The 65,894-nt window shown below is 40.6% G+C and overlaps 4 protein-coding genes and 1 pseudogene across 4 annotated transcripts; 3 read left to right on the forward strand and 2 right to left on the reverse strand.

The window, feature by feature from the left end:
* Window positions 1-6,849: 6,849 nt before the first annotated feature.
* On the reverse strand, window positions 6,850-7,404 carry LOC120294255. Its single transcript, XM_039314247.1, has one exon. It carries the CDS (start codon window positions 7,402-7,404, stop codon window positions 6,850-6,852), a length of 555 nt encoding a protein of 184 aa, XP_039170181.1.
* A 7,991-nt stretch (window positions 7,405-15,395) lies between these two features.
* Window positions 15,396-18,946, forward strand: LOC104448083 (protein DETOXIFICATION 21). The gene is made up of 8 exons (XM_010061868.3): window positions 15,396-16,082; window positions 16,715-17,256; window positions 17,346-17,432; window positions 17,563-17,619; window positions 17,712-17,950; window positions 18,241-18,359; window positions 18,499-18,585; window positions 18,659-18,946. The coding sequence occupies exons 1-8, from the start codon at window positions 15,810-15,812 to the stop codon at window positions 18,734-18,736; spliced, it is 1,482 nt and encodes a 493-aa protein (XP_010060170.2). The 5' UTR covers window positions 15,396-15,809; the 3' UTR covers window positions 18,737-18,946.
* Window positions 18,947-23,090: 4,144 nt separating this feature from the next.
* Window positions 23,091-29,416, forward strand: LOC104451240 (annotated as a pseudogene).
* Window positions 29,417-31,448: 2,032 nt separating this feature from the next.
* LOC104448082 (endoplasmic reticulum-Golgi intermediate compartment protein 3) lies at window positions 31,449-38,985 on the forward strand. The gene is made up of 13 exons (XM_010061867.3): window positions 31,449-31,862; window positions 32,364-32,437; window positions 32,799-32,882; window positions 33,047-33,127; window positions 33,889-33,969; window positions 34,123-34,215; window positions 35,277-35,456; window positions 35,599-35,666; window positions 35,778-35,829; window positions 37,428-37,481; window positions 37,574-37,666; window positions 37,812-37,878; window positions 38,479-38,985. Exons 1-13 carry the CDS (start codon window positions 31,721-31,723, stop codon window positions 38,568-38,570), a joined length of 1,161 nt encoding a protein of 386 aa, XP_010060169.1. The 5' UTR covers window positions 31,449-31,720; the 3' UTR covers window positions 38,571-38,985.
* An 8,836-nt stretch (window positions 38,986-47,821) lies between these two features.
* Window positions 47,822-49,933, reverse strand: LOC120285865 (ethylene-responsive transcription factor RAP2-4-like). Its single transcript, XM_039316105.1, has one exon. It carries the CDS (start codon window positions 49,208-49,210, stop codon window positions 48,125-48,127), a length of 1,086 nt encoding a protein of 361 aa, XP_039172039.1. The 5' UTR covers window positions 49,211-49,933; the 3' UTR covers window positions 47,822-48,124.
* Between the last annotated feature and the right edge of the window lie 15,961 nt (window positions 49,934-65,894).

Consider the following 65,894-nt stretch of genomic DNA (forward strand, 5'->3'; position numbering starts at 1 on the left):
AAGCCAATAAATCATGTCTCTACTAATCATGTCTTTGCTGCCCCTCTTCGGACCAACCGGAACCCGAGCATTGGAGGTAAGAAATATTGCCTAGTAATCGTGGACAATTACTCCCAATTTACTTGGGTATATTTCTTACAAGTAAGTCCAAACCTTCTCGTATTTTGAAAAATTTGCTAAAAAGGTTCAAAATGAAAAAGGATATGTTATTTCAAGTATAAGAACAGGACCATGGAGGTGAATTCGAAAATCAAGATTTTACAAAATTTTGTGATGAATCGGCTTCAAGCATGTGTTCTCCTCTCCGTACACTCCTCAGCAAAATGGAGTTGTGAAAAGAAAGAATAGATCTCTTCAAGAAATGGCTAGAACTCTTTTAATTGAAAGTAAGATTTCTTCACAATTTTGGGCTGAAGCTGTTTCAACAACGTGCTATATCATAAATAGAGTCTTTTTAAGACCTATCTTAGAGAAAACCCCTTATGAGTTATTCAAAGGTAAGAAGCCTATTGTTTCGTACTTTCATGTGTTTGGTTGCAAATGCTTTATATTGAAAAATGCAAAAGATCGAGTTGGTAAGTTTGAAGAAAGATCAGATGAAGGCATCTTCCTTGGATATTCTACATCAAGCAAAGCCTACGAGTCTATAACAAGAAGAGTCAATCGGTGGAGGAATCAATGAATGTCAAATTTCAAGATTCAATGCAAAATGAATCCATCGGACTCAACATGAAGAGTCGGAACTCACTCCGAACTCTCAAAGCTTACAACTCAAGAAGTATCTCGACTGGAAGATCGCATCAAATTGTTCGTGAAGATTCAAGTAAAGAAAGAGATCATCAATCGGATAAATCAACCAAGAATCGGAAGCATAAGTCCGGTCATCCCAAAGATCTCATAATTGGCGAAATTAATGAATGAATTCGCACTGAGATCCAAAAGGCGTGAAGAGTCTAGTCTTTGTGGCACTTGTTTTGAAATAGAACCCAAAAGCATAGAAGAAACTTTATCGGATGAAAGCTGGATTGAAGCTATGCAAGAAGAGCTCAAGCAATTCAGTATCAATGATGTCTGGGAATTGACTCCTAAACCAAAAGGTAAATCTGTTATTGGAGCTAAATGGGTTTTCAGGAACAAGATGAACAAGAAAGGAAAAGTCGTAAGAAACAAAGCAAGATTTGTGGCCAAGGGATATTCGCAAGAAGAGGGGATAGACTATGATGAGACCTACGCTCCAGTAGCAAGGTTAGAAGCTATTCGATTATTGCTTGCTTTTGCTTGTTATAAAAATTTCAGGTTATTCCAAATGGACGTCAAAAGTGCCTTCCTGAATGGATTTATCCATGAGGAAGTTTATGTGGAACAACCACCAGGGTTTGAAGACCCAAAGAAACTAGACTCGTCTTCGGGCGAAAAGGCGTTGTATGGTTTAAAGCAAGCACCTCGAGCTTGTACGGTAAGTAAGTTTTTAATACATAATGGTTTTGTCAAAGGTAAAGTAGATACTACTCTATTTATCAAAAAGGAAAACAAAAGCTTTTTACTTGTTCAAATATATGTGGATGATATTATTTTGGATCCTCTAATGAAAGTCTCGTGCAAGAAATTCTCTAAGTCTATGCGGGATGAGTTTGAAATGAGTATGATGGGAGAGTTAACTTTCTTTCTTGGACTTCAAGTAAAACAATTGAAGGAAGGAACTTTCATTCATCAAGAAAAGTATGCTAATGACCTTGTCAAAAGGTTTGGACTGGAAAAGTGCAAAAAGACCGACATACCAATGTCAAGTTCTTTGAAGATAGACAAAGATGAAAAAGGGAAGAAAGTTGATCAAAAGGCTGTACAGGGAGTATCATCGGTTCACTTCTTTATCTTACTACCTCTAGACTTGACATTTTGTTGAGTGTGTGCATCTGTGCTAGTTTCAATCGAGACCACTAGAGAATCTCATCTCGGTGCTTTGAAACGGATTATTAAATACGTTGCTTCATCTTCAAGCATCAGTCTTTTGGTATCCTAAGAAGGGAGACTTTAATCTTCTTGGATATTGAGACGCGATCTAGCCGGTTGTAGAGTTGAAAGAAAGAGCACCTCGGGAACTTGCCAATTGCTTGGGAACAGGGGGGGTGTCTTGGTTTTCAAGGAAACAAAACACTTGTGGCTCTCTCTACAACGAAGCGGAGTATGTAGCTCTTGGAAGTTGTTGTTCGCAAATTACGTGGATAAAACAACAGCTACAAGACTTTGGAATTGAAGACTCATGCACTTTGAGATTAGATGTGACAGCAAGTGCAATCAATCTTACTAAAAATCCAATCCTTCACTCAAGGGCAAAGCATATAAAGATTCGACATCATTTCATTAGAGATCATGTTCAAAATGGAGAAATCTCGATTCAATTTGTTGAGTCAAAGAGCCAACTAGCGGATATATTCATAAAGCCCTTGGAGAAGAATCAATTCGATATCATCCGTTCCAGACCCAACATTTTGAAGCTTGAGGAAATCAAAGTCTAGAGACTCTCAGACTCTCAGACTCAATCATTCATGGCCATAGACTGTAAGTTGTTTTAATATTCAATCTCGAAAAGGTACGATCATTTGTTCAGTTATATTTGATTTATCTTTCATTTCCGAGAAAAACGAATTCTTGTCATTTCAAAAAGATAACCTCTATTTAAAAAGGCAGTTATCGATTTTAAAAAGAGGACGACTGTTCACTTTCCTTTGTGTCGATTGGTTTTCCCTTTTTTAACTGGGTTATATACAGTCAGTTGTTTTCTTCGCTTAACTCCAAAACCCTAAAAAAGCATTATCCTCCCAATCCTGTCTCGATTTCGTGTTCATCTTCGAGAAAGTTGTCATCTTTTCTTGGGAAAGCGAGTCAAGGAATCTTTCAACGACAAGAAACGATGTCTTCTTCTAGAAGGTCTTCAAGAATCGTAAGCGAGGGACCACGAGAGAATGAGGGAGGGTCCTACCCATTTCGATCTCACCGAGGAGGAAGAGTTACCGAGATAGCAACGAGCCCGATTCACTCTCGGCCACATCAATCTCCATTATCTACTCCACAGAGTGTGGATCAACTTCCACAGGAAGAAATAATCGAGGAAGCAGACCCTGTAAGAGTCCAAAAACCCTCTTTTATTTACAAGCTCTATCGTGCCTTGAAAAGCATAGGTACACCACTGAACTATGTGGATGCCTTCCTTAAAGACAAAGGGTATAAAAATGAGTATATCTTTTTGCGACGGATGGAGGATTTGGGAATTGCTTCCAAAGGAAAGGCTGAGGAAGCACTTGCGGACATTCCAAGTGACCCTCGTGTAGGGGGATTTAATCCGGCGACGGAATGACGATGATAAAGCTGTTTAGAGAATTCCAACTCAGGATGGGTGTTGCTGCGAAAGTAAAGGGAAAAAGAACGGAGTTGTTCAAATCAAAGGAACAGGAGGATCTGTTCTTCAAATTGTTGAAACGGGGGGTTATAAACCCCAGGAGCGTTGATTTTGATTTTTGGATGCCATCAATGTGAACTTAAAGGAGAAGTTCAATCTGCTTCAACTAGAGCAATTTTGCTCGACACCACGAATGGCTATGCACAATGACACATATTTCTATTCGAATCTCAGCTTTTTAGATGCAAATAGAATATCCTTCGGTGTTCGAGACCAAGACTATGAGGTAGATGTGGACATGTTGGCGGACATAATTGGAGTTGAAAGAGGGCGATATCAACCGATCAAGGTTTCAATCGCTCGTACCACACTTGGAACTTGTCAAAGACGAGTAGTACGAAGGAAGAGTTACCTACACAAGAATGCATGCCATCAACATCTTACTACACAAAAATCGTGATCAACTGTCTCAGGCCAAAATCAACATCCAAGAGACGTGTCTAGTTCGAGGCGAAATTGATGTACGCGATCAATTCGGGAAGAAGTTCTCTCTTCCTCACACCATTCTCTTCCACATGTACGAGCAATGGTGAAGGATAAGGGCCGATTGCCTTACTCATGTCTTGTAACTAAGATCTTGGACACTTGAACATTGAACCTCCACGAGACTCTTTATGTTCAACCATGCGACAAAATGGTGGTGGGTTTGAAAATGCTGACAAAAATGCGTCCGAAAGAGCTTGATAAGGCAATGGAGAAGTTTAAAGTGAAAACTCCGGTTAAATCTCATCCAATCTCTTACGCGTCGAAAAGGAAAGGAAGGAGCCCATGGGTGCTCCATCCAAAAAGAAAAGAGCTCTAATCTTAGAGGATGAAGATGAAGAGGATGAACTCACTATCTCTGCCTTGGCATTGAAAAGACTTAGTCGTTCTGTATTTGAATCAATGGAACGACATGAGAAAAGAAAAGAAGCAAAGCAACAAGAACAGAGAGAAGCAGAGGAGAAAGAAGAGAAAGAAAAAGAAGAAGAGGAGAAAGAAGTTGAAGAAGAAGAAGAAGCAGTCAAAGAAAATTCTGCAGATGAAGCTGGAGAGAAAGACAATCAAGATTCTCCGAGCATGACCATCACTCTTCCCCAATGGAGGCCTTAGAAACGAGGGGAGATGACGAGCAAAGAAAGACTACACCATTTCCTGATCACCACGGTGAAGGTGTGAGTCGCTCGCAAGCAAATCCCGAAGATATTCGGGCTTCTCAAATGCCCGAGGAAGGACATGACACCTCAACGCCAAATTTGCGCAATTACACAGAAGTTCCATCGTCCGCCTTTACTCCATCGATAGAGCAAATGCCAGCACGCAGGCCCGACAATACCGCAGATTTTTGTCGTATCCTTGATCTTATTAAAATGCGGGGTCAAATATATGCTTTGGAATGTGAATTTCAAGTCATGAAGAATCTGGACAAGCGTCTTCGCTAACCCGTCGGATCAAATGCAAGACCTCGCTCGTCAAATTCAAGCAAATGCCAAAGAAGTAGAGGTGACTCGTCTAAGGGAAGACTTGAAGAGGTTGGAAGGCGTCATACAGTCGATGGGAGATTTCCGATTGTGCGCATTCCCAAGAAGACTTGACTCTTTCTCACCTTTTAATGATGACAAAAAGGGGAGAATTGCCAGCTTTGAACTGAACTTTGATTTTATCTGTCTTTAATTTCAGTTTGTTTGGATATTTATTTTTGAGTATGACTTGGGTGTGGTGGACTTGGTGAATTTGACTGACTTGAGTGTGTGGATTTGAAATTGACTACTGCATTTATATCAAGTGTTATTGTATAGCTTTACTCATGAAAGACTAACCTATTTTCTGTGGATGTATAATCTAGTTGAGTTATTAATCTTTATGAGATATCCATATTGCTTGAGTAATGTTTTGCGAGGTCAAAGTTGTTCAAATCTACAAGAAAGTTTTGTCACCATCAAAAAGGGGAGATTGTTGGAGAAATCTCTCTAGAGTGTTTTGAAGCTAACAAAACGTTTCTATCAGTCTAGTCTAGAAGCTATGCAGACCCTTGTACTTTAAGTCTGAAGACTTTCAGATCACTAAACTCAGCACACAAGACTCAAGACTCAAGATTATTCTCATTGACAGTTTCTAATCTAGCGACGAAGACAATCCAGAGCTAAAGTGTTTGGTTAAGGATTTGGTCTTATCGACTGGAGAATATCTCTTGGCTGGATTTGATACAACGGATTATTTATTCGAAATCAAGATCGTTTGAAGATCCGATGATTGACGAAATATTCTTGGAATGTTCTATTCTTGGAAACCAAGATCCTGATTGTATGGGCGAACATGATTGATGGGCTATCGACATGTTTCTTTAATAGCTCAAATGACCTTCTTAATTGATTCTATCCAATGGGAAGATTGGAAGAATTCATTTGGTAAGTGCCAACGGGTATGATGGCATAAAGGAGTATAAAAAGAAAACGTTCCGATTATTCTAGTAAGTGCTCGATAGAAAAAATTCCAGAGTCAAGCTCTTGATTATTAGTCGATTCATATTGAGCGAAACTGTATACACAAAGAGAGTTTATACCTAGTGATACCTTGAGAGAGTGTGGTAGATCTTCTACACCAAGAAATCAAGGAAGAACGATCTTTGTAATATCTCTTTGTTCATAGTGGAATCAGGCCGGTGGGGGCACTGTCGGTGTAGAAGAGTGAACATAAGCTTGAAATAAGCCGAACCACTATAAACCTCGTGTTCAATTTTCTCTTCCCTATTCTCAGTCTTACTTTGATCGTTGTTTGTTGACGAGGAAAAGTTGTCTCATTTCTATCAATTGTCTAGTATTGTGCGATAATCATTAGAAATTACTCGTTATACCTATTCACCCCCCTCTAAGTACTTATACTAGCTATATCATAACCAACTTTCAGTAATTACAAAAAACGGGCGTCCCCTCCTGTACGAAAGCTCTCTTGTTCCGCTCTTTCCAAATCAACTGAAAGACAGCAAGAGTTATTGATCTTGAGTGAGAAGCTTTGTTCTGTCACTACACAGTTTCATCAGCTACGAGCCATAAGCTTCCGGGATGCTATTAATAGGGTGAAACCTAGAAGAAAACTCAATCGATCTCCGCGTTCAATTCCCGTAGATAACTCAAATGGTAACGTAGAATTCAAAGAGTTTAACGAAGTTCCAAGTGAGCTTCTAAGAGTCAAGCAAAGGAAAAAAAGAAAAAGAAGAAAACCCAAAAACCCAACCCGTCCCGACCCTGAATTTTCGATGAGGGTCTAATGTGTTTTGGGTCGGTTCAGGTCGAGTCATAGAATATGACCCTTATGATTCGGGTCGGGTTGAGTAACATCAAAACTCGGCCCGACCCGACCCGACCCATTGACACCCCTAGCTTTTTTTTTTTTTTTTGAACAGGGAAGACATATTATAGATAAGGGAACGAAATACATGCGGCTGCTACAGTATCCGAAATAAGCAGGGAAAGGAAGGGAGGTGGAGGGGAGACGGCCCATGAAGGGGAAAGGGTACCGTTGCTGTGGGCCTTTGCTGCCCAATCAGCCACAGAGTTGGTTTCCCTCTTACAAAACCTAATATTCAAGTTGAGAAATTGACGACACAGATCGACGGCTTCGTAGACAAGGGGGCAAATCTCCCATGGGGGTTCTTGCTGGTTGTTGAGGGAGTCCACTAAAAGTAAACAATCCAAGTCGATCTCCAGAGATGTGCTCATCTTTCCTTGCTGAAGCAGGTGACGAAGAGTAAAGATTAGCGCCTGAGCTTCCGTCTGCAACGCCGACGCCGCCTGCACAGATCGGGTAAGCCCCTCTTGCAGACATCCAGATTTATCCCGGCAGATAAAGGCGATCGAGCCCTCTGTATGGCCTGATGTGTAAGCCCCATCAATATTTATGCGCAGGGTGCCCGGGGCGGGAGGTTGCCAAAAGTGGCCAAGATCAACGCTCTGTTTCGACTTAGTCATTAAAGAATGATCGCAGATCGTAGCAGAACGAACCTGGGCAAAGGCAGCATGGACACCAAAGTGCGGATCTGGTTGATGCTTGGAGAAGATTGCGCCGTTTCGGGCCTTCCATACCTACCAACAGACTGCTATAATCAACTCCAGGTCAGGTTTAAACTTCTTGTGCAGTATTCTGTCTACTATCCATTCATCGATACGACAAACAGTAGTAGTGTCAATATGGATGTTAATTGTGGGATGTGACCATATTGCTGTTGTCCGGGGCGAGCAAAAAAAGAGGTGTTCAATCGACTCGGCCGATTCAAACGCATAGAGGACAGATGGGATCCGGAGTAATTCGGCGCCTAAAAAGATTTTCTTTCGTGGGCAATGCATTATGGCAGACAGACCAGAAGAAAACCTTGAGCTTTGGTGGCAATTTAACGCTCCAAATACACTTCCAAAGTTGAGGAGGCTGTTGATAAGATGATGAAGCTTGCCGGGTGAGTTTACAAATTGATGCTTTCCTGACTGAGTGGTAAGCGCTTCTAATTGTGTACTGTCCATTTGTTGTTTCTGTCCATACTAGTTTGTCTTTAGTAAGGTTGCGTCGCACTGGAATTCGAAGTATCTCTGCCATTGTTTGTTCATCGTAAAAGTTATTTAAAGTAGCAAGATTCCAATGATTCGAATTCTGTACTAGTAGGTCAGCTACCAATCTCGGTTCTTCACGATTTGCGGGTCCGCCAACAATACCCCTAGGAAGCCAGCGATCTTCCCTGATGTTTATATTTTTTCCGTCGCCTACCGACCACTGGAGATTAGGTAGTATAACATCTCTGCCTAACAGTAGGCTCTGCCATCCCCATGAGGGTCAGACACCTTTATGGGCATACCGAAAATCCTGTGTAGGGAAATAGATAGCCTTGAACAGTTTACTCCATAGAGAGGACGGCTGTTGAATAAGGCACCATGCTTGTTTACCAAGCATGGCCTTGTTGAAAGCCACAAGATCTCGAAAACCCAGTCCTCCTAACGCCTTAGTATATTTTAACACATCCCATTGCTTCCATTGAATACCAGCTTTCCGACAATCATTCTGCCACCAAAACCTTGCAATCTTTTTCTCAATAGATTTGCAAATAGATATAGGAATTTTAAAAATAGACATTGCATACTGAGGGATGGCTTGCACCACAGTTTTAATAAGGACTTCCTTGCCACCCTTTGATATAAGATTCTCTTTCCAGCCTTCCATTTTTGAGTTCACCCTACCCAAGATCCAAGAGAACATCTCACCTTTTGAACTCCCCCAATCAGATGGAATGCCTAAGTATTTGCCCATTCTATCTAGCACAGGGATTCGTAGCTCACTTGCCAAGTTTTCTTTAAGACATCTCGGATAGTTCTTCCCCAGGAAAATACCTGACTTATTTCGATTAATGGACTGACCCGTGGCTAGGCAGTATTGAGACAAAATACTTGCAAGATTCTGACATTCTGTAGTTGTGGCAGTTAAAAAGAATATAGCATCGTCGACGAAGAATAGATGAGATAGGGTAGGGCTGTACCTGTTAACTTTAAAACCTTTTAGGTGCCCAATGTCGATGGCTTGGTGAATGAGAGAGGATAGGAGATTCGTTACAAGGATGAATAAATAAGGTGATAAAGGGTCCCCTTGGCGTAGACCTCGAGTAGGATTAAAATAGTCCATTTGCTGACCATTGAATTTTATACTGATGGAAGCTGATGATATGCATTGATAAATCCATTGAACCCATCGGGGATGGAAGCCGAGCTTGAGAAGGTAAGCCGTCAAGAAGTCCCATTCCACCCTATCGTATGCTTTTTGCATGTCCATTTTTAATATTGCCGGGAAGTTTCTTCGTCTTTTGCTGATTTTGATTTGGTGGATGATCTCCTGGGTTACCAAAATATTGTCCTGTATTTGACGTCCACTAACAAACGCCGATTGTTCAGTCGAAATCAGCTGAGGCAATATAGGTTTCAGTCTGTTAACAAGAACTCTGGATATGATTTTATAGCCGAAATTGCAGAGGCTAATAGGGCGGTAATGGTCTAAGCTCTGGGGGAGAGGTATCTTCGGTACCAGAACGAACATAGTCTTGTTAAGGTCCAAAGGCATCAAGCCTGAAGTAAAAAACTGATGGACTGAGAAAAAGACCTCTTCCTGAAGAGTGTCCCAATTTGATTGATAAAACAGTCCGTTTAGTCCGTCTGGACCCGGGGCCTTGTTCGCGCCTAGCTGAAATGTAGCAGCTCGGATTTCATCCTTAGTTACCATGGCTGTGAGTGCTGTATTTATTTCAGGGGTTACTAGACAGGGACACTGGTCAAGAATAGGAGCAAAGTCACGCGACCCCACTGATTTATATAGATTGGAGAAAAAAGTCTGAGTTTTCACTTTTAGGATAGCCTCATCTCTTACCCAGCCCTATTCATCATCAAGGAGCATGGTGATGCGATTGCGTTGTCTTCTTTGGATGGTTGTGGCGTGGAAGAACTTGGTGTTTTTGTCGCCCCAGTTCAACCAACTAATCCGTGATCTCATAGCCCAAAACTGCTCTTCTTGTTGCCACAGCTGCTGAATTTCTAATTTAATGGTTGTTGCTGTCTCTCTGTCATAGGGAATGTCCGAGCGATTGGTGATCTGTTGAAGCTCATACTGCAGCTCCGTGATCCTCTCCTTAGCATTGGAGAATGTCCGACGACTCCACAAGGTAAGTGCTAGACTGACCTTTTTTAATAGATATGGTAAATTGTGGCCAACGGTACTAGCTTGCTTCCAAACGTCGGAAATGATCCTCTTACAATTCGGGTGTTGTAACCAGAAGGCTTCAAAGGTGAACGGTCGGCGTCGTCGAGTTTGAGGTGCTTCAGTATTTAATAGGAGAGGGCTATGATCTGATCCCACCGCTGGGAAGGCACATACCTCAGCATTCGGGAAGGCGATTCTCCAATCCAGAGTACAGAGACACCTGTCCAAACGTTCTTTAATGATGTCTTCCCCTTGACGGTTATTCATCCAGGTATATGCGCATCCTTTACTCTCCATATCAATCAATGAGCAGTCATGTAACACCTCTCTAAAGGAGGACATACGATGGAAATCAGCTAACTTTCTCCCCACTTTCTCCCAGTGGTAAGTTACCTCATTGAAGTCACCAACACATAACCATGGTGAAGAGTTAGATCCAGCAATACGTCGAAGGACATCCCAAAACTGCTGACGAAGGCGAAACACTGCCGGTGCGTGGATACAGGTCACACGAGTAGGTATGTTATCCCCCGAGTCAGTACAAACAGGTCTATGAAGTCGTGATTTGAGTGAACTATTTTAATGTCAAGATTAGCATGCCAGAATATAGCTAAACCCCCTGCTAAACCTACAGGGTTAACCAAAAAGGAGTGAGTGAATCTAAGCCGATGCTGAATTTTTGAAAGCTTTCCAGAACTGTTCTTAGTCTCCATTAGAAACAGGAGATCCGGTCTTTCTCTGGCCACGAGGGCCTGGAGAGCATGAACTGTCAGGGAAGACCCCAGACCTTGATAGTTCCAACTCAACAGCTTCATTTATCTACAGGTGGCTGTTTGGGGCCAGCCACCAAAGCCCAAGCTCCAGCTTCATTAGATGTGAAAATAGGAGTTTCCATTAAGTGGGAATCGTCAGGTTCCCCTGTGCACAAGCTTTTGGCTTCATAGGGTGAGAATCTTCTCGGCTTCTTAGCCGAGCTAAGAGTAGGTTTTGATCTTATAGTTTTCATTTTCTTTATTACCTGTATATCCATTTGCTCAGTCTGGATTCCCTTCAATTTGGTATCTACCGATTTAGTTGCTGTGTGAAGAGAATGTTGGTTCTCCACTGATCTCTGGTGTGGGTGCTAGTCAGATATAAAGGCGAGATCCCCAGTCGGTTCACTTGGGGGGATGTATTCGCTGCTGGAAACCCAGGTGGTGGGGGCAATAATGGAACGGCAGGGATCTGTGAAGGCGGAGTCTCAGGTACACTTTCTTCTCTTTGGTTAGATATATCTTGGGGGTTATAAAATGTATGCCAATAGGGACTGTGTTGCTTAACTTCTGCTCGGAGCCACGGACCATATGCCATCTTCTCTCGACCCTCATGTTTTGCCTCAGTGTATGGGATGTTCTTGCAGTACATCGCAAAATGGCCAAGCTTACCACAGGAGAAGCAGAAGTGCGGTAGGCGTTCGTAGCGGAAATCCAACCACAGAGGCCTACCATCAATCCGTATTAACTTTCCTGTTTAAAGAGGTTCATGTAGGTGTATTTCTACTCGCACACGCCCTGCCCTTGTCGAACCTCCATCTTTCGAGTCAGCCTTTACTTCCATGACACGACCCATCTGCTGCACTGCTCTTGTTAGCATATTATCAGTAAACCGTTCTAACGGTAAGCCAAAAACCTGTACCCAAAAGGCACAAGTAGAAAAGTTGTAACAATGTAAGGGTGTGTGCGGAATCCATGGTTTGAAGATAACTAGATTGCCCGAGAAAAGCCAGGGGCCCCCTTCTAAAATTCGTTGTTTGTCTGCATGAGAACGAAATTTGGCTACATATATATCTGTTTCACGCTGAGAAATATCTACAAGTTCAATTCGCCAAGCTTTTTTCAGAGTGCTTTGGAAGGCTGGAAAGTTAATGGACGGACTGGATGGTATTTTACCAATGAGAGTAAGCTCGCAATCCGCTAATGTTTCAGGCGAGGGTTCATCTTCCCAATCCTCAATGAGATGAGCAGTGGTGAGGCAACTCAATTTAGAGCAAAGAGCTGCTAGACGTACAGAATCGGCAGGTACTTCCGAAGCCATGCAAAATGAACCAGAACTAAAGTAACATCAAGACTTGCTGCCCACGGGAAAAAACCACATAGTGCCGAAGACGCTAAATCAGGTAATTGTTGAACAGAAAGGAAGCAATACGGTAAGAGTCATGGCGACCAGCAACCGTCGAAGTAACTATCCTCATTTTCCTTACAGGTAAAGGTAATCGGAGGCATGCAAAACTAACCAGGGGAAATTGCCGTCGCAACCCAGAGGAGAGCACGAACAGAGTGTAGAAATCACCGATTCAAAATGTGCTTGGGCCCAAGAAAGGGAAGACGACGAGAAACTGTGCGAGTAACACTTGGCCCGCAATTACAGCACAAATTCAAGACAAACGAGGCCATGCAAAGAGAACCAGAGAGAGACGTCTAAGACGCGATGAGGATGGGCGTACATCGGAAGCCGAGGGAGAGAAGGGCAGAGATAGAACAAGCAAATTGCAAGCAAAGGAAGAAGAGATAGGGGGTTGAAGGACTACCAGAGGGTAGGGAGAACTCGACAAAACGAGAGAAAGCAAGTGCACAATCCATTACACACAGTTGCTGATTTCGAAATGCGGAAGGAGCTTCACGTGATGACATTTGAGTTTCTGAAATGCGGAAGGAGCTTCACGTGATGACATTTGAGTTTCTTCCGTAGATCCTGTAAGATGCTTGACTATACATCTAGACATTGTGCGAAATGCTAATGCCTCTGGGATGACATAATTCAGTAGCTGTAGAAAGGCGTAGAACCACGCGGACAAGCCCCAACCACATTGCTGTGCTCAAGATGACATTGATGGTGACTTTTGTAGCTTTGATGTTTCCTACTCCCAGCTCATTTGGCTAATGACTTACGCCGATTGAGTCTATTATAGTAGCTAGACTTACAATTCACCTTCAATAGATGTAGTTTTACTTTGCTCAAGTTGATTTAAAAACGATGTGATCATTTTATGCATTTTCTTTTTCACTAAGATTGTTTAAATAATTATTCATACTATTGTGCTAATTTTGTTTTATTTAATATTTCAAATTATGAATAGATTAATGCAAACAAGACTTGATAAAAAAATTTGTCCTAATTTGACGATATTAAAGAACGTAATACCATTTGAAGAGGAAAAAGTGTTCCTCGATCTAATACACAAATTTCAAGGTAATCCTATATATTTCAATTGTTTCAATCTAATCAATGTGGATTGCTGACGTGGCAGTGCAATCATTGCTAGCCATTTTATGCGGTGCGCACGCGATGTAATGTGAAAAACTTTGCTCAAAACACAACGTTTTGCTTAGTTTTCTGACTCTTCTGGTTTTTCTTTTCCTTTTCTTTTCCTTTGTTTTTTCTTCTCTTTCCTTCTTGTTATCATCGGTCTCACATACAGACCGAGCCCATGTCTGTCTCTCCCTCAGTCTTCTTTCTCGAGTTCTTTGTTGTTATTTTGTGCGGGCAAAATCCGTCCCGTTCAAATCGGTTTGATTTCGAAAAAACAAAAAACAAAAACGAATTGATTCTCTGATTCTTTACAGGATGCGAAGCTTGACTTGATTGAAGAGACGTCAAGCACAAATGATTTCTTTAGTACCAGCGAGTTTTGTCCACGCCTCAATCGAACTCTCAAAGGATGCAATGTCATTTTCCTGATAGTGCTTTCTCCCTCTAATTTTCAAATTGCTCTTCCAGCGGCTCTCGAACCAAAAAGTGTTAAATTATGTCTGGAATTTGATCCATCCATTGAATATTACCCTATCTAAAATAGTTTAATGTTCGGAGGCGCATGAGCTGCAATTATTATAAGCTGTGCATGGGTCTCATACAAGAGAAATTCGTTTCGTTCTCTTCAGTTAAAGACAAAAGAGACGGTACGTTTTCTTCTTCTTCTTTTTTCGCAAGAGGGCAATGGAGTCTTCAATTTTGTTCATGCGCAGGCTGCATCAGAAGAAGCTGCCTTCGTTTTCCTTGCACACGCGGCTGCAAGATTAAATAAGGAGAGGGGCCACGAGCTGGACAAGTTGATGGAGACTTCCCCTTTTTTTTCTTTTTCTTTTTTCTATTTTTGATAACCGAAGACTCCACTACAGGCCCTTCATGCCCAAAAGGCTCATGAGGGCCGGGTCCTTATACCTCGAGAGAGACTAACCCAGCAACCCACCGCTAGAACCCCCAACTTAAATCACTAACAATTGCGGGTTTCGAACTCTCAACCTAAGCAATGAAGAATGGATTTTCAACCAACGCAGCTATTCACGAATAGGTGAGACCTCCCTTCTTTATCACCGTAAAAGGTGATAATTGCGGTGTCCCAATATATTTGCAAAGATCTGGTCCGTTTTACAACAAAAAGAAATAAACTTATATCCTCGGTCGGCATATGTATTATATAACATTGTGTAACTTGTATGAGTATTCAAATGTGGTGGCTTGGAAGAGAGAATATAATTTGCATATAGAAAGGACGCGAACCTTGAACGATTCCTTCCACCATCATTGTGATATCTCTCGATTAGCTTACTCCCCTCCCATTATCGAGCCTCGTAGTTTTCTGTTTTCATTGTGATACATTTTTCCTAGAGGCCAACATCCTATTGGTAAAAGCAAAGTTGATTTCGTTTTTCATATATATAAATCCAGAGTCGCTCTCTCATGTTTGGTGTATAGTTTAGTACATTCATATCTCATTTGACATCCTAAAAGTTCGTCAAAGCCGCTAGCCCGGGCAACCACTCCCTGCTCTCATCATTCTTGGTCATTACAATGACGTTTCTCATCGTTCTTCGACCAAAGAGGACAAGAGAGGGAGTTTTTTTATAATGAACAAACTAATTCAGAATTTATGTATGTGAAGCCAAGAGAAAACAGTGGTGTGACTGATGTGAACACTTGATATATGATGGACAAAGAGAATCGAGGACATGGTTGTTGTCGTGGGGCGAATCAAGATTCAGGATGCCTTCAGGCCACTACATACATGAACAGGCCAACAAATGAAAAATAATACAACTCTCTCTCTGCCACTTTAGTGGAATGCAGCTCTTCAGTGAGTCAAATCTGAGGTTTAACTGTTGAAACAGCCTGGCTTTAGGTTCACGCAAAACAACTTTGCACTTATAAGAATGACATGACCACACTGCATTGATAAATTTCTAGTGCGTGCATGTCTCGATATGGGCACTGCTTGCGGATATTGAAATTTACGCCGATCTAGACGTAACCGAACAAAAGAGGGAAGTGCCATCAATCATGTTCTTCCCCAAGCTAAGAGAGACTTTATATCTTTTTTTTTCTTTTTTTTCTTTTTTTTCTTTTTTTGGCTGAACCAAGCTAAGAGAATCTAATTATCAAAGCACTGATGCGATATGCAACTCCAAACATGTGACGTGAGTGGACAAACCTCACTATCAACTGATTTGTGAGTTCTCATCGTCACAAGCCGTGATTCTCGGCATGTCTACACCAGAAGCAACTCTTTCACTGGGAAGTCCACTCCCTCACTGCTTATTTTGATTTGAACTGTGTTTCTGGTTCACAGCTGATTGGAATAGGCAACGTTGTCTTGTTCCTATAATTACTAGCCATGGCAATGGAGGGAGAGGTCACGGAGGAGCTGCTGAAAAAATCGGTAGCAGTGGAAGTAGGTGATGGTGGCAAGGATGAGCCATTGAAGGACAGGATATGGAGTGAGACCAAGAAGATATGGATTGTCGCGGCGCCTGCAACATTCACCAGATTCTCCACCTTCGGGATTTCTATCATCAGCCAAGCTTTTATCGGTCACATCGGGTCCATCGAACTGGCTGCCTATTCTCTCGTCTTCACAGTCCTCCTGCGATTTGCAAACGGCGTCCTGGTAAGTGTCAGCATGTTCTCCATTACTTTAATTGTAGATCTGTTCGCATCATCGAATCATGTAGTATGGTATCTTCCAGTTGTTCATCTTACATCGGCACTTGCAGTTTGCAAAAGTTTAATTCTTTATCTCTGTGCTTCTTGTTTATTGATGCTTCTTAAGCACACGTTGGGTCGTTAAGCCCAACACTGAATAATGAATGATGATTTTTTTCATAGAAGCAGTCTTATGTCCCTGAAGTAATAATGCTCAAAGACATAAAATAGCTGCCACGAAGCACTACCCCAGTTCCAACTTCTCATGGAAGATGCTAGTCAGCTTTCGATCGACTTTCTGAATATGTTGGAGCTAGTGAAATTGTAATGTAAACAAGGCATCAAAAGAGCAAAAAGGAAAATGAGTTTGGAGTTGATCCTGGGCCATATGGCTTTGGCTTTGAATGAAACAATACTATGTTTCTGTAGGAGAAGAGCATGACCAACATGACTTTGAGTGAATTTGCTAAAAACGACTCCATGCATAGCTTTTTATTGCCTGGTAGAGGAAACTTGCATCATGTAAATCGTGATGTTGTTCAGAAATCTGAGTTTTGAAGTTATTTAAAACACGCTTCTTGTCCATGGAACTTGCAGCTTGGCATGGCAAGTGCACTAGAGACCCTATGCGGCCAGGCCTATGGCGCGAAACAATACCGCATGCTTGGAGTGTACCTCCAGAGATCATGGATTGTCCTAACAATCTGCTCTGTCTTTCTAGTTCCTCTGTTCATCTTCACCGCACCACTGTTAAAGGCATTAGGCCAGGAAGATAAAATTGCAGAGGTCGCTGGAGAAATCTCACTCTGCTTGATCCCAATCCTCTTCGCCTTTATCTCCTCTTATACCTGCCAAATGTTTCTCCAAGCGCAGAGTAAGAACATGATCATTGCATACATGGCAGCATTCTCGCTGGTGTTTCATGTAAGCCTCTCGTGGCTATTGACCATGAAATACAAGTTTGGAATTCTAGGCGCTATGGCTTCAGCCATTTTGGCATATTGGATTCCTAATATAGGACAACTTGGGTTCGTGATGTGTGGAGGTTGCCGAGATACGTGGAAGGGTTTCTCGACTTTGGCCTATAAGGACTTGTGGCCCGTGATCAAGCTCTCACTTTCATCCGGCGCGATGCTATGGTAAGGCATCAATTCATCAACGGGTCATGATATTTCATTCTCTTTCATACAAGATATTAACTGAATTCCTATTCTTTGCTAAATGTCAGTCTCGAGCTGTGGTACAACACAGTGTTGGTTCTTCTAACAGGCAACATGGAAAATGCGGAGGTTTCCATCGATGCGCTCGCCATCTGGTAACTGTGATGCACTTCCATTCTTTCTGCTACAGTCCTTTCTATTTCGTTAGGGAAATGCCTTGACTTACAAAGACGTATTATCAATGGCTTGTTCTCCAAGATGATATAGAATAATTTCATTTTGCAGCCTCAACATCAATGGTTGGGAAATGATGATCTCCCTCGGTTTCTTGGCTGCAGCAAGGTATAATCATGAGTCATGACTCCAATTGACCGGTAATTCCTCCACCACACTTGCATTATACCAGCAATTCTGAATTTTGTATGTTTTTTCAGCGTTCGAGTATCTAATGAACTAGGAAGAGGGAGTGCTAGATCAGTAAAGTTCTCGATCGTGATGTTAGTGCTCACATCCTTCACCATCGGATTTGTTCTCTTTGTGTTCTTCCTCTTCCTCAGGGGGCGTCTGGCTTATATTTTCACTAAGAACGATGAGGTTGCCAACGCCGTGGCTGATTTATCACCTCTTCTGGCTATTTCCATACTTTTGAACAGCATCCAACCAGTGCTTTCTGGTACTTCTTCTCCACTATTCCCTCCCAATCAGATGAATAAAAGTATAATATTCCTTAGAGAATTTCTTGATGGTTTTCGGATATTACTGACATGAGTGGACACATATAGACGATCGATACACAAATGTTTCGTGGGATTCATGTTTTTCTTTCGTGGGATTCAGTGAGGTCCCTTATAATTCGAGAAATATGACGATTAATTGTATGACGTAAGCAATATGTGGTGGATTAATATCAAATCATTAGTACTTGATAGTGATTGAACATTAGTGTCAACATTTCTCTATCAGGAGTCGCCGTTGGAGCCGGTTGGCAAAGCACAGTAGCCTATGTCAACATCATAAGCTATTACCTAGTAGGGATTCCCGTGGGAGTCGCACTTGCCTATTTTCTAAGTATGCAAGTGAAGGTGAGCTACTAATTTCCTTTCCAAGTCGGTCTGCATTGGCGAATCTGCATATCATGAATGAGACATGTCAAAATGGGCTGAAGCTCTCGACCTGCACCTGCAAAATTGAAATTCCCAGCACTTATTTTTCCTCTTGTAGGGCGTGTGGCTTGGAATGCTGTTCGGAACTTTTGTTCAGACTGTAGTACTGATCATTATTACTTGCAAAACTGACTGGGATAAGCAGGTGCGCTGGATATTACTATTCTCCATTAATTCCTGATGATTGTGAGGGTCAGTGAATCTCTGTCCTTCTGCAGGTATCACAAGCTCGAACACGCGTTAATAAGTGGCTCGTGGCTGAAGAAGGATCACACAAGGCTGGCACGGGTGTTTGATTTGATCTTTCTTGTTCTCCTCTTATTCTTGTGAAGATAGCGAAAAATTCTGTAAAACGTGCGTCGAATCTTGTAGGGCGATAGGCTGACCTTGACTTTATTACAGTTAGCGCCTTGATAATATAATGTCCTGTAAAACGTGCGTCGAATCTTCATTTAGTAAGATAACTTTACGAGCAGTTTTAAAAGAGGAACTTCAGATCAGTGGAAATGCTGTCAAAACATTACTTATTTGACCTAAATTAAAGCTACGATGACATTCTAGCAAATCTATGAAAAGGGCAATTGAAATGAGAAACGATATACTTGATTTCGACACTGTTTCTCCTCCAGTAATCCTATGTCATTTTATCAAAGCAAGCAATTTCCTATCATGTCGAACATCTTCCTTCTAGAGCGCATTTTGAGTTTTACTATGTTGCTCATCTATGAATAGATTTTCAGTTCTCTTTCGAATTGAATATGGGAAATGTTAATTGCTCAATGTTTGTAATCTGCTCGCCAGTAAGTTTTAGCACGTGCTTGAGCGCTTGAGTAGTTGTCATTGCCTATAAACAGCAACGCTAGCAACGCTCATTTCAAAGGATGACTTACGTGCCTAACTTAGAAAGCAGCAACATCTGGTGGTCTTGAAATGAGGAAGTAGCTTTACATGACGACATTCGACTAAGTGTCTTCCATAGATCCTGCAAGATCCTTGACTATATCCCTAGACATTGTGCAGAATGCTAATGCTTTTGGGATGACACAAATATATGTAGTTCTCAGTGCTGTGTTGTCTTTTTCCAGCTTTCTGCTAATCGATCAGACAAATTGAGTTAAGACATTGTCTATTGCCGTGCTCAATGCATATGCATGAACTCTGCACCACAAAAATCTCAATTTTGTCCTGGAGGTGCTCGTTCCTTCTTAAGAAACAGGCGGGTGTACCGCAAATGCTGTCATAGACAGAATACAAATCCAACTTTCATCACTGTTCATGTAGAAAAGAGCGAGGAATGGTGGAGCAACCCCACAAATCATTCCTATCCATATTTTCTGTAAGGGTGAAATGAAATGAATTTGAAAGCTTATTACATAGAACTGTCAGATGAAAGTGAGCTAAATACTAAGAAAATGCAAGTTTTGGAAGTTGGTTTTGCTTGAATTCATACAAGTCACCTTTGAATTAACAAATTAAACGACCCGACAATTTGGTAGACTTGCAATATATATTCAATATGTACTTTAGTTAAGCTGATTATAGAAAGAGGTAATTATCAAGCACTTGCACTTATGCCCAAAAAAAATACTTGTACTTTTCCTTCTTCTTTTTTTGGTAAGATTGCCCAAAATAATATTTTTGCAAATTAATTTGCTAAGATTTTATCTTATCTTCTTATTTAATAGTAGTACAGATATAAATAAATTAAAAGTACAGATGTACCATCTTAATCCTTTCATAGATTTTTATTGTGATCTGTGAAAAATTTGAAGTTAAATGGAAAATTTATTTATGTAACAAAACTACATGTACTTTAAATATAAAAATTGTAATTTCAAATAAAATTTCCAATATCGTGAATTATATCGACAATTTGTATCCTAAATGTCATTTGTAATTACCACCGTCTATATTAAATTAACTAAATATACAAAACATAGACAGTAAATTATATGTCTACATATTATAAATGATTACCATATATAATGAAATGACTAAAGATATAATATATTTTAAGGACTTTTACTCAACATTATGGATTAATGTCAATATGAAACGACAAAAAGATTTTGATTATCTAAATTCTTTGCAAGATACCACGCTTGACCTGATTCTAGTGAGTTTTGTCCACACCTCAATTGAACCGTCAAAAGACGCAATTTTTTTTGTTTCCCGATGATCCTTTCTCCCTCTAATTTTAAATTCCACCTGTAAAATTCATATGTCGGTAGGACGATAACCATTTCTCTAATCAATCCGCAACTCCCGACGATTGCTATCATTGTCAACGCGAACTCACCCATTCGATCGGAGAAGACGAGAGTTTTTGAAATGTATGTGGAGCCAAGGCGATAATGGCGAAATGACACCACCATGGTACCTAATATTTTTTACTCGGAGAGAATCGAATCCATAATTATTGTGGTGAGGTGAATCAAGATTCCTAATGCTTTTTTGACATTACATAAATAAACATGCCAACAGATAAAAAGAATGAATGCAACTACTGTTGCCACTTTTGTCATACCTCGATTCTCGAACGTGTGTTCATCCCTCTCTGATTGATAAAATTTTGCGACTTCTCAGGACGAGTCGCCGACTCTTGTCTTTTATTGCACATGCCAACAGATTCTTGATGCTTTTTTACATTACATAAATAAACATGCCAACAGATAAAAAGAATGCAACTCACATTTGCCACTTTTGTCACTTCTCAATTCTCGAGCATGTGTCCATCCCTCTCGATCAATAAAATTTTGTGATTTCCCAGAAGAACCGCCGACCTTTGTCTTTTATTGCACATGCCAATAGATTCCTAATGCTTTTGACATTACATAAATAAGCATGCCAATAGATAAAAAGAATGCAACTACTTTGTCACTTTTGTCACACCTCGATCCTCAAGCGTGTGTCCATCCTCTCTGATCGATAAAATTTTGCGACTTTTCAAGACGAGTCGCCGACCCTTATTTTTTATTGTACATGTGAAAGCGAATAATAAATCCCTAACAATAATCATCTCGAGATAGAAAAGCAGGACAACAAATTCACAAACAAACATGCTTTTATAAACATATTAAGTCATGTACAAGAACATATGCTCAAAAGATTTTAAGAGACATTTCTCCAAAAGAAGTTGACCTAACCGACCTAGTCCCCTCAGCTAGGCTCCGGATCCACCACTCTGCGATCTTGAAAATTTAAGCTCACGGAGTGAGATATAAATTTCAGTAAATTCACGCTTTAAACCCCGATTAGGAGGGTAATACGCCTAAAAGCGTCATAATCACACAATCACACAATCATAAAGATTTACCTCATCTCATATTCACTCTACAGGTCAATACAATTTATATCACAAATAGCCATAAAGATATGAGCAACAATTAAGTTCATCAATAGGAACGCCATACTCAATATAACAAAGCACAATGGTCCTGATTATAGAGCCAAATTGTTATGACACGTCCCATACAGTGCCACACAATTTTGTCCCATAATCCGATGCGTTCAACTCAATTAATCATGCATTCCTAGTTTTGATCTCGACATATAGCATGGCTTACTTTATGTTCGGCAGTCTTCTAGCGTAGTTAGGCATTGTTTCACTTCATTGAGCACGACATCGTCATTTCCCAAATGAGCATAGGTTCAGAATCTACTACGACCGGCATCTCGTTGTCTAAGGGTGTTCCATATAAGGATAACATCCAATTTAACAGCCTGGGACGATTTCTCTTAACCAACACAGGCACCGTGCATTGCACTCAAATATCTCCATTAAAATGGTGAATCTAGCCTATTTTCTTCGCATTAGAAATACTCGTGAAAATAGTCGTGTGTAGGTATACGGTCAACTCAACCTAGAAAAATTGATATCTTCCAATTTAAAATCCCACTGTTTTATATAGTATATAAAACTATTTTCAATGTTAAAATTTGACACTCGGAATTTTCTGAATAAATATTGGAAATTCACCAATTTTGGAATAAATGACCAAACATCCAATCCGCACTCAATTTGCACAAATTAACATTCAATTGTAGAAATTAACCACACCATTGCCAATCAGTACAAAATTCTAGTCATTAGCTATCCCTATCTAATTTCCGGAAAAATATTTAATAATTAAATAATTACTGAAATTAATTAAATAAATCAATTTAAATACCGAAAATACTAACCTAGGCCGAAATTGCTAATTTAAATACCGAAACCCGAACCTATCTAGATAAATAGCACACCCTATCTAGGCCTTGATTAATTTAATCTAACCAACTAATATGCACAATTAACTAATTAAATCACTAATCTAATCTAACTAACCGCCTAATTCCTAATTAAATTAAACTAAACATCCCTTAAACGCCATTAGTCTTCTAAGAATAGTTTAGTGCATAAACTAGCCAATTTAAAGTGAAAACCGGATCACCGTGACGGTGGCTGAAACCTAGGTAGCACGGACACGTTCAAAGGGCCTCCGTGTCGTGTCGGACACCCCGACACGTGTCCGACACGCTCGGACACGCTCGGACACGCGGTCAACACGTGTCCGAGTTTCCGACACGTGGTCAACTCTTTCCGACACGCGCGTTGGAGCGTGTCCGGAGGTTTGTGGGCGGATCCGCAGGTGCGAAGGGAAGAAAGTGATGGAGGGTGAAAGCAAGGGTGAGGGAGCTAAGGCGACGCCGCGAGCGGCGACAAGGAGGGCTCCGACCGCCGGCTGCAACACCGAGAAGCCTTCTCGATCGTCTTGGTTGGCTGCGACCGCCGACTGCAACGCCAAGATGGAAAACGGAAAGGCCGTGATGGAGGGCTGGATGCGAGGCTACGACGGGCCGACGGCAAGAGGGTAACGAGGCAAGGCATCGGTGAGAGGTGGAGGCCAAGCGAGGGAGAGGAGAAAGAAGGCAATCGCCGATTGTTAGGGTTTTCAATTTTTGGAAGAATAGCAAGGAGAGAGAGGATGTGTCGACGGCTTCTTGGGGAAAAAGAAAACCTCGTGCAATGCAGTGACTTTGGGAAGAGACGTGTGCAGGCGGTGGGTGGGGTGGGGAAATAAATGGATGGGACCATTTAACCCTAAAAAAAGTATTAAACATTAAATAACTTTATTTTTTTCGGCAAAATCTGCAAAAGTTCTCTCTTTCTTTTCAAGACAATAAGAGAAATGGATCGAGAGCCTTTGCGTGCGTTGAATAACTTTATTAATACATGTTATTAATATAGATTTATTATAGGCTTTTATTATTATTTATTTATTTATGAATTTGAATAAATTAATTTAAAAATAATAATTAATCATGTATATATAAAGATATCTATTTAATATTTAACGTGTCGGAACGTGTCGAAATTCTATACTTTTTTAGAAATGACGTGTCACGTGTCGTGTCGTGTCGTGTCGTGTCGCGTGTCCGTGTCGCCGTGTCCGTGCTACCTAGGCTGAAACTTGAGGTTGCAGCGGTCGCCAACAGGGCTCGGACCGGGCCTAGAATCGGCCCAATAAATCTCAGCCCAAGCTGAGATTTGTTCTGGATTTGGGCTGGACCCAAGCTGGGCTGGGCTTACTTCATGGGCTCCAAGTGGGCTGCTGGACCAAAGCTGAAGATGCTGAATTTGTTGGGCTTCGAAAGGGCTGGAGTTTGTGAGCTTGCTGGACTGAACTGAGCTGACATCGTGTGGGCTGAAGATGGGCTGCTGGGGCTTGGCTTCAGTCCACGGGCTGAGCTTGTGGACTTGGGCCAAGATGCTGGATTCAATTGGATTGGATTGCTGGGCTTGCGAGCTGAGCAATCCGAAGCAGTGAAGGAGGCGATGCTGAGGACGCGGACGAAGAGGGCAGCAAGAGAGATGGGACCAGCAAGCATCAACGCGGGGCTTCGGTGGACAATTCGCTGGGGCTTGACTTCGTGCCGCTCAAATGAAGACACGAAGAAGGTGGGGCAGCCAATTCGGTGGAGGTGGCAGCGAATAAAAAAGAGAAACAGCTTCGATGGACGCTGGACTTCGATGGAGTGAGAAGCGGACGCGTGGGCTGAAGCTCGTGTGGGCTTGGAGGAAGATGGCTTCGAACGTGGCAGCTGCAGTTGCGTGGATGTCTTCGGTTAAGGGAACAAAGTATGGTGGAAGCTGCTGGTTTTGATTGAGGGACGGCTTCGGTGAAGAAAGGTTGCACGAAGGAGAGAGCTGCGAGGAAGAAATGAAAGCGAAACGTAAACAGGAGGGGTCGAGGACGAAGACGCACGAAGAAGGGGGGAAAAAGGGACCGGCTGAAGTGCTGGATAAACTAAGGACGAGGGGGCCAAAGTCAACATATTTATCCCCTCCATTGATTGCATGTCCCCTATTTCTTTCTTGAAGATAAATCCACTATTAAATCCAATTTTGACGCAAAAAATCCAACCAACAAAACCGGCCTCCAAATTTACCTAATAGAAATTCAATTTCTTCGCAATTCTCTCCAGTTCGACGTTCGATTTTGCCAAGGAAAAAGCCCATACAATTTCCTGCAAGTCCCCTTCGCCATACAGCTCGATATGGAAGCCAAAATTTCCTTTAATTTGGCTCATCCGAATTTTCATTAATTTTCGAATCGTCCGAAACTATTTTCCGCAAAAATCCTAGAATTTTTGAAAATTCTTCAAAGGATGAGTCAACGTTCTTAAAATAGATCATGAAACAATAGAACTTTCAATTTCTAAAATTAGGTTTGAATTTGCGGTTAATTTCAATTTGAGGCGATTTTTGCATGACCTACTATACTTGGATAACTTTTAAAAAATTTAGTGCAATTGACATGTGATCGATTTATTTAGAGTCACAATGTACATCTTCAACTCATCGGCCACTCTCGATTGTCATGAAAATCTCGAAATTTCAAATACGGACATCGGATACAGAAATGACAAAAAAATCGGTCTAGTGCCGTTCGACAAGAATTTTGCAATTAGGTGGAATCACCCATGCACTAATCACATATCTCTATCGAATCAACCTATCTTCGGTCTCTGATCAATTTTTGACGGTGCCGTAATGACCCTTGCAGATCAACACGATCGAGCAGTCGATTTCCGATCGAATTTTCAAGTCTATTGCATTAAAATCTCTTAGTGGTTTTCCCAAATAGTCTAGTTATCTCGTGAATGATCAACTCCGAGAATAGCACTATCGGCATAAGGCCCGATTTATTTAATCAAAACAAAGTCTGAAAATTTATGCTGTCACAATTTCACCTGGAAGCTGGCTTTTCAATGAGCCAAATCTGAGTTGAAACCATTTGAAAAACTTCGGTCCAGGTTCATGCAAAACTCCTTTGCTTATCCTCATTTCATATTTATCACTACTTTTGGAGCCACTTCATTCTTCCCATGAAGACTGTCATGCCACACTGCATTAAGAAATTCCTAGTGTCTGTGACGTCTCGACATGAACACTATTTGCCGGTATCAAAATTTATGCTGATCTAAACGCAACTGAACAAAAATGGGAAATCCATCAATCATGTGCTTCGCCTTACCAAATTTTGGTGATGATTTGTTAATACGTTGAGCTGGGCATGATTGCCCCTATACTAGCACAGGATTGTCAATCATGCCATTTTAAATTTGATATATCTGCACTAGAGTTTTGGGTACTGTTACTCCTTTAAAAGTTCGTATGCCTTGTCCAAGCTAAGACGGTTCTTTTTTCTTTTTGGCTGAACCAAGCTAAGAGAGTCTAGTTATCGGAGCGGTGATGCGGTTCGCAACTCTAAACATGTGACGCGAGCACACAACCTCACTATCGATTAATTTATCATGAGTTCTCATCATCCAAAGCCATGATTCTTGGCATGTCTACACCAAAAGCAACTCTACTAGAAAATCCAGTCCCTCACTGCTAAATTTCATTCAAACTGTGTGTTTGGTTTACAGCTGATCTGGATAGGTAACGTTGTGTTGGGCATATAAGTGAACATAGGTCTAATTACTAGCCATGGCAATGAGGGAGATGGGACTGAGAAGCTGCTGAAAAAATGGGTAGCAGTGGAAGTTGGTGATGGTGGCGAGGATGAGCCATTGAAGGACAGGATATGGAGCGAGACCAAAAAGATGTGAATTGTCGCGGCACCTGCAATATTCACCAGATTCCCCACCTTTGGGATTTATATCATCAGCCAAGCTTTTATAGGCCACATCAGGTCCACCGAACTGGCTGCCTATTCTCTGGTCTTCGCTGTCCTCCTGAGATTTGCAAACGGTGTCTCGGTATGCTTCAGTGTGTTTTCCATTACTTTAGTTGTAGATGTTTTCGCGTCATATAATCATGTAGTGAGGTATCTTGCAGCTGTTCATCTTACATCAACATTTTTAGTTTGCAAAAGATTCCTTCTGTCTCTGTACTAATTGTTTATAGAAGCTTCTTAAGCAAATGTGCTCTTAGCCCAATACTGAATAATGAACGATTCTTTTTTTTTTTTTTTTCATGGAAGCAATCTTATGTCCCTCAAGTAGCAATGCTCAAAGACATAAAATAGATGCCCCGGAGCACTGCACCGGTACCGGCTTCTCATGGAAGCAGCTCGTCAGCTTTTGGTCGACTTTTCAAATATGCTGGAGCCAGTGAAATTGTTATGGTAAAAAGGCGTATAGGAATTGAAAGAGCAAAAAGGAAAATGAATTTGGAGTTGAACCTAGGCCATTTGCATTGTGCTGCACTTTGAATGAAACAATAATATGTTATTGTTGACAAAGAGAATAGCCAACAAGACTTTCAGTGAATTCACTAAAAACACCTCCAGGCATAGCTTTTTATCGCCCGTTAAATGAACCTTGCATCGTGTAATTCAAGTGCAGTTGTTCAGAAATTTGAGTTTTGAAATGATTATAAAACACGCTACCATCCATGGAACTTGCAGCTTGGCATGGCGAGTGCGCTAGAGACTCTATGTCGCCAGGCCTGTGGCGCAAAACAATATCACACGCTCGGAGTGTACCTCCAGAGATCATGGATTGTCCTAACAATCTGCTCCATCTTTCTCATGCCTCTGTTCATCTTCACCACGCCACCTTTAAAAGCCTTAGGCCAGGAAGATGAAATTGCAAAGGTTGCTGGAGAAATCTCGCTCTGGTTGATTCAATCCTCTGCGCCTTCATTGTATCTTTCACCTGCCAAATGTTTCTCCAAGCGCAGAGCAAGAACATGGTCATTGCATACGTAGCAGCATTCTCAGTGGTGGTTCATCTTTGCCTCTCGTGGCTATTGACCATGAAATACAAGTTTGGAATTCTAGGCGCCATGGCTCCCACCATTTTGGCATATTGAATTCCTAATATTGGACAACTCCTGTTCGTGATGTGTGGAGGTTGCTGAAATACTTGAAAGGGTTTCTCGAGTTTGGCGTTTGAGGACTTGTGGCCCGTGATCAAGCATTCACTTTCACCCAGTGCCATGCTATGGCGAGGCAGCATTTCTTCACCGAGACATGAGATTTCATTCTAATTGCTAAATTTCTGTGTGGATCGACATTAGTTTAGTTGGTCTAACCATGTGGTGTCTACATTCTCTAATGTGTGATTATCTTTTGTTGTCGAATAAATGGTGCAATCTGAACACTAGCAATCTCACAACAGAAGAGTATAGCGGCACATCCTTTCTTTTTCATACAAGATTATCACCGAATTCCTTTTCTTTACTAATTGTCAGTCACGAGCTGTGGTACAACACGGTGTTGGTTCTTCTAACAGGCAACATGGAAAATGCAGAGGTTTCCATTGATGCATTCGCCATCTGGTAATTGTGATGCACTTCCGCTCTTTCTGCTCTGCAGTTTTCTTTCATCAAAGGCCTGTTCACTAAAATGAAATAGCATAATTTCATACTCACAGCCTCAACATCGATGGATGGGAAATCATGATCTCTTTTGGTTTCTTGGCTGCAGCAGGTTACACAAGCAAGAGTCATGACTCCTATTGACCATTAATTCCTCCTCCAGAAACTTTACCAGCAAATCTGAATTTTGTACGTTTCTTCCGCATTCAAGTATCTAATGAACTAGGAAGGGGGAGCTCAAGATCAGCAAAGTTCTCAATCATGATGACAGTGCTTACATTGTTCGCCATGGGATTTGTTCTCTTCATTTCTTCCTCTTCTTCAGGGGGCGTCTGGCTTATATTTTCACTGACAACGATGAGGTCACCAATGCTGTGGCTGACTTATCGCCTCTTCTGGCTACTTCCATTCTTTTGAACAGCGTCCAACCAGTTCTTTCTGGTACTTCTCCTCCTTCCTAATCAGATGAATAAAAGCACAATATTACTTGGAGAAGTTCTTGATGGTTTTTGGTTATCACTGACATGAGTGAACATAAAGTTAATTGATCAATACATAAAATTTTCATAAAATTTATATATCGATCTATTGTATGATGTGTGAATTAATATCAAATCATGGGTACCTGATTGTGAATGAACAATAGTCTCAAAATTTATTTATCAGGAGTCGCCGTTGGAGCTTATTGGCAGGGCATAGTAGCATATGTCAACATCATAAGCTACTACCTAGTAGGGATTCCTGCGGGTGTCGCGCTTGCCTATTTACTAAGTATGCAAGTGAAGGTGAGCTACTAATTTCCTTCAAAGACGGTCTGCATTGACGAATTTGCATGTCAATGTGTGAGACACGCCAGAATGGGCTGAAGCTCTCGATTTGCATCTGCAAAATTGAAATTTTTAACTCATCATCTGTCTTGTAGGGCGTGTGGGTCAGAATGCTGTTCAGAACTTTCGTTTAGACTGTAATGCCGATCGTTATTACCTGCAAAACCGATTGGGATAAGCTGGTGCGCCATATTACTATTCTCCATAAATTCCTGATGATTTGAGAAGGTCAATGAATATCCATGTTGGTCTGCAGGTATCACTAACTCAAACACAGCGTTAATCGGTGGTTCGTGGCTGAAGAAGCATCAGACAAGGCTGGCACGGGCGTATGATTCCATATTTTTCATTCTCCTCTTATTCTTGTGAGGACAACGAAACTTCTGTATCGCAATGGGAACTGACCTTGACTTCATTACAATTCAGCGCCTTGATAATAATATAATGTCCTGTAAAATGGGTCTAGAATTGTCGATTAGTAAGATAAGCTTACGAGTAGTTTTAAAGTAAGGAACTTCAGATCACTGGAAATGCTGCCAAAACATTCTTATGCGACCTAAAATAAAAATCAACGATGACATTCTTGCAAATTTTTGAGAAGGGTAATCGAAATGAGAAAGGACGTATTTTCATGATTTCCACACTGTTTCTGCTCCTGCAATCCTGTGTCATTCCATCAAAGCAAGCAATTTCCTATCACGTCGAACATCTTCCTTCCGAAGCACATTTTGAGCTTTAAATGTAGGAAATGTTAATTGCTCGATATATGTAATCTGGTCGCGAGTAGTTTTAGCACATGAGCTTGAGCCTTGAGAAGTTGTCATTAATATATAAATGGAAATGCTAGCATGACGGCATTTGACAACATTTGACTAAGTTTCTTCCATAGATCCTTTAAAATTCTTGTCTATACACCTAGGTGTGCCATACTGAGACGATGTGAGATTTGGTTCATTCTTGCCCCCAGGGCCCACGACATCCTAGAGTCAGAGCTGTACCTTATCTGAGCCCTCTTTGACCCCAGCGATCACTCCCGCACTCATCAGAGGATGACAAGATTATATGCAGTTCTCAGTCTTGTGTGTGTTTTACCGCATGAACTCTTCACTACAAAAATCTGCAGTTTTTTCCTAGGGAGTGATGGCTCCCTTTTGTGAAACCGTTGGTGCACCAAACATGTTGTCATTGACAGAGCACAGACCCACCTTGCTTCAGGAGGTAGATATGCTTGTTATAGCATGCCGATACAATGTGCGAATCTGTCGGGCGTCACACTGTTCAGTCTTCTGTAGTGGTATTCCTGGTGCTTTCGTTCGACATCTTGCAGAGTTTCTAAAGTTGACGATCCAGGCGTTCCAATGCCCCTAATCACCTGTAGCAGGAAGGAGCTGGGTGTTTTTAAGACAGTGTATGATATGGGAAGCTGTGGAAGAGAATTACAGTTCATGAATTTCGTGAAGTGCATCAGATCCGTAAAGCTTCAATCTTCGAAGAAGTTACCGGCTCATCCCAAGTTGTTTTCCGTGTCATGTAGACAGAGAGCGCGCAATTGTGAAGCAACCCCACAAATCATTCTTATCCCTATTCTCTATTCTCTATGAGGTTGAATAGAAATGGCTCTGCAAGCAGATCACATAAAACTGTTGCATGGAAGTGAACAGAGTAATGCCAAAAAAGGGGAGTTTTAGAAGTTGATTGCTTGAATACACACAAGTCACATATGAATTTTGCCTCAGATCTTGACCTCCAATCTGGTAGCAACATCCATCATTTACAATTGCAAACGACACTCTTGCCATCCTGCTCCTATGGAACCACCCCTCCCCACTTCAAACCGTGAAGCACCAAACCCATGATTGAATCGGAGCACAAAGGTTAGAAAATATCCCCGGCATGAAAACTCGGCATGGCTATAGCTGTACACCGTCTCCGAACACCGATAGTGCAAAGCAGGTAGGTGAGCCTAGCCATGGACTCATCCCACTTCCCCGCACCTTGCCAAAAACCCGGCAGTCTGGTTGAGCTGCCGAGGAGGCATAGAATCTTGCGGACCGGCCCGAAACATGTCCGCCATGCCCGAGATTGACTTCGATGGCGAGCTTTGCAGCCCATTTTGAGACCCCCAAAGTGGAATGCATTGGAGATCAGACGCACCGAAGCCATGTCTAATCGGGTCGTGGGCCTCGGGCGGTGGGCTTTCGGACCATAATCGGATCGGGTCCTGCGTAAAAAGAGAAACCTCCTCTCCATATCCAGCGCGCGGACGAGGGCCAATCGCCCAGCTGAAAAAAAAAAAAGGAAAAAGGGAAAAAAAAATGAAACTCAGCAAAGCCTATAAATAATAAATAAATAATAAATAAAAGACGACGCCGAGGGAGACCAGAGGGAGAGATCCGTCATTCTGTTTCCACATTGAATCGCATTTGCTGCGGATTTTACTCGGGATCGACTTCAACCGCAATTCAACGAGGCGTTTCGGGAGAGATTTTGCATCCCTCCGTCCCCTCCGATTCCGTTCAGGAATTCGACGGCGGGGAGAAGCGAGAGAGAGAGAGCGAGGAAAATCGTCGCCGCCGACGGAGGATTTTTTTTTTTTTCTTTTTCGGTGGCTTTGGGGGGAGGTTGTAGCCTAGCCGGAGATGGACGGCGTTTTCGGCAAGCTCCGGAACCTGGACGCGTACCCCAAGATCAACGAGGATTTCTACAGCCGCACGCTCTCCGGCGGCGTCATCACCCTCGTCTCCTCCGTCGTCATGGCCCTCCTCTTCATCTCCGAGCTCCGTACGTATATCCTCCGGTCTCCCCGCGCGCGAGGATTCGCGACTCCGCGTGTGTTCCTTGTTAGGGCTTTGCGATCCTGCTAATCGCGCGGGTTTCGAGGTTGATTTTGTCCGTCTTCGTGCTGCCGGATGGTTTCCGTCGCCGGAGATTGGAATTGTCGGTTTAGCGCTAGAGTCGGCCCGCCTGCTATTGAACGTTTGTGAACGAGCCGGAGATCTTCGGCTCCGGATTCTGCTTGATTAGCTGAAACGTTCTTCTCTCAGTGTTAGGTCCTCGATCCGCGGCTCAGTGACTAGCGATTGATAATCGGATTACAAGTTGAATACCAATGACGCTGTTTCTTTTTTTGCGTGCTAATGGGAATTTCGGTGCTATTGTGATCATCAGGAGTTATCGAGCTTCGTTTTATTGATACGCATATATGTCTATGCTTGGGGGTGTAGGTGCTTTTTGCGTCACTCGTCAGCCTTCTCATTTCGAATCTCTTTATCTTGCTTGCAGGATTGTATTTGCATGCGGTAACTGAAACGAAGTTAGTGGTGGATACATCGAGAGGAGAACATCTACGTATCAATGTAATGCATTTTGCTTCTTACAGAGAAGTCTAAATCGGTACTATGATTTTATGGCATTGTTTGGTGTCGATCTTTGGATGGAATATGCAGTTGATCTAGATTTTTGGGCCTCCTATAACAGTATTTGATGAGATTAGGATTATCTTGGCACTGATATTGTTGTTAGTCGCTCATTGTTAGTTCAAATTTAGGAGAATCGATGATTTTAGGAAGGTACGTCAGTTAAGTTTGAGGACCGTGATTACTGTGCTCTGAAGATTTATCATTGACGGTGACTTAGTTGCTATCTGGTTGTACTCACTGAGTGGTTGCTTGATAACCAACTGAACAACTCTATCTTTTGTGATGATTGGTGCTGCAGTTTGATGTCACATTCCCTGCATTGGCTTGCTCTATGCTCAGCCTTGATGCCATGGATGTCAGTGGAGAACAACACCTTGATGTAGTATGTATTAGAGTCTACTTGCAGACTTCTTTCATGAATTATATTCAGCAATTACATTATGGCTTGCTATGGTCTTTCTAACGGGCAAGCCTGAATTTCCAATCTCAGTATTTCTTTATTACTCTGATGAGCTTGAGTGTGTCCGATGCCTTTGTATCCTGCAGAGACACGATATAATCAAGAGAAGATTAGATTCTAATGGCCAGGTGATAGAAGAAAGGCAAGACGGAATTGGTGCTCCAAAGGTTAGTAACGTCATATTCCTAGAAATTATAGATGTGAGCCCACAGTTCTCTTGTACATGATTGAGTTTAGTCTAAAAAAAAGTTAATGCATTTTAATTGCAACTGCATATGACATCTCTGTTGAGTGTTCTGTTGGAATAATTTTATTGTTGGATTTGCATACACATATTGCTTCAGTCTGGCGTAGATGAGATATTCTGGTCAGTCTGCTTCTTTTTGACGTCTCTAGGGCTAGATATTACTCCTGTTTACTTGATTGTCACAGAAAATTTAGGATTGTCATGATAACTTTTGTTCATCGTAGCAAAGGTCAATTAATCGTTACAAACAGATCACATTTGTCATAGGCTCTGATGCTTTCTTTTTCATTCTATTATCAAGCTTCAGTGTCTTCTCAATGCATACATTAGCTCTATAATAATAATAAAGTCTCGCTGCATTTAGTTTGTGCCACTAAAATACTCCCAGTGTGCAATCTCTGAAAATTTTGCAGTTATCTGCAAATTAAGAAATAGTCTCAAATACTCTTTACTATGTCACCTCAAATTCAATCGTGCAGTAATCTGCAAATTAAGATCCTATAGCATTCTTTTTGGATGGCATGATGACTTGACATCCTACTCTCCGTCCTCTTTCCCAGCAGTCTGTTCATTTTTCTCTGCATGGTTCTGTAGTCTATTTCATTTTGGCAATATGCTTATACAAGGTATTTGTATATCCTGGTGACTTTCATATGGCTCTCACTCACTTTTTTTTAGCAGATTGAAAAGCCCTTACAGAGACATGGTGGGAGGCTTGAGCACAATGAGACATATTGCGGATCATGTTATGGAGCAGAAACGGTATGTTTTCTCTTGAGCTAGTGGTATATGGTTCAAACTTACGTGTCTGCTGTAGTTAGCATTTTGCTGTATGCAACAAGATTTCCTTGTTGAATTTGTTGTTGTGCTATGATATATGAATGCTTTTTCTTTTTGTTTTGTTGCACTCTGTAGTCAGATGAGGAATGCTGTAATAACTGTGAAGAGGTCCGCGAAGCATATCGAAAGAAAGGTTGGGCACTTTCAAATCCAGATGCGATCGACCAAGTAAGTCCACGTGATGACTGGTTGAGACTATATATGTCTCCCATTTACTGAAATGACTCTTTGACATGGTCTTGTGAATGGTGCCCCTTTGTGATGGGCAAAGTGATACTATGATCAGAAGATGCTTCCAACTTCTCCTTGGCAGTTATATCTCTTAGGTATTCTGCCATATCCAAAATTAATTTTCTTTCTTTTCTGCTCTGAGGAATGAGGATTGAGACTCCTGTTTTTGGTTTTAAATCTGTTGAATCTTGTGTCCTCCGCCACAGCCAATGCATTATCCCTCCTTTTTCTGCTTTGAGATTGAGATCCGTCCCTACTTTTTCTGTGTTTCTTAAAGTTCATAAAATATTTCACAAACTCCATTGATGCAAAAAAAGCAGGCTGTGCTGCTGGGGAAGGTCTATGGCTCAAATCTGGAACACACATGTTCTGTCCCTTTTGACATTGAGAAGGATTTGGATTCTGCTCCTCATCAAATTTCTTACATCAAATCGGATTGAAGAAACATGTACCTAGAATTAATGTTTGTGACCATGCCTATGAGCAAGTTTTAAGAAAATGGCACATGGATATTTCTTTGATTAGACCAGTAAACCTTAAGCCATTTATGGCTTAACCATTGTTGAGGAGTGAATTCCCAAAGTACTAAGGGTTTGTAATGACCAGCATCAAAAAAGTGGGGCTTCAGTGATGACGCTTTCAATTAAGTGTATTCTTCTCCAAGTTTCTGTTTATAGAATTTTCAAGAAATTTGTAGGAGGGAAAATGCTGTATGCTAGTCCATATTCCTACATAATGGAGCCTCTAAGAATTACTCATCCATCAACTTATATCTAAAAACAAGTGGACAGGGTGTTGATGGTCTGGGAGACTGTTAGTTGCAATCAGTCAGCTTTTGCTTTCATTTTGGTTTTGCTAGGATCGTCCAACTTCAGGAATTTCCTCTCAAATCTTACTTAACAGTTGATTTTTTTCTAAAGTATGAGTGATTGTCTCTTTGCTGGTTCACGGTTGTCAGTAGTAATTGCATGTTTCTGTGGTGTTTCTGTGGCATGCAGTGCAAAAGAGAAGGTTTTCTACAAAAGATTAAAGAAGAAGAAGGTGAAGGATGTAACATCTATGGGTTTCTGGAAGTGAATAAAGTTGCAGGGAATTTTCATTTTGCTCCTGGGAAAAGCTTTCAACAATCCAATGTTCATGTCCATGATATACTGGCATTTCAGAAGGATAGTTTTAATGTAAGTTGTGTGATGCCTTTTATTTCCAAGTTTTTCCTACATGTAGTTACCTTAGCAGTGGACATGCTCAATTAGAAAATTTATAGTGAACACATTGCTTTTATATTTGGAAACATCTAATAGACTATTTAACACAATACAGATTAGTCACAAGATCAACAGGCTAACTTTTGGAGATTATTTTCCTGGTGTCGTAAACCCACTTGATAAGTAAGCACATCATTTTTATCCATGCTGCCAACTTTCGTAAAGGTCATATCTTCTTAATTCGTGATGCATGACCTATCCTATGTTGTTCTGTCTCATGTTTATTCATTTCAGTGTGCAATGGACGCAAGAAACGCCGAGTGGAATGTACCAGTATTTTATAAAGGTCAGTACTGCACCTCTGATGTCTTGACAATTTTTGTAACTCTGAATGTCTTTGTCCATAATATGTAGTACCCTAGCCTTTGACGTGTGATATTACTGTAGAAGAGAACTTTATAGTTGGAGATGATCTGGAGTTGCCTTTCATAACTTGAGGGCTGATATGTGCCATTTGCTTTAGCTTTTTGTGATGTCCTCATTCAATATGTCTAGGATAATAGTGCAGTGAAAAAGAAATAAATTGAGCATCAACCTTTCTTCTGAAAATGCCATAAACTAGCAATCGTTTAGTATGTCAGACTTTTCGATAACCCTGCCACTGCCTATCAATCTTACATGTTCACTTTGTCTTCATGAGATAGAAGGTACCTCTTGCTTGATCCATTTTAGTTTAGTTTCATGGTATGAAGAATTGCTCTTCATATTTCTTATCTCAAAGTGAGGCCAAGGACTGCTTTATCACTTGTTACCTGTTTGATGATGACAAGTCCCTCTTGGATTTTTCTGAGTATATCACGCATTAATATGAATGGAATAGGCATCTGAAGAACTTGCGAGTTTCTGCTTGTAATGTAGCTTCATACTCTTTCAGGTCTCTACTGTGGCATAGAGCATTTTGGTGCAAGTTCTGACATCATCTAAGTTTTCTGCTTCAGTAGTGTCTCTACTGCTTTTCAAGAGTTGTTGTTGCCTTGTGGACCATCTTTTTCGCTATAATTTCAGCTGTTTCAGTGAATCATGTTAGAATATTTAAATAATAGACCAAGTCTTCATCTAACAGCTTAAACTTTTAAAATAATTGGCAGCGATTCCTCAAAATCTCTCATGATATCAGAGTTGTAAGTCCTGAATTTGAATCTTTCCGGGCCCCATTTGCCTCTTTCCATGCTTAGTACTAGGCAAAAAATCAGACTAAGCGTGAGAGTGTATTAAAATATTTAAATAATAAACCATGTCTTCATCTAATGACATAAGCTTTTAGAACGGTTGGCAGTGGTCTCACAAAATCTCACAAATCTATTTTCCCTTTTCCCATTGAAGTGGTGTTAGTGTAGCATAAATCTTAATTTGTCAATATATTACCTTTTCTATTGCATTCCCTTTTGCCAGTTCAAATCAAAGGATGATCTGGGCAATGAAGCAAAAAATTGGCAAAGTGTTGACCAGAAGATTATCCTCTTGGTCTAACCATTTAGCCATGAAATTGCCCATTAACTGTCATTATCCACCTACTCGCTGGTAATCTGTGTGCACGGCTGTCTTTTTTCTTCCTTCTTTTGGTGAGTAAGCTGGAAAGCGCATATTTCAAATGTAGCTTCAAAATGGAGTAGCTTTTTGAGTCTCCCCCCTTTACAAAATTCTAGGTCGTAGTTGTGAGTCAACTTTATTCTGCTTGAACATGTTCAATGATATCTACGGTGAATGTTTTCAATGGGTAGTTAATAATCTTAAAAGTAACCTTTTTCCAGTTCACTTCTTCACTGTCAGATATGCTTTTCCTTTAAAGGCATTGCTTTACAGCTGCAATCTGCTGGATTAGTTGGCAAGACTATAAATCTTTAGTTCTTTGCATTAAATGAAGATGTGCTATCTGTTGTGCAGGTGGTGCCGACTGTTTACACAGATGTGAGCGGGCACACTATCCAGTCAAATCAGGTACATCCAAAACAAATGCAAAATTGGTAGTGTTTTATTGGTACGCTATGTACGCAGTGTAACACTCAGAATCTTTTTTGTTTATGTTGTAGTTCTCCGTAACAGAGCACTTCAGGAATGCAGACATAGGACACCTTCAGTCGCTGCCAGGAGTTTTCTTCTTTTATGACCTTTCTCCAATTAAGGTTGCTACTTCCTGTTCTTGTTTGTTTAAGTTTCATCTTAAACTCGTTGATTTGAAGTTTTAATGCTAAATGGCTGGTAACAAAAGATTCAAGTAGTTCTTATTTAATTTGTGAAACTCTATTGGCACTCGGTTTCATTTTGCAGGTGACCTTTACTGAGGAACATGTGTCATTCTTACACTTCCTAACGAATATGTGCGCTATTGTCGGAGGTACCTTCAAAAACCCTTAATATTTAAAATCTCCTACGGAAATGAAATTGCCTCTTTCAATTATCTCTTTTATTTGAGGTAAGATTAAATGAAGGAAGAAAACTTTCCTTTTTTGTTCTTTTTATGCGTTGGCTGTAAGATCACACTTTAGTACTGCATATTAAGTTAATTAAATAAGCAGGAGGGTCCCAGTAAACTCAATTGGTCATGGTCCATAGTCATTTAAACATCTTTATATGAGGACTCACTTAAAACCCAAAAATAAAAAGAAACTCTGAGAAGAGTTGAGTCATGGACAATGATCAATTGTTCAGGATGGCTCATCATACCAGTTTAATTTGTCCTTGCGTTGCCATGGCTTTAGGATGCTAAATGGCTTACTGGCTTATTAAATTATGAGTAACCAAATTTTCTTTTCATTAGTTTTTAATTCTTATACTTGTTTCCTGATTCACCATCATTATACCAGTTTATTGTTGTACTCATCTTACCATTACTTTGAAAATATTGAACTTATAGTGCCAATCTCCAAGCTAGCCTACTTGAAATTCCTTTCGGATGTTTCAGATGGATTTGTGATAGTAGTTTTTGGTTTTCTAGGTGTTTTCACGGTTTCAGGCATCCTGGATTCTTTCATATATCATGGTCAAAAGGCAATCAAGAAGAAGATGGAAATTGGCAAATTGAGTTAAAAAGTGAGCTAAGGAGAAGCTCGTTGCCGATAGAATGGATCTTTCCGGTACGTGACCCACTAGAGAGATGAAAGGGGAGAACAAAGATGGCCAAAGTGGTTATCTTTGGTAGGTTGGGATGTTTCTTTTGATTATGTTCGATTGGTGCTGATCAATGAACTAGACTGATGCTGTCTGGCTCAACCTTCCAACGGTCATATGACCTGCACTTTTGCCCAGTTCCATCGAGTTGCTATCTGTTTTCATTTGAAGTTGAGCAGTTGTTTCGGATTCTCCTCTTTGAAAGTTATAAAGAAAGTGTACACTAGAATGAGAAAGTTATATTCGTCTTTTAGCATTTAGTTCGGTTTGGTCGAGTATAACAATATTTTAGGACGAGATATACATTGACGTAAAAGGATTCGAGTGTTTCAGATTTTGGTCTCTTAATAATCTTTTAGTTAGTGATCAGAAACATTATCTCGATCTATTTATTGTTGAGGTAATAGTTCTGTAGATATTATTTTCAACAATGATTCTTAAAATCTTGGAAAGAGGAAAAATATTCCAATTGCATAATGTTAGCAAAGCAGAAAAAAGTTTTAAAACTTATTACATTGATACCAATTTAATTTTGAACTTTTTTTTTTCTAATCTTAAACTTTTCAATTGAACTAGTGTAGTTTGTGCCAATTGAGTTCATCGTGCTAATTTTAACTTGAAATTGTTGACATAGACGTTAGTTGTCTTACGTGGTATTATAGATGTTGATGTGGATAATTTTTAAAAATTATTTTGAATTATTTTGTTTTTTTTTCTCTTTCCTTCCTTTCTTTTTTTCCAAATGTGTTGATGGTTGATCATTATGGGTCACAGGTGGCAACCCACGCTTATATTATTTTGAATTTTTTTTTTTTTTTTCTTTCCTTCCTTTCTTTTTCTCCAAATGTGTTGTCGTTTGATCATTATGGGTCATAGGTGGCAACCCACGCTTGGTCTAGGCGAGGCATCGCAACCCTCTCCGATCGGGCCCTCCCCAAATCTAGGCAAGGGTGCGAGGGCTCTCACCAACCAACAGGCGAGGTTGTTGCCCTTGCCAACATTCGCGCCCTTACCTAGACCAGGCGGGGGTCACTAGCTTTCACCAGTCCACAGAGTTAGGGAAAAAAAGGAAGGAAGCTTTTCGAAGGGAAAAAGAAAAAAAGGACAAATAAAAGATAATAAAAGAACTCATAAAAATTAAATGAAAAATATTCTCTCAATGTCACTCATGCCACATTAAAGATATAATATAGAAAAGCCTAAATGGTTAATCTTGCTCGTTAATTGTCTTGTCTCTTTCTAACGTCTTAACTCTCTAAAAAAAACTCTCAATCTCTTCGTCTCTTGACTCTCAATTCCCACGAGCTCAACTCTCAACTCCCATTAACTCACAGTCACACCTCTAACCGTTCCTCACGAACATGACTCACGACCTCAACACCCTCTCTCGCTTTCCATCACCTTCATTTTCTATAAGTTAGAAACCCTAATTGCTGCTATTTGCCCCCTTTTAGTTTCTTTAATCTACTCATTTTTCAAAGTATTGAGAGGACAATGAAGTATTTTCAGCTCCTATGAACTCACGACCTCAATTCTCAACTCCCATTGAGTCACGGTCGCACCTCCGACCATTCCTTGCAAACACAACTCACGCCCTCAACACCCTCTCTTGCTCTCGGTCACCTTCATTTTGTGAAAGTTAGAAACCCTAAATGCTGCCATTTGCCCCTTTTTAGTTTCTTTAATCTACTCATTGTTAAAAGTATTGAGAGGACGGTGAAGTATTCTTTACACATGTTTGAGAGGAAATTCTTTGGGCTGAATGGACACTAGAATCTTATCTTGACCCGTTTTTAAATTGACTGATCACTTGTGTGAAGCTTGATGGGACTAATTTCATGAGCCCAATTTCATGAGCCCACCTTAGAACCACACCACCAGAGTGAGTCAATGAAACCAATCAAGTGGGACCAATTCTAGGGAGGAACCATCCACCCCATGAGTGATCACCTCTGCTTGCCATTAAGTTTGACTATGTCATATTATTGACGAAAAGCAATTGAGCACCTCATCATATTTGTACCTCTATTAGAGAAGCGTAATGTCATTGGGTTATTTCATGATTTGGTACTTGACTCGGTGTTCCGAGGGTGCGGAGGGTGATGACAGCATTGGGCTTGCAAATTTGAACCACTACAATTTCGATGGCGTGGCATGATTCGACGAGCGGATCTTTGCACAGGGTTTAAGAGATCAGTAGGAGCTGTAGAACAGTATGAGCTTGGAATACAAGCGCTTCGATTTATGAAGGATCATACAAGCAGCAATTGCATCAGGCAGACAATGAGCTCACTCTTTGAAGATTTTAAGGTTTTCTAAAATCGTCCAATTTGTGCGCTTTTGCCCAGTTCCATCTAGTTGTTATCTGTTTGCATTTGAAGTTGAGCAGTTGTTTCAGATTCTTCTCTTTGAAAGTTATAAAGGAAGTGTACGCTAGCTAGAATGAGAAAGTTCTTTTCATCTTTTATCATTTAGTTCGGTTTGGTCGAGTATAACAATATTTTAGGACGAGATATACATTGACTTAAAGGATTCAAGTGTTGCAGATTTTGGTCTCTTAATAATCTTTTAGTTAGTGATCAGAACAAAAAAAAAAAAAAAAAAACATTATCTTGATCTAATTATTGTTGAGGTGATAGTTCTGTAGATATTATTTTTGACAATGATTCTTAAAATCTTTGGAAAGAGGAAAAAGATTCCAACTGCATAATGTTAGCAAAAGCACCAAAAAGTTTTAAAACCTATTATATTGATATTAATTCAATTCTAAATTTTTTTTTTTTTAAAGTTTTAAAATTTTCAATTAAATCACTGTAGTTTTAAATTTCTTGTATTTGTGCCAATTGAGTTTATAATGCTAATTTTGGCCCAAAATCGCGCCTCAATTGTTTTATGTGGTATAGTTAGAATTGATGTAAATAATTTTAAAATTTTTTTTTGAAATTTCTCTCTCTTTTTTTCTTTCCTTCCTTTCTTTTTTTCCAAATGCGATGATGGCCGATCGTTAGGAAAACTTCCGAACTGAACGAATGAAACCCGAACCAAATACGAACCGAACCGAAATTTCGATTTGATTCGGTTCGATTTTTTTCGGTATTTAGTTTTCAGCTTTTAGTTTTCGGTTTTTGCATTTGTTTTTTTTTCTATTGTATATATTTTTCATTTCCAAAGAATAAACTCTTATCAGTTTGTTGGTTCGGTTCGATTTGGTTAACCTATAAAAACCGAACCAATAAAAACAATTTCGATTTTTAATGAAAACTGAACCGAAAAAATCGAATTTTTCGGTTCGATTAGATTTTTGACACCCCTAGTCACAGGCAACAACCCATGCTTGGTCTGGGTGAGGCGTTCTAGCCCTCTTTGGCCACAGGCAGGGCATTAGGCCCTCCCAAATCCAGACGAGGGTGCAAAGGCTCTCACCAACCAACGGGCGAGGTTGTTGGCCCTTGCCAACCTTCGAGCCCTCACCCAAATCAAGCGAGGTCACTAGCTGTCACTAATCTACAAAGTTAGGAGAAAAAAAGGAAGAAAAAGAAAAAAAGTATTAAAAACTCTTTAAAAAAAAAAAGTCCTCTTGATATATATATATATAAAAGCCTAAATCCTTAATTTCACTCATTAGTCATCTTGTCTCATCTCAATTTCTCGCGTCTCAACTCTCTCAAAAAACTCTCTTGGTCTCTTCATCTCTCAACTCTCAACTCTTATTGACTCACGACCTCAACTCTCGACTCCTATTGACTCACAGTCGTACCTCTGGCCGCTCCTCACAAACATGATTCACGACCTTAGCGCCCTCCCTCGTCCTCGTTCACCTCATTTTCTGTAAGTTAGAAACCCAAATTGCTGCCAATTGCCCTTTTTAGTTTCTTTAATCTACTCTTTCTTCATAGTATTGAGAGGGGGGTCACTAGCTGTCACCAATTTACAAAGTTAGGGGAAAAAATGAAGAAAAGAAAAGAAAAAATAAAAAGTATTAAAAAACTCTTTAAAAAAAAGTCCTCTCAATATATATATAAGCCCAAATCCTTAATTTCACTCGTTAGTCATCTTGTCTCATCTCGATTTCTCGCGTCTCAACTCTCTCAAAAAAACTCTATTGGTCTCTTCATCTCTCAACTCTTATTGACTCACAACCTCAACTCTCGACTCCTATTGACTCACAAGTCGTACCTCTGGCCGCTCCTCACAAACACGACTCACGACCTCAATGCCCTCCCTCACTCTCGTTCACCTCATTTTCTGTAAGTTAGAAACCCAAACTGCTACCGGTTGCCCTTTTTAGTTTCTTTAATCTACTCATTTTTCAAAGTATTGAGAGGACAGTGAAGTATTTTCAACTCCTATCAACTCAAGACCTCAACTCTCAACTCCCATTTACTCGTGGTCGCACCTCCGACCATTCCTTGCAAAACCCAACTCGCGACCTCATTTTCTGTAAGTTAGAAACCCAAATTGCTGCCAATTGCCCTTTTTAGTTTCTTTAATCTACTCATTCTTCATAGTATTGAGAGGGGGTCACTAGCTGTCACCAATTTACAAAGTTAGGGAAAAAAATGAAGAAAAGAAAAGAAAAATAAAAAGTATTAAAAAACTCTTTAAAAAAAAAGTCCTCTCAATATATATATAAGCCCAAATCCTTAATTTCACTCGTTAGTCATCTTGTCTCATCTCGATTTCTCGCGTCTCAACTCTCTCAAAAAACTCTATTGGTCTCTTCATCTCTCAACTCTTATTGACTCACAACCTCAACTATCGACTCCTATTGACTCATAGTCGTATCTCTGCCGCTCCTCACAAACACGACTCACGACCTCAATGCCCTCCCTCACTCTTGTTCACCTCATTTTCTGTAAGTTAGAAACCCAAACTGCTACCAGTTGCCCTTTTTAGTTTCTTTAATCTACTCATTTTCAAAGTATTGAGAGGACAGTGAAGTATTTTCAACTCCTATCAACTCAAGACCTCAACTCTCAACTCCCATTTACTCGTGGTCGCACCTCCGACCATTCCTTGCAAAACCCAACTCGCGACCTCAGCCCCCGGTTGTTCTTGGTCACCTTCATTTTCTGTAAGTTAAAAACCCTAGTTGCTGCCATTTGCCCCTACTCATCGTTCAAAGTATTGAGAGGACTGTAAAGTAATCTTTGCACGTGTTTGAGAGGAAACTCTTTAGGCCGCATGGGCGCTAGAATCTTATCTTGACCTGTGGTTGAATTGACCGGTCGCTTGCGTGAAATTTGGTGCGACCGATTCCATAAGCCCACCTTATAATCGAACCGCTAGAGTAAATCCATGAAATTAATAAGCGGGATTAGTTTCAAGGTGGGAACCGTCCACCCGAGAAGTGATCACCTTTACCTGCCACTAAGTTTGACTATGTCATGTCATTAACGAAAAGCAATTGAGCACCTCATCATTATTGTACCACTATTAGATGAAGCATAACGTCATTGGGTTATTTCATGATTTGGCACTTCACTCGGTGTTCCGAGGATGCGGAGGCCGATGACGGCATTGGGCTTGCAAAGTTGAACTACCACAACTTCGATGGTGTGGCATGATTCGACTAGCGGATCTTTGCACAGGGTTCAAGAGATCAATAGGAGCTGTAGAACAGTAAGAGCTTGGAATACAAGCAGCAATTGCATCAGGCAGACAATGAGCTCACTCTTTGAAGATTTTAAGGTTTTCTAAAATCGTCCAATTTGTGCGCTTTTGCCCTGTTCCATCTAGTTGTTATCTGTTTGCATTTGAAGTTGAGCAGTTGTTTCAGATTCTTCTCTTTGAAAGTTATAAAGGAAGTGTACGTTAGCTAGAATGAGAAAGTTATTTTCATCTTTTACCATTTAGTTCGGTTTGGTCGAGTATAACAATATTTTAGGACGAGATATACATTGACTTAAAGGATTCAAGTGTTGCAGATTTTGGTCTCTTAATAATCTTTTAGTTAGTGATCAGAACAAAAAAAAAAAAAAAAAAACACATTATCTTGATCTAATTATTGTTGAGGTGATAGTTCTGTAGATATTATTTTTGACAATGATTCTTAAAATCTTTGGAAAGAGGAAAAAGATTCCAACTGCATAATGTTAGCAAAAGCACAAAAAAAGTTTTAAAACCTATTATATTGATACTAATTCAATTCTAAACATTTTTTTAAGTTTTAAAATTTTCAATTAAATCACTGTAGATTTAAATTTCTTGTATTTGTGCCAATTGAGTTTATAATGCTAATTTTGGCCCAAAATCGCGCGTCAATTGTTTTATGTGGTATAGTTAGCATTGACGTAAATAATTTTTAATTTTTTTTTTTTGAAATTTTCTCTCTTTTTTTCTTTCCTTCCTTTCTTTTTTTCCAAATGCGATGACGGCCGATCATTGCAAGTCACAGTAGGGGTGTCAATGGTTCGGTTCGGTTCGGTTTTCAAAAAAACCAAACCGAATCGTTAGGAAAAACTTCCGAACTGAACTGAATGAAACCCGAACCAAATACGAACCGAACCGAAATTTTGATTCGGTTCGGTTCGGTTTTTCGGTATTTAGTTTTCAGCTTTTAGTTTTCGGTTTTTGCATTTGTTTTTTTTTTTTCTATTGTATATATTTTTCATTTCAAGGAATAAGCTCTTATCGGTTTGTTGGTTCGGTTCGATTCGGTTAACCTATAAAAACCGAACCAATAAAAACAATTTCGATTTTTAATGAAAACCGAACCGAAAAAATCGAATTTTTCGATTCGATTAGATTTTTGACACCCCTAGTCACAGGCAACAACCCATGCTTGGTCTAGGTGAGGCGTTCTAGCCCTCTTTGGCCACGGGCGGGCATTAGGCCCTCCCAAATCCAAACGAGGGTGCAAAGGCTCTCACCAACCAATGGGCGAGGTTGTTGGCCCTTGCCAACCTTCGAGCCCTCACCCAAATCAAGCGAGGGTCACTAGCTGTCACTAATCTACAAAGTTAGGAGAAAAAAAGGAAGAAAAAGAAAAAAAGTATTAAAAAACTCTTTAAAAAAAGTCCTCTTGATATATATATAATAAAAGCCTAAATCCTTAATTTCACTCATTAGTCATCTTGTCTCATCTCAATTTCTCGCGTCTCAACTCTCTCAAAAAACTCTCTTGGTCTCTTCATCTCTCAACTCTCAACTCTTATTGACTCACGACCTCAACTCTCGACTCCTATTGACTCATAGTCGTACATCTGGCCGCTCCTCACAAACATGACTCACGACCTTAGCGCCCTCCCTCATCCTCGTTCACCTCATTTTCTGTAAGTTAGAAACCCAAATTGCTGCCAATTGCCCTTTTTAGTTTCTTTAATCTACTCATTCTTCATAGTATTGAGAGGGGGGTCACTAGCTGTCACCAATTTACAAAGTTAGGGGGAAAAAATGAAGAAAAGAAAAGAAAAAAGAAAAAGTATTAAAAAACTCTTTAAAAAAAAGTCCTCTCAATATATATATAAGCCCAAATCCTTAATTTCACTCGTTAGTCATCTTGTCTCATCTCGATTTCTCGCGTCTCAACTCTCTCAAAAACTCTATTGGTCTCTTCATCTCTCAACTCTCAACTCTTATTGACTCACAACCTCAACTATCGACTCCTATTGACTCACAGTCGTATCCTCTGGCCGCTCCTCACAAACACGACTCACGACCTCAATGCCCTCCCTCACTCTCGTTCACCTCATTTTATGTAAGTTAGAAACCCAAACCGCTACCAGTTGCCCTTTTTAGTTTCTTTAATCTACTCATTTTTCAAAGTATTGAGAGGACAGTGAAGTATTTTCAACTCCTATCAACTCAAGACCTCAACTCTCTCAACTCCCATTTACTCGTGGTCGCACCTCCGACCATTCCTTGCAAAACCCAACTCGTGACCTCAGCCCCCCCGGTTGTTCTTGGTCACCTTCATTTTCTGTAAGTTAAAAACCCTAGTTGCTGCCATTTGCCCCTACTCATCGTTCAAAGTATTAAGAGGACTGTAAAGTAATCTTTGCACGTGTTTGAGAGGAAACTCTTTAGGCCGCATGGGTGCTAGAATCTTATCTTGACCCGTGGTTGAATTGACCGGTCACTTGCGTGAAATTTGGTGCGACCGATTCCATAAGCCCACCTTATAATCGAACCGCTAGAGTAAATCCATGAAATTAATAAGCGGGACTAGTTTCAAGGTGGAACCGTCCACCCGAGAAGTGATCACCTTTACCTGCCACTAAGTTTGACTATGTCATGTCATTAACGAAAAGCAATTGAGCACCTCATCATTATTGTACCACTATTAGATGAAGCATAACGTCATTGGGTTATTTCATGATCTGGCACTTCACTCGGTGTTCCGAGGATGCGGATGCCGATGACGGCATTGGGCTTGCAAAGTTGAGCTACCACAACTTCGATGGCGTGGCATGATTCGACTAGCGGATCTTTGCACAGGGTTCAAGAGATCAATAGGAGCTGTAGAACAGTAAGAGCTTGGAATACAAGCAGCAATTGCATCAGGCAGACAATGAGCTCACTCTTAAGATTTTAAGGTTTTCTAAAATCGTCCAATTTGTACGCTTCCTTCTGGAATCTGTAAAGAAGGAAGCGAGGACTTGGATGATGAAAGCTCCGTCTTTCATGTCGCCAACCGTGTTTGTAACTTGCAGACCCAAGGCACAACTTGAAAGGAAATACTCCAAAGTATTCCATTGCATCTCTACTCAGAGCGTCCTACCCCCAAAATTGTTTAAAAATTTCAATGAATGATCAAGATCTATTCTTAAACATCATAAATCCCCGAAAATCGAATGCTTGAAGATCGGTAGAGTTGCCCCCATGTACTCCATGGCATGTAGAGCCCTTGATCAACCAAACTAGTTTCTAAAATTCTTAAAAGACCGGGATAAATGGAAACCGCTTGCCAAATTAAAGACTATTTCCACGCCTAATCACTCTTTCCCATCTGGCCAATTTCCATTTCCGAGCTGTGTTCCCGACCTTTTACTAAAGCAAAAGTCGCAGGATGGACCCGCGAATCGCGTCCACTCCGGGACGGGGCTGAGTCGGACCTGACCCGTGGGTGGCCTTTTTGTCCTGTCCGGAGCGCCACAAAATATCATCTCAAGATCCAACACCACCACCACCACCACGTACTCAAGACACGTAATACCACACCAACCGAGTTCGGACAATGCAAATAATTATCTCTTCCACTAACAAAAATTAAACACGGAACGCATGAGATGATCCACGGTACCGCCGACTAAAACCCCGGCGGACCGTGGTCGGATTTACACGACGATACAAGGCTTAGCAGTGGCCGCTGCAACTGCCAAAAACTCCATCGCAGCAGAGCCCCCTGCTTTCCCTAAATTACTCCTAACATATTACATACTGCGCTTCTTGGAAATTCGAAAGAGAAAGAAGACGAAACTACTGGAGAAAACTGGACATGACATGATGATGATGAGAAGTGAAAAAAGGCTTCAAGAATAGATAGCAGCCCAATCGATCTCGGACGGGTACTTCTGCAGGGAGAAGTTCTCGGGCACCCCCACGCTCTCCCACTGCGGCTCCACGAAGTCGTTGAACGTCAGCTCCGACAGCGGCGACGACTCCTCCACCGACGCGTCGTCGCTCTCCGGGGAGGACGACGTCGCCGCCGACACTCCCACCTCCGTCTTCACCGGCTCCGGCTCCGGCTCCGGCCTCCGCGGCGAGGCAGCAGCTGCGGAGCTGCCGCCGCCGGCGGGGGCCGAGCGCCTCTTCTTGCCGTCGGCTGGCTTCTCGGCCATGTCCTGGCAGATGGCCTGGAGCTTGGCGTCCACGGAGGAATGGAGCGGCTTGTAGTCGCCGAAGTCGCCCTGGATGTGCGACCCCTTGTGCTTGAGGTGCGGGAAGTTGAGCCGCGCGAAGTCGCCCCGCAGCCGGTACGCCGCCTTGTCGTAGGCAAGGGCGGCCTCCTCGGCCGTGTCGAAGGTGCCGAGCCAGAGGCGGGTGCGGTTCTTGGGTAGCCGGATCTCGGCCACCCACTTCCCCCAGTGCCTCTGCCTCACTCCCCGGTACAGCTTCGCGGGCTTCTGGGCGAGACCTGCCTGCTTCATCGGCACGGCCCTCGGCCCAAGAAACCCGGCGGCGCCGCCGTGATGCTGCTGCTGCTGCTGCTGCTGGTGATACTGATAGAAAGAAGACGGATAAGAGGAAGAATCTTGAAGGTGGGCTTGAGGTTGGATGATCTGACCCATCTGGGGTACTACTTGGGTCGGATAGTAGAGGTCGAACCCCGTCGGACCCGATTGCTGCACCGAGAACCCGTCAGGAAATAGCTGGGTCACGGAGGCGGTGGAGCAAGGGTCGGGGTAGGACATGGGTTGGGAAAGAGATGAAGAGGAGGATGGCGTTGAGAAGGAGAAGTAGTTGCAGGGAGGAGAAGAAAACGAAGGGTTCGATGGGGAAGCACTCTTGATAAAAGGGCTAAGTGCTTCCATCAGCTCATTGCCACCAGTATCGAATGACTCTGGTTCGAGAGCTGCGGTTGTTATGCTATTGTAGAAATCCATGATCGCTGCCATAAATGTTTAATGTACGTTCCTGCAAATTAATTTCAGATCTGGACTACTAAGATGGGAAAGGGGTGAAGAAGAAAAAGAAGGTTTTTTTTTTTTTTTTTTTTTTGGTGACCTGTTGCTTACCAAAATCAAAGCACAGGATGAAGATTTTCTTCTTTTTGCAGAAAAGCAAAGAAAAGAAGCGATTTTGCCAAATTGATATGGACCGAAGAAGTCTTTAATACACAACCTCTTCACTCCAGAAGCTTAATTCAAGACCAACCTTCGAGGGACAAAAAATCACCCTCTGAGCTGATTCAGCTGAAGAAGAAAACAGAAGAAGAAAAAAAGCAAGAAGAAGAAAGAGACCGGAAGCAAGAAAACACCCGATCTGGCAAGGAAAAAAAATTTAAAAAAAAGGTTCGTTTCTGGATCTCGATTCTGAAAACACCTGGCTTCAAGAAATCCTCAAGACCGTCCAAGTTTTGTCTCTTTCTTTTCTTTCTCGGGGGAAGAAAAAAAGCCCAAAAATCAGAACTTTCCTGTTCTTTTTTGAAAGACAGATGATTCGCAGAAAGGGATTCAGAGAAGCGGGGACATTAGAGAAGGGGGGAAGAAGAAGATCGACGGCCGATCAAACCAGCACTCGCACTCTCGTGTATCACTCACGCTCTGTTTTTTTTTTCCTTTTCCTCTCTGTTTCTCGTGGGAAGTTCTCTCAAACCTCACACGCTCTCTGCCTTTCCCCACCCTCCTCGCGCAGCTATTTATACACGAAGGAGCTCTCTACCCACCTTCGCCCCTTGCCCCCTCGAAATCACGCCGTTAAATCCACGACTCATGCGCATTACTCCACCCACGTTTCTCACTCGGTCTCTGCGTCCGAGCATTGAATTGCCCCCTTGGACCGTGACGTCTGACTTCCCCCAGCTCACTGATTGCCCCCAGGCCCAATGAAGGGGCGACGCGTGTGTCGGCGCCCCGCTCGCGGCGGGACACGTGCCCCGTGCCCGACAGCCGGGGTGCCCTGCCATTGGCCCCCTGCCTTCCCTTCCGAGGTCCGTGTTGACTGTTGACTGGGAGGACGAACGCACGCGGGGTGTAGGGACGGACGAGCCTACAACGCGAGACGTGCGTTCACACGGCGCGATGCGACCCGGTCTCTCGCGCGCGCTCACGTTGATAACGCGGGGGATTGAACTGTTTTGACGGTGTTGGTACGAGGGAAAAAGAAAGAGAGAGAGAGAGAGAGGCTGTGTTTTTTCGTGATGAGTTGTTCTGCATTTTCGAAAAAGTCTATATCTTCCTCGGAGTCCGCGGCCAGTAGTTTTGCTTCCTTCCTCCTCCTTTTTTTCTCGCGAAAAGAAAGGTTTGGGAATTTAGTGGAAACCTACCTCGCACGTCACTTACATAGTTGAATTTTAGGGCGCCGATGAGATATTAATTGCCCGGTGCCGAGGTTGTCATTGCACCCCGCCATTTACGGTTGAGAAGTACAAGACTAATCACTGAATCTTGTCCCCTTAACCATCATTCCCATGTAAAATGACAAAAGTGAGGAGTTGTAATCTTTGTCTCCTCATGGGATTAGCGGTAAAAAAGTTTAATTTCCATTTTAAATTTTTACTCACGCCTTATAAAAAGGCCAGATAAAATTTTGAGAATAAGTTGAGAATTAAAGTAAGATTGACAAGAGAAATAATAATGAAAACGTATCTCACCCATCACTAACGTAATTGAATTTTAGGGGTGTTGGTGAGATATTAAATACTAGTGGCGAGGTTACCATCACGATATGCAATCCACCATTCAAGGGTGGGAAAGTTCGAGACTGACCCATGCTTGTCCTACGTAGACTAATTAAGGATGATAGACCACGGCATCGAACTAGTTATGTGGCTTGAAAAATCAAAGTCTATGACTCAGCCAACCGCCCAATTGGTGATCGGTAAATTTTCTTGCAAATATAGTAAGGTATACTAAATTTCATGCGACAAAGTTGCAACCCCTCCCCCCCTTTCAATTAGGGAAGATGATTTTTTATTAATGTATCATATGTTGTTCATAACTCATGTCAATTCATATTAATTAGATGGTAAACTCGGATGTTATGCAAATTATCGTACATAATATGACAAAACATGGATTTTCACAAACACAGTATGACATACAATTTTTTTCATAAATTATATAAAATCTCTTAATTGTATGTGAAGTGATAGAAGTCATAAGAAAAACTTCAAATTATGTTAGAATAAACAGTATTTCTTAAATATTAATGACATGCGATGAGATAGTGGAACAATGAGAAGAGAGGCAGAGGAGGTGGGGTAACAAACTAGTGACCTTAGGTAGAGCAAAGCTCGAGTATTGCAAACTTTGGAATACGGGAGAAGAAGCTACATTGAACCATCACATTTGCAATGACTAATTGTGTATATCGAGTAACTCAGTAAAAACGAGAGCATATCAATTATTGGTCAATATACAAGGTGCAACCTATTATGCCGCGTCATATTCGAGTCTCTCTATAATGCGTTTCATCTCATGTCATGTTTTTCGGTGCAAACCGACCACGATCAATAATGGAGTTCGTGGAAGAGAAAGTTCTAGGAAAGAATAGAACGTGCAAGGTAAGCAAAGCCTGGATGATCAAAATGACTAGGAAACCCTCCAAATTAAGGAAATGAGGCATTTCATAGGCTAATTAGGAATTTTCATTGACTTGCTTCTTAATTTCTCTCCACATAGGATTGACTAAGGAGTTACGGGCCCCGCGCTTGTATTTTCTCTTCATCTTCCTCAACTTTTCACTTCCCCTACTTTCCGAACAAGAAAAGGCAACATTTTCCTTCTTTTTATCTTCCTCTCCTTCATAATTTACGTCAGCGAAAGCCAATCATTTGTCCCAATTTCAACCTAGGCCCGGTCGGACTATCCTTAAGGACAATTAGGAATGATATTTTTACCGATCCTCGTGAGAAGCAGCGTCGACCTGCCTCAGTTGGGGTAACCCAACCGCACACTGAGTGGTGCGGGGTGGGGATGTACGATCAATTCTTGCCCTTGTGCAAGGCGTAGGGACAAGAATCAGATCTCCCGAAACCATGCTCCTCCTCGCCTCTTTCGAGTATTTATTTTCATTAATTATATTTGATGGTAGTAGCTTAATCTTTCATTTGGCCAAGCTTAATTCTTATACAATTTTTACGGTACAATAATTTGGAATGCGAACGAAGATTTTCCGAAGGAAAATGTAAAAGTGTACCCTTAGACACTTTTCAAAACCTTACTAAACGGGCCTTGGAGATCCAAAATTCTGTCATCCTCAACTAGTCTCCGGAGTTTTTAGTATGGAATGCTAAGTGCACCCAATCATAAATAATAGAATATAAGGATCATGAGAGCACTCAACCATTCGCCTCGGATCAGATCCCAATTGTCAACTTGTCTGTTCCTTTTTTGACAATTCACGCCCATGCCCATGAATCAACCTATCAAGTGCAGTGCACGACTAAGGATACGAGAAGTAATTCGCACGGCAACAGGAGGTGCGCCAGCTCAAACGAGGAAGTCAAGATCAATCGAAATGGTACCCCCCATTCCCATAATGGCTAGCTTAGCTGTGAGTTTGACCTAGGAAATAAAATAATGCAGCATCATACGATAAGGTCTTGGAGCACTACGAGATAAGCATGAAGATGACATAAATGCATACATAAGTATACGCATGATTGGGATTAGATTATCTGTAGCAAGAGCTCTTGTGGCCACAAATTTGATTAGTCCCTTGGGAGATTGACAGAGACAACCCTAGAAAAGAAGGGCCTTAGATAGAGATAAGTGAACCACTTCGGTTAACATGCTGGTTCATGATATTGTATTAAATTGAGCTAATGTCACTCTACATTATCCCAAATTTCAGTTCCAACCATCTTCACGACCGTATGGATAAAACATAACTAAATTCCGGGTCAGATAGTCCAAAACCTGATGATTTTTATGGGGTTCATGATAACATTCCCACAGAAAGTCCAAGAAGATGGGCATGGTGGAAGACGGCTATTAGATAACCTAGACAATGACGTCTTCATTGTTTTATTGGGTTCGATGTCATTCTTCTACCTTAGATAATACCAAAGGTCGCTAATGGTGTCCTGCTTCGGAGGGGTATGACTAATGCAGCCCGCGAACCACGGCAGACGACCTCATATGCGTAAAGTTAGGGCCGAGTTATGATTTAAGTTAAAGACTCTTCTTCCTGGAAACTGAACCAAACCAGTCATTGAAACAAATCTGATTCCCAATTCCAAATATTTGGATTCGATATTGTGCTAATAGGTTCCAATTTCTATGTGTTGAACCCACCTACCCATTCACTCACCCGAGAACCGATGATTAAAAATCTATTTTGTCAAGTTAGAAGAAGATTTCTTTCTTAAATGAACTTAACTTTCATATTACTTTATATTTCCATTTCTTTTGTATCAATATTTTGTTTTGAGCTGTTTTGTTGCTCATACTTTTTTATTATGACTATTATTTGTCCTGATTTAAGTAGAAGAAGAAGAAGAAAGAAGAAGAAGGAGAAGAGGAAGAAGAAAGAAAGAAATCATTTCCTAGGGAAACTTTGAAACTAAACCAGAAAAACATAATAGGTTCCACGGCAAAAATAGTAGATTCCAGATTTCAAAAATTAAGAATCAATTTTAATAAGATAGATTCCAAGTTTCAAGTTTTGAACCCACTCATTCTGAAACCAATCACCCCAATTTTCAATTGTGATTTCTTTAGTGGTCACATTGTGATTAGAGTTTCTATATGCGTGCAAACAAGACATGCATCCATGAGGTTAGTCGAGTTAAAAAGTTTAGATATTTGTATTGCAAAATAGTATATAACTAACGAAATGATGAGCTAATTTATTTAGTGAGCAAATGTTACTGAATATATAAATGTACATAAGCTGTCCTAAGATCAATTATGCATGTCTACTTCCATGTTAGATTACCACACTCATGTCCACCTGTTCCGAGGTTAAAATTGCTGATGTCCGTTAATGATGGATGGTTCAAAAATCAAAAGGAGTATACATTATTAGATCATTTTTTAGAAGAATACTTTTTCTCAAATAATTATAACATCCATGATATTTGTAGATAGGTTGTGGTAGTTGAATCTGTCATGTTTCATGACACCAAAAATGCCAATTTAAAAGTCCTTTTATTTTATACATCATGAACTTAAATGAAATTGGAAACCATGTACGGTAGCCTCGTCTCCCTCTTGGACCATAGAATATGGCGCGGCTTGAAATTATGAAAAAAATAATATATCATGTCATATGAAGCTAAATCATCTTACCGAAAAACAACATTCTCAAATCAAATTGAATGAATCATGTCATAAACTATTTAAATTTATCACCAATGTAACTGGGTCATCTCAATCGAAAAATTTACTATTTTTTAATGCATTTATAATGTGCTTCTCTTACATTATGTCCACGCATACAGCTTGACTTTTATAAATCGTGAACTGGGAATGGAATTGGAGGAAGCCCTTAAAGAATTTGGGAATTTCTGACGTTTATCACTCACTTATTTATTTATTTTGTTTATTTTCCCCTCTCTCCCTATAATGATGCACGGGGTCTAACTGTAGTTAAATTTCGTTGACTCTGGTTAGGTCAATAGCGCCTGGCGCAGAATCCGAAGAGCAGTGTGGAGGATCCGCCACGTGGGGGGCGAGCGCACGACAAGCTCTTCAATTGCGGCGCACTCCCGTTTTGCGGTTACAAGCAGTTGACCCCACGCGCTCTTCGCCCCCGCCCGACCACACGCGCCTCCTCGAGCGCCCCCTTGGCAGTCTCCACCGGGCGAGTGCAGCTCCACCGGAAGGTCCTGCGCGTGGGCATCGCCACGGCGCGCGTGTTTCTTGTGACAATCGTGCAAAGCCCCAGGGGGAACCCTAACCAGGTTTGGTGGTTAAGTTAGTTGACTGGTCCGGGGTTAACCCCCTCTTTGACTCCACGAAAAATACTTTTCTTTGGAGGATTCTTGTCAGAAATTCTTAAAACTGGAATGCATTATGAACCTTTGCTCATATAATGGCGGAAGCAACGATGATTCTGTCCGAAGAAAGCCTATTTTGGGCGAGAATCACGAGTCATGCCTATTTGGTGTTTGTAATCCATTGCAAGTTGCATCATAAACAAATGTTACATTTTTCATTAATAATGCTATAAAACTTAAGCATGTTAAAGTTGGGTCACTTTTCAAATTTGCCTTACGACCTAAGGATAATTAGTTCCCAATTCAGTCCAATTCCAAGATGAAATCAAGAACTAGACCAAGAGAACCAATTCCCAATATTGGGAACCAGGGACTAAATCGGTTCTAATTTAGGTCTAATGGAACTATTCATTATTTTATTTTTTTCTTATTTCCATCTGGATATCTTAAAGCACGCATAATAACCATTTTATTTCTAACTAGAGTTATTTTCTATTCTCATGAACATATTTGGAACAAATATATATTAAATAACATAAATTTCATTTTTTAATTTCTAAAACAAATTTTGAGTCCAAAATTAAGTTTGAATTAGAAATTAAAATAAAATTTTACTTTTCTATTTCTGAATAAAATGAGAAATAAACTCTTCTCATTGCTTGTCATCTCTACTAGCTGATTGTCCACCTGTCCTAACCACCGGTCACTGTCCATTGGTTGCCATCCACCACCATTGTCCTCTAGTCACCAATCTCTGTCCATTGGCCGCCTCTACCACCTAAGAGGGAAAAATTTATGTACTCTGCCAATGAAATTTTGTATCATTATCAAACGTATATTTTTTCTTATAAACTCATCAAGGAAACAAAAAGAGAAAAATTTATTTGTAGAACAAAATTGATTTCTTAAAACAGAATGATTATCCTTTACACCCTTATTTTACAAAACATGATAAGAAATAAATTCAGAATTCGAGACAAATCATATACTTCCATCCGGATATTTTATTGTCCAATTATAGGCTCATATCTCTAAAAATAATAAACTAAATCCACTAATTTTTTGAAGAAATAAAAAATATATATGTAGTAGGTCCGGTCCAATTCCCCCTTGGTACCAAGAATTGAGACTAGACCTTTCGGACACTCGTTCCACTTTTAGAAATCAAAAACTGGACAAAACTCTCTCGGAAGTTGGACTAAATTAGCTAAACGATAATCGTTTTGCACACCGCTATTATGATCGTGATGAAACACACAAAATTCGTGGGCGAAAATGGTCGGCCCTCGCAACGAAATTGATATTGGATCCTTTGGGAATTACATTAGAGGATTGTACAAACTGGAACTCTGGCCGGAGGGTTTCAGTGGGGTGGATTGAGCTCCAAAAAGCCTCCAATGGGGTCGACTTGCTTTGCGCACTCGCACCTTCTTGGTGAGGTCTTCTGGACTCTTTTTGCGGGGGATGAATGGACAAGAGGCATTCGCTTCGAATGAAAGCAAAGGGGCTGTCCGGAATGTTTTTAGGTTTTGGACCCACCGATATCGCCATCGCCCACCCTCAATTGCTTCCGACGCGATTGCTTCCTCCTCCAACTTCTCTTCTCTTTCATCATTTTCCTTTGACGGCGCACGGATCGAACGAAACAGGATTTTGACTTCTTCTTGAACTCGTCGATGTCATATGTGCTCGCAAATCCATACAACAGTCAATAAGAACGTATGATCTGTATTCTTCAGAATAGAGCTCTAATTCTTGAAATAAGGTTGCCGTAAATAATGTTTGGATAATTGGGTTTTTTGGGTATATTTTCGTAAAGCAAAATAAGGGTAAGACATATTTTTTTAATCTCGATTCGTGATGTTGAGTTAGCTTATGATGGTGTTCAGTGTTAAACTCACCCTCGAGTCCGGAAGAAACCTTTTTTAATGGCAGAATCACGAGGAAAAATGATGATCACGTGACCATTCCCTGTTTTTCTATTGGGTGAGGCACGTGACGTGTTTTCTCTAAGCTTTTGATTTTTGATGGCACTCGTGAGTTCATGTATGGGGCAGCCATTTCTTGCCTCCCATTTATTTATAATTGATGCCGAATACGGAGCTTGAGTGCGGCAAATAAATAGAATCAATCATGAAAACAAAGTCAACTAAGATATTCGAGATCATGAGACACGTTACCTACCGGTTTCATTTCATAAATTAGATTGACCTCAGATGGAATAAGGAGATATCGAGCCTTGTTATAATATAGGGTTCGTATTTTAATACACCAATACCAACCGGTGTGAAAATATTTCTCTGCAAACGGCCATGAAATGAAAACTTTCATCAACCGATCAAATAATTCATCTAGCTAAGTAAAAAGATTACATCTATCGGCAAGGTTTTATCGTATCACCATTGCACCAATAAAAGTCTCTTAGATTACCCTTTTCTAATTACTTTTTCCTTTTCCAGAGTCTTCATGTAGAAGGTTTCATAAGTATTCCTTGATAAGATCATCATATGATATGATGCCTCTAAGATAGCTTATACCGTCTTCAGAGAATAAAACTTTTTGATATTGCCAAAAGTCCTAAACTCGTGTTATCTCAAGTTAAGACTCCACGTTATTCGATGCAACATGTGGGTTTACGCAAACTCTTGAGTCACATAATCACACGGACATAGAATCTCTCAAGTGGCCCATTTTGTTTTGAAAACTAAATCATAACTCAGAAACCCTAATAATAGTGTCTTTAAAACAAAACTAAAAGATTATACCACCGGCCGTGATGGCTCCGCTGGATAAGAGCTCTGTTGATCCTTGCCCAAAGGTGAGGGGTTCGAAACCTAGTGAAGGCATTTGGTGTCTTAAGTGTGACGTCGGAGTGGTGAGTTCTACGCTAGCGTCACTCCAAGGTTTACCCGCCGACTATCGATTGTACAAGGTTCCTTGGGTAAAAAAAAAAAAAAAAAAAGATTAGGGCATTAACTAAACCCTAATTTTGGCCTTTCTTCTGCGCAGATGCATGAATCGCCCGAGCAATGCTTTGATGGGAAGACAGTTCCCCTGGCATGGCTTTGAAGTCAGTGCTTCCACGTTGAAACGTGGAAATAATTATTGCTTGCAGAAGTTAAATTATTCGGAAGAAGAAAGTGCTTGTACATTGATTCCCGGACACATTCTTTTAACCCATCTGCGCCATCGGTACCTAAAAATGCCGCACTATCCCTCTGAAATAGCATAGTCTTTTGCTTGAGTTCATGGTATTGTGATTATCAAGGTTTGTCACATGATCTGCAGTGTACTTTCTATCGTTTCCTCTCTCTCTCTCTCTCTCTCACCATAGGAAAACCAACAAGGCAAGAAGCCCACGGTTTTGATGTTTTCGATTCCCGCTGAAACGTGTGAATGCATGAACTCCACTATTGTTATATTTGAAAATAAGGTTGATAGTCACGGATGTTGTCGATAAGTTTCTTACAATCTTAATCAGAAGGGTTTTAGGATAGTTTTTAAGCAAAAGATGGATCGGGTGTCCAATGACAGCTTTGCTTAATGGGGATTGAAAAGGGAATTGATTGATACAGTGAATTGATGGAATATCCTCAAGAAAAGTGTTAAAAAAGTCATAAACCTTTTGTATTTATGCAAATTTAGTCCTAAACTTTTTTTGGTGCCAATTTAATTCTAAACATTTTTATTTAGTGCCGATTCAGTCCTTTCCGGCCAATTTTGGCTGGATTTTGCTGATTAGACGACGGCCAACTAACGTGGCATAATTAATGTTGACGTGAACAACTTTTAATAATTTTTTAATTTTTTAATATTTTAAAATTTTCTTTTTCTTTTCTTTTTTTCTTTTTCCTTCCCCTCCTCTAGCTAATCGCCGAACCTCGGCATCGGCCAAAGGCGACAGCCAATGAGGTCGACCACCGGATCTCGCCGACCACCTTGCTAGTGGCCGCGAGGGCAGCCTTGTCTTTGAGGCGGGGGCGACCTAGTGCCGAGCTAGTGAGGTTGAGCCTCGTCCATGGCCGGCGAGGCTCGCCCCGCCGCTCGACGCGAGGCCACCCTCACAACCACTAGTGAGGTGGCCGACGAGGGCGAGCCTCGCCACCTAACCCGAGGCCGCCCTCGTGGTCACTAGCGAGGTGGCGGCGAAGTCTCGGCGATCGGCTAGAGGAGGGAAAGGAAAAAAAAGAAAAAGAAAAAGAATTCAAAAATATTAAAATATTATTAAAAGTTGTCCACGTTAGCACCAATCAAACCATGTTAGCCGGCCGGTGTCCAATCAGCAAAATCCGGTCAAAATTAACCGTAAATGACTAAATTGGCACTAAGTAAAAAGGTTTAGGACTAAATTTGCACCAAAAAAATATTTATGACTTTTTTTAACGCTTTTCCCGAATATCCTCGTATTATTGGTTAATACAATCTCCACCTTTTTGCAAAATTAAAATAATCTAAGCTTCTTTATATATATCATTATCTTGTATTATTCTTGACCTTTTAATCAGCTTATTTTTGCTTGGGGTTAATATCATAAAAATCACAAGTTATGTTTATTGTAATACAAATATCCCGGACTTTTTTTTTATATCACTAAAAACTTTAAATTTTCCCATTGTGACACAAAAACCTCAATTTTTTTGTTATAAAAACCCCAAATTTATATCGATGTAACAAATATACCCTAGATGAAACTAAAATAAAGAGTACATATCTCACACATATATAAGTTTTTGTTTTTATATTACACAAAAAAAAAAAATGGAATATTTGTGTCACGGTGGGCAAATTTAAGATTTTTATTAAAGAAAGTTTATATTATCCATATTATAGTGGTATAGTGTGAAGTTTTTTTGTGGTATTTGCCCTCTTGCTTATCTTTTCACGGCATGCAATGAGGTCTTTTGAATTGGTCGGGATTAAAACATGGATTAACTTGCTCCAGCCTCCATGGTTAATCATTACTCTCATCAGATGTGTTTATCGGTAGTGAATAATACTAATGTCAGGGCGCACGCTACGTACTTACCCGAAGTAGGGTGGCTGCCAATTGGAAGAAAATAAGTATCTTCTTGCGGAAGTGTATGAGATTGGATGTCACGCGAGATATATTAATTGCTAAAATAAAGAATACATACATTAGTATTTATACAATCGTTAAAATTATATGTTAATCCGTACTTCGCTATTCTAATTTTTTAAAGGTTTTGTGTGTTTTGCGTTAAGAAAAAATTAGAAGAAATTGTAAGAGCCTCAAGATGAGAGAAAAGATTTGTATGAGAATAAAAAGTTGCCAAACAAATCCTAAAAACAGAACTTTTAGATAATAGCTTAAATTACGGGATCTAAGCATTTAATTACACTTTATGTGACATCCCTAATCGTGCTAGGCATCATGGTCTGTCCAATGACGTATAAGTATATACTTTTCTAAGAAGTCGTTCATCCTAAAAGTGCTCTCATCTTGGCATATTTAATATTGAACTTCCAATGCTAAACTTGTCAAGTCAAAAAGAGCATTGTAAGTCAATTGTAAGTTTCGCACATAAAGAGAGAACTCTCCCTACTCAATGTACAATTCAATTCATTCATCATTATACAAGAAGAGCTATTCCTTACCTAAATCTTCTAGACCCGATGATCACTTTCATCCTCGTCAGATGAGGTTGTTACATGTTTTTTTGTAGATATATCGCTCTTTTTTGGTTAATATTATTAACGCAAAGAGAAAAAGTCTTCAAGATTATTAAGACGGAAATAAGAAGAAAAATAAGCTCATGGATGGTACATCAAATGAGGAACAGCCTCTCCCGTTGGCTTCCCGCATTGTCAAGGGCCCCAAACGAGCGAATTCCGGCACGCAAGTTTGACCGCGCATTTGACGCACATGTGAACAGATCGAGATCAAAAACCAGAACGGCTTCTTGCTCTTCAATTATTGTCGTCCGGTCTGAGCTATCAATCGTTCAGATTTGACGTTCCTTAGAAGAATTCTCAAGTATCCGAGATCCAGAAAGAGAACGGCTTCTTCTTTTTCATTTTTTTTTCAATTATTGTCGTCCGGGCTGAGGTCTGTAGCGATGAGATTTGACGTTCATTAAAAGAATTCTCAAGTATTCGAGATCAAAAAGGCTTCTTATTCTTCAGTTATTGTCGTCCGGGTCTGAGTTCTGCAGCGATGAGATTTGACGTTCCCTAAGAGAATTCTCGAGCGTGCGTCGAAGCTGCTGTGCTGGAGCTGGAACGTGCAGTAGTAATGGAGCTCTCCAGGTCGATGACGATCGCTGGAGCAAGCGCCAAAGAATTTATGGACGTAGTTGAAAACCCGTCGTTGTCATTTCAGATTCAAGTCATTATTGCTCTGATATCATTTCGATTGAGTGGGGCTCCTAGTCTTTTGACCTTTTGCGCCACGAAACTTGAAGGGGAGGAGGCACTTTGGCGGAAAAAAATAGTTCTTTTTGTATGTTCTCTCTCTTTCTGGTCCTGCGTTCATATAGTTTTATTCCCTTCATCTTGCGTCTAGAAGGAAAGTGACGACTTGGTTTGAAGCATCTGATATTTTTTTCCTTGATCTGTCCCCAGAAGAATCGGTTCTGTGAACTTTAATGAAGAGCTAATCGAATTTAGAAAAGGGCAGGCCAAATCAAATCAGGGTATTGGGAAAAAATCCCCAACTTCGTGCAGGTACATTAACGAAATGTGAACCGAATTAGGTGCCTAAAGGGTTAATGCTAAGAAGCAGGTGAGCAACTTTTTAGTTGGAGCCAAACGGAGCATTGTTTGTTTAATCAGAAGTGTGAGCAAGGTGCGATGGATTCGGCTTTTGCAAGTTGGGGAAGTCGGATCGGATCACGATCGTCATGCCTAACGTTGGACTTGAGTTTATGTGGGGACCGAATATGGTGAACTTGCAAATCTTTCTTCTCCTTCTAGATTTTTGCATCATTGTCGGCAATGCATATCATCACTAGTCACGTGAATATTGAGTAGGACGTCCGTCATCGCGTCTTAAATGGAGACATATGTGTAATAGCTACATCGGACAATTAGCCTAGTGGCCGAAGGGCCCTTCGCTACAGTGGCCCAAAAGCACTATTCTAGGCTGGCCTATAGTCGTGAGGCACGGTCCCAATTGGGCCCAAAGTGGGCCTACCATAACCACACAATTATCATATGTCTTTCCGTGAACGGACAGTTCCAAGCAATATTTATGATCTAATGCGATTGTCTAGCCTAACAAGATGGGATTGAGTTGAACCTAACCAGTCATTTTTTTTTCGTGATAAGTGAGCATGGGTGATGTTTTGAACTTGATTCGAGAGTACAGGCCAAACCCCATTGATCACTTCTAATAATGTATAAAATTACATAGGATGCACATCGAATTTCTCTCACGTATCTTCTTTTCTATAACCGGCCGCAACGCCACTACAACTTTAGCATTTAGAGGCATTTCGAACAGATTCCGATAAGAGCATTTAGTGAGCAAACTCGGCTCGACTCTCGAGGCCACCTGATGATCACCTCTAACACATCATCGTGTTGGAGGCAATGGCGATGAGGTCGGAGGAGATGGTGGTGGTGCCGTCCGCACCCATATTTGGGGTTCGATTTGAAAGAAAAGGAACGAAAAGGAAAATACATCTACACCATTCAAAGTCATTATAACGAGATGTCATCTATCTGAGAATGCACATTGACCATGACAATTTACCCCATGAATAGAGAGGATCCCATCTTTCCAATTTGAGCATCAGCCCAATTTGATTTTTGCCAATTTAACTATTTCAAAACAAGAGATTGACCGGTAAGAAGTTTAGAATTGAATTTAAACCCTCAGGTACTATTTGAGCAAGCGAAATAATTGAGATTTGGTGCTTTCATATGTCAAGCTCAAAGTTTTTTTTTTAACGCATATAATTCCTCGAGGTAATGCCATAAGGAATTCAAATCTCAAGAGTTCTTTTAGTTAATATGGAAGAATTGTCTTTCACTTTAATAATATCGAAAAATTGATGTATTTTGGTACATAAAAATTAAACTCGACAACTTTAATATTATGGGAAAGAAGAAAGGGTAGCAAAGGGTAGAAGCATAATCAAATATATTGCTGGAAAGTAATATAATAGAAGAGCACAGGCGATGTTCAAGTTTCAATCAAATTCGGGCAATCTTCATTTGTGCAAAGCTCTAACGTGATGAATATAGCACTTAATAGTCTCTTCCGAGATGGTTGAGGTAAGATAGAAACGATGAAGCAATACACAAGTAGGGATCCCTCAAAATTTAGCATGATGTGCAAGACTTTATGACTTTCTGTATTGTCTTATAGTACGTGTGATGCAAGAGCAAATATGATCAATTAAATCGTAATGCAAACCGCAAACATAACGATGTATGAAAAGACACCTCTCGGAGTACTTGTTAAGGACCGACAAAGTGATACCATTTGTCCTTAAATGACAATAAATGAGCATCATCTGTGCTCGATCAGGCTGATGGATTTCCACAACCATAATGCTCCGATTGAATCGATTCATTCATCATAGGCTTTAGAGGACACGCCGTGGGATCCTTGCACGATCGATTGACTAACGTCGATTGCCGCAATGATTCCCGCGTCAAGTCATGATGACGCTCCTCAGCATGCTTTAATCTCATTCGTTGGATGGCAAGTGGAAGTTAGCCCCGATGTTAAATCACTCGAGAGAGAAGGTGAAAAAGGTTAGAAGCTGATTGGACTTGGGAATCACTGACTTGCCCAGTATTCTCCATTCATGGTGGAGTGGTTGAACTCGGAATGAGTGGATGACGAACCCAAAACCTAGGCTCTTGAAATGTCAACTCGGGTCCGAATCATGTTAGCGTCGCTCCGAGTCAAAAGGTCACACCGTCCGTCATCATATCATGAATTCGCATAGCGTCACCGGCTCACTTTTCGACAATTAATACTTCAGATATTTTGCTACTTTGTAAAGAAACTTCTCGACTCGTACTATATGGGTGAGACTATGATGATTAGTTCATCAACCTCAAATTTTAGATTTTTAAGTGATTTGAGAAATTGTCATTGCATCCGGTTGCAAATATCAAATTCTAATAGCTAATTTCGTTTTCTCAATAATAAAAAAAGCAAGTGTGATGATTACATAATAACTCTCTTCGGCACTTGTCATCTTGATTACCTTGAAATGAAATGAATATCCATTATTCCTTTTAACTCGACATGATTATTTTGTCAAGTTCTAAGCAATTGGCATTCAACTACAATATTGCATTGGACTCCATATTTATATTTGTATTGAAGGAAAATATTTTATGCTTTATGTCATAGCATTGACTAATGTTAACGACTATAAACAATTTCTCTAGCACATAATACATTGTGTATGTTATAGTCAAGCTTACTATGATGAATTTATGTCTATTCCCGATATATTGTTTTGCATAAATTTAGTCTATTCTACTATAATTCTACCGTAGACAACAAAGTCATTTTTCCTCTCTATATTAATGTATAGATATATGTTTGTGTTTTTTTTTTCCTTCTACAGTGTTGAGAAAATTTCTAATGATATTTCAAATAAGATATCTTATTTTACCATATATCACTTTAAAAAGATTAGGTATATATAATATTTATAATTATATTAATTTATTTTAAATAAACCACTCTTATATTGTTGTATATTATGCATAGTCTATTTTACTACACAGATAAAATGTCACAATTTGATTAGACATTTGTAATTAGATTGAAATTTTAAGAGGGTTTCCTTTTTTTATTCTTGGAAAAATATAAAAACTCAATTTGGCAAAGAAAATAGTAATTTCATTAAATTGGATGCATCTAACAGAAAAAAGTCACATATAATATATCAAATGTGATATGGCAAGCCGAACATTTTCATGGGTAACGGTCTCAACAGTCTAGGTTGGGTTTCCCTGTTGTCCCACCAGACCCAAATTATAAATGAATTCATGTTCTCTCGACCCGAATCACGTCTAATCTGAATTGAAAATACGGGTTGAGATCACACTAGAAGAGAAAAAAGAAGGCAACCACCAACACCTACTTGAGCAAAGAGACCCACGTATCATTTAATAGAACTTAGAGATATATAAAATACAGCAACTTGCATCTGGATCTTACTTTACGGTGAGATTGGTGTCATAGACAACAGATTGTTCTCCTAGAAGAGGTGGCAAACTCCTAGGGTGACGACAAAGACGTCGGCAAAGTTGACGTGGAGCACGGAGTTGGAGTTGATGACGGCAGCGTCGACGAGGAGGACAGAGTTGATGGCAGCGGAGTCGACAAGGTGGACGAGTATTTCACGTTCTAGAGAAGGAGAGCATATGTTTTAGGGTTTCTCGTCCTATAGAAGACGAGCATGTATTTTTGGTTCAATGTTAGGGCTTGAACTCATTGAAAAGTTCGGTTCGAGTTGTACACGTGAACCGATTTGAAACCATTGAAACACTTGCATTTTAAACTATTACCTGAACATGAAGAGTTCCCGGCCCGAAAATACCCAAAAAATCGGGCTGCATCGGGCATTGTTGACAGCCCTTAATCATGGGTTCTGTTTCATTTGGTCCGACATCTTTAAGGGATAATTTGATTTTAGACATGCATCTGGGACAAGGTTGGATGGGTCGGGTTCACTTTTATTCTTAAAGGCCTGAACCCA

Source organism: Eucalyptus grandis, chromosome 6 (genome assembly GCF_016545825.1).
Source record: "Eucalyptus grandis isolate ANBG69807.140 chromosome 6, ASM1654582v1, whole genome shotgun sequence".
In the NCBI taxonomy this organism is placed as follows: domain Eukaryota; kingdom Viridiplantae; phylum Streptophyta; class Magnoliopsida; order Myrtales; family Myrtaceae; genus Eucalyptus; species Eucalyptus grandis.

Coding starts and splice junctions, on each gene's coding strand:
- LOC104448082 (XM_010061867.3), top strand. CDS start 31,721: ATGGACGGCGTTTTCGGCAAGCTCCGGAACCTGGACGCGTACCCCAAG. Junction 33,128..33,888: donor ACGGAATTGGTGCTCCAAAG/GTTAGTAACGTC, acceptor TTTTTTTAGCAG/ATTGAAAAGCCCTTACAGAG. Junction 35,830..37,427: donor TGTACCAGTATTTTATAAAG/GTCAGTACTGCA, acceptor TCTGTTGTGCAG/GTGGTGCCGACTGTTTACAC.
- LOC120285865 (XM_039316105.1), bottom strand. CDS start 49,210: ATGGCAGCGATCATGGATTTCTACAATAGCATAACAACCGCAGCTCTC.
- LOC104448083 (XM_010061868.3), top strand. CDS start 15,810: ATGGCAATGGAGGGAGAGGTCACGGAGGAGCTGCTGAAAAAATCGGTA. Junction 17,620..17,711: donor GGTTTCTTGGCTGCAGCAAG/GTATAATCATGA, acceptor ATGTTTTTTCAG/CGTTCGAGTATCTAATGAAC. Junction 17,951..18,240: donor CATCCAACCAGTGCTTTCTG/GTACTTCTTCTC, acceptor TTTCTCTATCAG/GAGTCGCCGTTGGAGCCGGT.
- LOC120294255 (XM_039314247.1), bottom strand. CDS start 7,404: ATGACTAAGTCGAAACAGAGCGTTGATCTTGGCCACTTTTGGCAACCT.